The sequence below is a fragment of the Leptonotus elevatus genome, chromosome 5, assembly GCF_054856555.1.
Source record: "Leptonotus elevatus isolate MCC_2025b chromosome 5, RoL_Lele_1.0, whole genome shotgun sequence".
Taxonomy (NCBI): Eukaryota; Metazoa; Chordata; class Actinopteri; order Syngnathiformes; family Syngnathidae; genus Leptonotus; species Leptonotus elevatus.
The window spans coordinates 18095072-18156019 of NC_141243.1; the positions used below are offsets into that span (position 1 = coordinate 18095072).

At 38.9% G+C, this 60948-nt stretch overlaps 2 protein-coding genes across 3 annotated transcripts; one reads left to right on the forward strand and one right to left on the reverse strand.

The window, feature by feature from the left end:
* The first annotated feature begins 22833 nt into the window (after nt 1–22833).
* Nucleotides 22834–36370, forward strand: zbtb34 (zinc finger and BTB domain containing 34). 2 transcript variants are annotated; one of them, XM_086076932.1, is made up of 2 exons: nt 22834–22993; nt 30235–36370. In XM_086076932.1, exons 1-2 carry the CDS (start codon nt 22937–22939, stop codon nt 31795–31797), a joined length of 1620 nt encoding a protein of 539 aa, XP_085933058.1. In that variant the 5' UTR covers nt 22834–22936; the 3' UTR covers nt 31798–36370. The 2 variants fall into 2 exon arrangements, with proteins under 2 accessions (XP_085933058.1, XP_085933057.1); XM_086076931.1 differs by lacking the exon at nt 22834–22993 and adding an exon at nt 23009–23237.
* Nucleotides 36371–46942: 10572 nt separating this feature from the next.
* Nucleotides 46943–58714, reverse strand: angptl2b (angiopoietin-like 2b). The gene is made up of 5 exons (XM_086077002.1): nt 58228–58714; nt 53299–54178; nt 49764–49957; nt 48755–49025; nt 46943–48687 (listed from the first exon to the last, which is right to left on the reverse strand). Exons 2-5 carry the CDS (start codon nt 54152–54154, stop codon nt 48488–48490), a joined length of 1521 nt encoding a protein of 506 aa, XP_085933128.1. The 5' UTR covers nt 54155–54178; nt 58228–58714; the 3' UTR covers nt 46943–48487.
* Nucleotides 58715–60948: the final 2234 nt, after the last annotated feature.

The following is a 60948-nucleotide window of genomic DNA, read 5'->3' on the forward strand; positions in this document are numbered from 1 at the left end:
TACCTGAATGAGAAACACACAAGGGTTGGAATTGTAAGTTATTTGTGTCACTCTAGCAATTGGAGAGAGCATTATTAATAGACCATGCTGGTTGCAATAAAGTTAATATATAAATATGCAAAGTAGGCCAGTATGCCGCAGCTTTTCGCTACCTGCAGGGACAGGTGCCAGCCATCTTTAGTGTTTGTGATTAGATTCATATGATGTCTGGTAGCTTGAGTTATAACTGGATACTTTAAAGCATTAATAATCTCAGCAGGCGGTTAAAAAACTTCCCTCAGACGATTAGTGGGCCCAACGTTTTGCTCCATGGCATTTTCCAGTGTTTTCACATCTGCAATAGATTGCATCATACAAAGCAAATTGGTGGATTATCACCATGTGTGTTCTGCTATATTTCTTCGATATGAAAGAAGGTGCAAGAAAGCATCGCACATTTCTAAACAGACTGCTTTGTTTCCTCGGAGGCAAATGTAACAGAATATCAGCATGTTCCATGCAGAAAACAAAAGCTGACAGTCTTGAGTGTTGACCTGCCCTCTTATTTGTTCTTCTTGCAGGAGCATTTACTTTCCTTTTCATCGGTTTCGTCTCGTATTTGTATATGCAATTTGGCAATGGGGTTGCTGCTGCATGTACACAAGTCAAAAAGTGACTGCTCTATAATGTAGCCTCCCATGCTAAAGGACCTGTGGGCTAGAAGGCCATTACCACTAAAAGCTTTGTCTCGACAAGTGGAGGGAAACTAATGTGTTGCTATGACGAGTGCTTGTCAGTCAGAAACTTTCTGCAAGGGAAAAAGGGAATTAGGTTAAATTGCACGTTGAAGACCGCGATTGCAGTGCATGCAACACTCTCATCCACAAACAATAGAAAGTTGTTGGCGGGCATGTTATTTAAAGCCTGCTTAGATTATGTTGACTGTTCCATTTGTTCACATTCCAAATCTGCAAAAACATTCACAACTCAAAACTTTGCCTGAGGTTGTGTGTTGTCTGGAGACGAGATTGTTGTCTGTGTGAAGAAAACAGGTGTTGGGCTCATATTGTTGTTATATTGTGAGATTCTGAAGTTTTATTTCAAAGTTTGGAAAACAGAATGATTGATGTGACAATGAATTTTGAAATTATATGCCCTGTTGAATATTCAGGATTTTATCAATTGGAAAAAAGGTAGTGTTTTTGTTACCAATATACTGCGACTGATTTGCACACACGCACAAAAGACTATAAAATGTCATTGTCACCAATGTTTCTGCTTTTAATTATACAAGTCGACTTCTGTCTTTATTTTCCTTTCAGCTTTAACTTTGTGTGGCTTTAAATTATGAGGGTTGTCTCATCACAAGCAACACACACAAATCTTTCTAATATCCTTGATAAATGTGTGCTCTTATTTTTTCTGCAGGTGACCATAATTATTTGAGATATTTTTGGCATAATTTCAAATACACAAAAGCTTCTGTTCTGTTTGGATAAAACCATGAAATGTCCAGTCGTTTTCACAGTGATGATCAACCAATGAAATCTTGAGACATTTTTTAAATTATACGAATAAAACACACAAAAACATACACAAGCTAAAAGACGACATGTCTGTGTGTTAGCCTTTACTTCTCCAAGGAGCGAACCAAGAAAAATTTGTTTGGAAGGGGTACGGTGTCTTGAATTAATTAGGTTCAGGAACTCCCAGTTTGGGGAGCTTAGCATGTGCTAGGTGATGTTTTCTTCTGCCTCTTTTCCACAGGGATAGGTTTGCACTCATCTTTGATAGTTAACCCATGTGACCCTTCCCTAGAGCCACCACACTGCTGCTGCTTCTCATTAGAGTTTGTCCACTCTTGCACCTACGCCGAAGGAGGTTGGCAACCGGGCCTCACCTAGATTCTAGTGAAAATACATAATAATGAAGAGGGTGGTTCATAATGATTTACTATTATTATTATTATTATTATTGTTTTATTATTATTATTAGTATTATTATTATTATTATTATTGTTGTTGTTGTTGTTGCTGTAATGTGTATATAAATAAAAATAATAATAAAAACATAAATAAATAAAATACATTCAAGAAGGTTCATGTTTTATTGTTTTTCTTTGTGTCATGCCAAGAGGAGAAAACATATTTCACAAATTCACCATATTGCATGCAAGATGTTGTGGTTAAATAATTAAACATGGAATGAATGGATGGGCAACAAATTAAAATGTTAATGTTATTTAAGTACCTCAATATTATTTGTACAGGGCGAGATACTAACAAAAGTCGTTTCATGGCACTCTACATATTGAACAGCTCTTTATGAGACCAAGCAATTCCCTAATGAGCAACGTTAGCAATAGTGCTACAAAAAAAAAGGTTTAACTGAAATGAATCAGGGTGATCTTCCCATCTGGACTCAAAGTGAAATTAATTTAATTTCCTAAGAAGTATCGAAATTAAATCTCATTATATAAAATAATGATTGTCAATGATACAGTCATGTGTAACAATCTAATAATGTTTATGACCATATCTACAAATGGCTATATTTGCTGATTGGGCCACATGATATTAGTTGTTTTGTGTAGCCAAAGAGACAGCGCTAAAATTGCAGCTGAGTCATTAGCCTGTATCATTGCTATCTCCGTGTATGATGAGACGTGAATTTGTCTGACCTCCCTGGGGGCAGCACAAAGGGCTGAATTCAATGCAGGGCACCCAGGGGCCAAGCTGGCGGCGGGCCCAGCTGAGGAACACCAGCCAGCCACCACCTGCATACTGCTGCTCGCCCAGTCTCCCTGGTTATGAACACCCCCGCCACCAACACCCCTGCCTGTGTCCTCCCACTCTTAACATGTCACCCCCCACTCGGCTCCTCTCACACTAGCTCTGACAACGCTCCCAGTCCCATTTTACTCCCACTGCTAATATCTGTCCATCTCATCTGTCCATCATGTTGCCCCAAAGTGTACGTGATAGTAACAGCATGGCCTCAGCTGTGAACACTCCTTTCACTTTGTCTGGGCTGTTGCCAGGCCTATTTCTCAGATTAAGCCGTGACATTTATTTGTATTCAGTATTTGGTTTTTGTCCTCCATCCAGTATCTATTTTAAACTCCACTGTTTGAAGGGTATTTTTTCTATATGTTATTTCATTTATGTTTATGTAACTAATAAAATACAGAATTTTAGAAAAGGATATGTTGTATATTTTATTTCAAGTGATGTCCTGGTTTTCAAAGAGATGATTATATATTGGCTTACAAAAAAAGGTGTGGTCTCTCTATTCTATCTGTTGTGTTGCTTGTCTAAATATGCCTTGTAATATGATATCTCACCAGTCACCATGCTTCACTGCATAAACGAAACAGTTACCTTTATAATGCATATATAAAAGCAGATTCTATTTATTTATCTTTTCACTATTCTGCACTTTGACGAAATTATTTTTGAAATTAATTTCATCAATTTAACCAATTCAGATGTTTCTTAAATAAGAACTATCAATAAGTTGATTTGCCTTCAGTGAGGCGTCTCCGGGAGACAAGTCTGTTTCTCTCCAGAGCCGTCTCTCAGTACAACACTGCCCCCTCGAACGTAATTGTAGTACTGCACTCCACAAACAGAATCAGCGTGTAAAAGGCAGTCCCCTGGACCAATCATTTAGCAGGCCAATGCCTCCACTGAGGGCTCACACTGGCAACAGTAACATCTGAAAATATTTGAAAACTCTTTGGTGGTGTTGCTTAGTAACATTTACAGCCAGAAAACTAATCACGTACTTATTCAATGTAATGATTATTGCTCATCACTGTAGAGGGAGAGCAACATGATTAGCAATGTTGCTCATAACAAAAGGCAATATTTAGCTCAATATTTGTCTGCCCGAGTCAGCCGTGGCCCAAATTCTCACCTCTATTATGATCACTGTTTGCAATTCATTTCCCGTCAAACTCAGATGTCACAGCCCATGTGAACCTTGCCCTTCAGCAAAAACAATATCAAAACATTGAGCTGGGAAGACAAGGGAGCCAGACAGGGAGTACTGGGATGGAAGGCCCAGACAATAAGAGCGTGAAATGGAGGATGGTAGAAATTCTCCTCCCAGCTGTAGACCCGGTCCGATCCTTCTCCTGAATTCCTGAGCTGTCTGGAGGAGCCCTTGGGGCTGACAGAATGGCAGGGTGCGTTGTGGGAGTCCGTCGTGTTTCTGTAAGCCCAGGCGGGGGTCTGCGAAGACGGGGAGCGCTTGCTAACGCTGCATTTTTGACCCCCTCACGCTCCCTCTGTCTCTGATGCGGCGTCTGAGCCACATGGAGGCCGCTCAGACCTGTCTCCTAGTTTCATGCCAAGACAAACTCTGTGGCTTGTCCTGGGCGACAATGCTTGACACCAAGAATCAGCTTCCAAGGTGAACTAATGGGAGAGTTCGCATAAGGTTAAAAGGTTAGAGCGCTTTACTACTGCTCTAACCTTGATCACTAAAGTAATTATGAGGAGGGAGGAGCTGAGAACACGCCTGAGGCAACTGACGTGGCGGAGTAGAAGAGCTGGTGTGTGTGTAAATGTTTATGTGTACGGTCTGGCGTGAGTCTTCAAGTCTGAAGAAAGGCCCCACCTAAATGCCAGAAGATGAAAAATGTACTTCTCCTGGCATTATTCCTGTAAAATGAAATATATAAAAAATATATATATAAAAAATATCAGGATGATCACAAATTACAATTTGGGATGATACAATGATGATAAATCAAACAGCTAAATTTGTTAAATCTGTTTGAGAATGTCATATAGCATGAAGGTACACTGCAAAAACAAATGAGTCAAATATAATCCAAATTGAGTTAACAAGGGATCAACTTGACTTTTTGGGTTATTCAAATAACCCAATAAGTTGGTTCAAATGGCTAACCCACAAAATAAACCATTCAACTTGTGGGTTATTAATTCAAGGCAACCTAACTTTTTTGTGCTAAATACTGTAACTCAAAAGTTTCATTTTTGACCCAGTTCAATTGGATTATAGCCAGGAAACCAGACTCATCACTGAGTGAGTCTGGTTTCTGAGGCGGGACAAGCCTTACCAAACAGACAGTAAACAGAACTAATCAGCAGAGAGCGGAAATCATAGTTTTGGAGCATTTCCTATGTGTTTTGACCTAGTGTAGTTGCCATAGTTAGCAAACAAATATAGCCAACATTCTGCACATTTTACTGTTGAAATGTGAATGTAGCATTTCTCACGGTCTTATTGGTGGTATTTTTGCCATAGACAGAAAATAAGGTGAAAACACTGCAGAGAAATCAATGTATTCAAGTTAGATGGCACTTTCTGACTTTACAGAAAGTGACGTTCTGTCTTTTTTTAGGTTGCTTTGTGGGTTATTAATTTAATTTGACCCAAGCCTTTGGGTTAAAGAAGTCAATAAGTTGATTCGGTCCATATTTGACCCAATTCAATTGGGTTACTTAATTAACCAAAAGGTTGGGTCAAATGAATAACCCACAAAACAACTAAAAAATTACGTTGATTTGTGGGTTATTAATTTAATTTAACCCAGCCCTTTGGGATAAATAAGTCAAAATGTTGGGTCGGTCCATATTTGATCCAATTCAATTGGGATATTCAATTAACTCCGAAAATCGGGTTGGTTTGTGGGTTATTAATTTAATTTGACCCAATTTTGTGGGTTATATAACTCAAAGTTGAGTCTGTTCATTTTTGACCCAGTTCAATTGGGTTTACTAATTAACCCAAAAAGTTGGGTCAAATAAATAATCCACAGAAAAAACTCAAAATTGGTTTGGTTTGTGGGTTATGAATTAAATTTGAAATAACTTTTTGGTTAAATAACTCAAAATGTTGGTTTGGTTCATTTCTGACCCAATTCAAAATGGGTTTTTCAAATAACCCAAAAATATGGGTCAAATGAATAAGCCACAGAACAACCTCAAAATTGTTTTGGTTTGAGGGTTATGAATTACATTTGAAACAACTTTTGTTATTCAAATAACCCAAAAAGTTGGGTCAAATGAATAACCCATAAAAAAAATGTATTACTTTGTGCATTATTATTGAATTTGACCCAACATTTTGGGTTAAATAAAAAGTCGAGTCAGTCAATTGTTTAACTCATTTGGGTTATTTTTGACTGTCTTTTATTTTTGACTGTCATCAACATGCCAGTATACCACTACAGAACTGAGTGTTGTTTCTGGAGGCAATCCTTTATCAGTAATGGGTCAGGGTCACACAATGGGGACACTTTGTCAGATCTGTTGGGGATGCACTGCGGTAGGCAAAGAGGCTGCTTTGATCTTGTGAGTATGTTCACCGGAGTGTGCCATGTCTGAAAACCGATCCCCTCTCTGACACTTCCCTCCCATAACTATTTGATGTTGTATCACTTTTCTTAAAAAAAAGAAAGAGAAAAGAAATGCCATTGAAAAGAAGATTAACATTAGAACTCAAAAGGACTGTCAAGTGCAAAATTAGAGACCCGTGCTTTCCAACAACTGATGCATATGATATCTTTGTTCTTGCTATTGTCTTTCTATTGTATCTAGGATGAATGGGCTGTTAACAGTTGGTGTGCGTGTGCCCGTGTGGGCATGCAACTGTGTGTCTCGGACAGAAACCCAGTGTTTGTTGTATTTGTAATCCAGAGGGCCCCTGGTGGGTGTGCTCACTTTAAAGGGCCCAGTGAACTGTGAGGACTTGAGACATGAAACTGTGCTGCCCAACTGGCCCCAGGACACGGGTTCACCCGGAGAATGTGAGCTGAGGAGGGGAACTGGTCCAAGACGAGCTCAAACTTCCACTCCATTCCACAAGACAACAAGCCCATCTGATAAAAGGAGAGTTGTCATAGGGTTTGATTTACTGTACAGTGAACCCCTTGTCACGACTGCTGTGTCTTCTGGTATGTTGTTTGAGAGTACATTGCATTTAATATTACCTTATTACCTCTGTATTTTTTTCCAGCTGTCATATTGATAACGTACGCTTGTATGTTTATTGTGCACTTGGGACCTGATATAGCATAGTACATTGCACCATTGAGCGCAATTAAATTAAGTATAGAACATATCAATAGACCACATCCTTCATTTCTGTATAGTGTCATGTCTTTTTTTTATTGATGCTAGAAAGAGCAAATATATATATATATAAATGTATGCATACAGTATATGCCCATATTTTTAAATGTATTATGGCAAGCAGCCTACGTACGACAACAGTGTATGGAAACTACAGTTGTTCATTTGATTTAATTTGAAGGGAATTGTAATAAAATAATAACAATAATTAAGGACCATTTAAGGACTAAATTGATCATTCCCTTTGAACATGAATGGAAATGGTGCATTTTCTTAGCTGTTTCAATATGCTGAGGTGTCTTACAAGCAACCTTTCATTTGAAATCTTACGCCAGGCGAGCTGAGTGTTGTGTCAGGAATAGATCAACTGATATATTTATTCATCCAGAAATAATAATTATCCCATTTACAGATTTTTTATATTAATATTAGGAAAATACCTTAGATAATATTTGATTAGGTTATTTTAGTTTTCTTTTTTCTTTTTTTCTTTTCAAATGATTGTAGGAGATTTTTTAAATTTTTTATTCCAACATGCAAAATACTGAATACGATTATTTTTTTTAGTTCAGAGACAGTTTGAGGAAGTTTTTATACTGTTAATAAAGTTTCCCAGGGGAACAAAGCAATGCGTGGAGCAGATCACACTGAGTATGATATCAGGTTAGGATGTTTGTTGTTTTAACATGGGCCTCTTCTCTCTTTTTTTTCTGTGGTTTCTTCTCTTTTTAAAGCATAGACAGACTGACTCTAGGGTTGTATCTCTCCATCAGAACTTGGTTTAAGCTTAAAAGGGGGAAATACCTTGATTGATGTCTTTGTCCATGAATGCCTTTTTGTATCAAGAGCAACCATTTAATAACTAAAATAAATGTAAGTAAACATTCACTTGCGACAACTCAATAGAACTATTAAAAATAAGAAAACACTAAGTAAGAAATGTATGGATATTTGGTGGATTGAATACACTCATCAAAACTCTATATTTTTGCTCTTATTTTCCATTAACTGGTAAAACATATTAAATAGATTTCCTATATACAAACCAACACCTCACTCTTACAAATAGATTCTGTATTAGTAATGTACCAATATTAGTAAAACTCACCTTTTTGTGAAATAGTCCACCTGGCTGGTAAGATATGCCAGGATCATCATGATTGCCTCAGTTCATCTTAAAGAAACACTTCATCTGAATGTAATTTCATCTCTCAACTGGTTGGCTGATCTCAAACAACTTATCAGGGAAGTACACCTGCTGTGGTTGTCCTTGTTTGCATATATTCGGCAGAGGTGGGGATGGTGAGCACTTATGACCTGGACTCGGGTCCACTCAAGTCAGTGTTTTGATGAATTGTGAGAAAAAAAATGAGACTTAAGAGACTTGACTTGGGTGTTAATGACTTGGGACTGGACATGAAAGACTTGACTCTTTTTCATTTTATATAATTAATTAGGATGTGATATAACATGTTGGTATGCTAGTGCACATGACTTGAGATAACCTGTGACTCATCTTGCTCAACCCCAAACGACTTCTGACTTGCTTGTGACTTAAAGGTTATGACTTGGCTTGTGACATACTTGTGACTCGCACGTGTCTGCCTTTAGCCCATCTCTGACATTTTTCACATGTAAGGCCTGTTGGATGTTCTGCCAAATTCTGAGAAACAATGTTGAAGGCTTACAATGATGAAATGAACTGGTTACTGGGCTCAGGTGGGCATTCCTGCTTGTGAGCTGCACACTCCAAAACCTCTGGCATGTGCGGTATGACTGAACTTTATGTCGTAGAGAGGACTTTTATTGTAACCAGTCCAAGGCGCACCTGTTCAACAATCAGGCTCTTTAGTGTGCATCTTGATAGGCCTCACATTGAAGTCACTAGATCAAAGGTGAAGTATTCACAAAAACAGGTGATCCTTGAGGAACGCCCCTGAAGTCTTATAGAATGGAATTTTACAAATATTTTTGGCTACTGTATTTACGGAAGCAACATATCTACATTTACATTACTGCAATCATTTATGTAAGGTGACTGAATGCATTAAGGGAGAGTTCACAATTGATTATTTTTAAGCACTGCACTACAGTATACAGCAGTTACATTCTGTTTACACTTGTATGATAGTTAAGAATGTTAAAATGTTACATTGCGTAGGTTTTATGATGGTGACAGTTTGACCTTGGAACAAAGACAATTTTCTATCCATGTATTCTCAAAAGTCTTTAACCCTCATTTAATAGCCATTCTCCTGGCTGCCTAGCTTTCACTCATGTGTATGGTTGTGTATGATTTTCTTTCTTTTTTTCTTTGTTCAGATTTCATCTTTTATGTGTTGCCATGTAAATGTAATCTGGTCTCCCTAATTTGTTGGAATTTAGATGTTTCTGGGGTTGGTGAAAGACTCTGGTTGGCAACCCGGTGGGTAGTAGGTGATGTCTGGTCGGTGCTGGATTTCACTTTCCTTTCTTTTCTTTGATCCTTCCTCGGGTCTCCTGACAACCTCACGACTGGATTCTCAATTATTCAGTTTAGGTGAACGGTATGGGATTTTTAATAGGTTTTAGGTGAATTAATGAGTATACACTCACACTCACGCACACATGCAAACACACGCACATGCACATACTCACGCACATACAAAATAAAATTTAAAATAATACAAATAAAAAGAGAGAGAGAGAGAGAGAGCAATGATGATGACATGTCGAATTGGTAAAATTAACGAATGAAAAATACTGAGCTCTCTTAAGAAGAAGGGAAAAAAAGGAAATGTAATCTGTTCAGAGCAGGCTCATGATACGTACACACTAGTAGTAATGTCTGTATATTTTTTTAAACCAGATTTATCAGTTTTGGGCTTCATGACGGCTTTGAGTGACATCAGCATTTTGCCATCCTCTGATCACTTGAGCTAAATAGCCTTGCATGTGCACTCCTCTGATTGGTTGCTAATATTTATCTGGATAGAAGATTACCCTTTTTGCATGACTATGATGCTTTGTGACATATGTGGCTGTTATAAGGGCTTTTCGATTATATTATCAAAAAATAAAAAATGCAACTTTTAAGGTATGACATAGAACTAAATTGAACCCAAAAGAAATAAGATGGAAGGGCAATCATTTGTAATCCCATATTATAGGGTTTCAATACTTAAGATGGTGGCAACGTTTTTCCAGGAAGTTAAAAATTGTGTTTTTAATTTAGTTTCTTAATTATGTTTTCTAGTCACCACTTTACAAATTGTATAACCCATCCATACTGCATAACATGCTGTATATATAGTACATCTCACCACAATAATTAGGGTTGGACTTGGAAATTGAATAATTGTAAAATATATTCCTTTGGGGAACATATACATAGCCACAATTACTAGTTGATTGTGCTCTACTAATTATGATGGGCCGATCTAAGCCAAAAATGCCAATGCTGATTTTAGATTTTTGTCCCAATCCACCCCCGGCATACATATTTTAACTCAGTTCATGAAAAACGTACTCACATCAGAAATTTCCCTTACGTTCACAAAACAGCGCTTAAATAGTGCTCTGGGTAAGGTCTGACGGATGTCAATTAAAGGCCTATTTAAATATTTAAGCAACAAACTTGTAAAGTTATCCCATGGGTGCAGTCATGTTAGGGTGTAATGCAGCTTCAGCTCTCCAAGGACCAACTAAGAGCCGGGCAGGCGGTGTGGATCATTGGGAAGCATCGCGGCTAAGGTTACAGTGTGAATTAAAGCTGACACTAAGAGGCGCTCCTCACAATGACCTGCAGAAAACAGCAGACAAGGGGCTTTTTTATAGCAGGACAAAAGGGGAGGTTAGTGGAGATACCTGAGCCTAGCCTAGCTCAGTCAGCGTGTCTGTGGACACATGACTGGTGCCGCAGGACCACCGCAGCTCGACGCGACGGGAGAAGAAATACATTGAAAAGCACATTCCTGCACAGCCAAAAGACAAGGAGAAAGAGATACACACACTGTATGTCAGTGTTGGCAGTGGTGTGTTTTTTCTTCTTGAGTTCATTACTGTTTAGATCAGAGATACATTGCGAGCAATCGATTCTTCCCTCAAGAAGTTTGTCATCTTAAATGCATATTAATGGTTCAATCGTTTCAGAAATATTGTTTCCTCTACTACCAAACTCAATCGATCACTGCTATAGGCACTGCTATAGTAACCAAAAATACTTCTGAGAACAATTCAGTGCTCTCTCATCAACAGTCAAACCCGACCCTGTTCGACAATCTGGGAATTCCACAAGTATTTGTGCCATCTTCCATTACATTTTATCGCAGTGGTCTTCAGCATTTTATTGCCTAATTCTCAACTGTATTCAAAAGTCAGGATGACAATTCTGCTGCTTGTCCTTTGCATGCAACTATATATTTATTTATATATATGTATATATATATATAGAAAAGGTACTATATCACCACGGTATTTTAAGCACTTCCACAGTTAGCTATAGGCGTACAGTATAATGATTAAATCTTACCTTTGACTATTGTGCAGATTTTTCTAAAACGAAAATAAAATGCCCGGTTCAGCTGGCTGCTGCGTACACCGCCCACAAAACTTTGGAGTGCTGTCGTACAACCGTATCTTCTTTAAATGTGGAAATTGGGTGCATGTTCAATTCCTCAATAAACATTTGAAACAAAACAAAACGGCTATGAACCTAATGACGTCAATAGAGTGAGCACGCGCTCGTATTCTCGGGTTGGGAGGGGCTGGTGCTTGGAGAGCAGAATGACCTTGAATTTCTCATACAGGGCGAATTGAGGAAAACGCCACTTCAGTGAGGTTTTTGGTGAGGAATTAGCATTTTAACATGGCTAAAAGTTTCAAAAAGATGATAAAAAAAGAAAAAAGAAAAAGATGTGTCCCTTTAACACAACAGAAGATCTCATAAAGAACAAATGATTGAAGCATTGTGTCACGGTTGATTAGCTTGGAAATCCAGACTCACTCACGTGAGTCAACCGCCCTATCAGTCGCATTTCTGAGGCAGGGCGAAGAGCGGACATGACAGGGGGGGTAAAAATCCAACATGGCTACTAGCCGAAGAGAGACAGTAGTGAATGGCTTATGTCGTTGTTGCGGGGAAAACCTAAATATTCATGGTGTCATGAGTCTCTCTGTTTTGATATTCGAACAGCGTTAGTGAAGACGACGTCACGCAAATAGATGAATTTGATTGGCCGGCCTGTTTTCGGCCGGTGCCGAATCGCTGTCTATGGACGCCTGTCCAGACCCACTTCCTTTTTCAAGAAAGTGGGTGTGGCTTGCCAGGCTAACTGTTGAAGGCAAACTATTGTGGTGCAACTTTGAAATCTATCTCTCTTGTAAAGTGTCCAGCATTCTTAACTTGAATTGGACATCGGAATAAGCTGCACTAACGTGTTTGTTGCCAAAGACACTCAAGGACGACCGCCTGCAGGCCCCAACTGTGGAAGGTAAGCAGCGGTCGACCCATCGGATCCGACAATCGATGCGAGCACCACCAGGGCTAACGCTAACGAAGCAGAAAGATGGCGGCAAAACATGCCAGCTTCTTGTAAGGTGAGGCTACAACCATGTGATAAAATTAGCGATTACTAGACCTACGATTATCGATATTTTTTAAATGTACGTTGATGTTATATAACTTATTGTTTATAGTTATTTTTTTAATTGAATGAATTATTAGTTCACCACTAGATGGCGCTAAATATTACACACTGTCAGTATACAGGAAGTAGACATTGAACGTTTTCAGGTAATCATTCCTTCATGTTGCAAATGCATACAGTGAGTTTGTATTGACACAGCTTTTCATATTAAAAGCAAACCCTAGTAACTGTGCACACAGACAGAAGAGGCCCAACAGGAAACCAGCAGCTTATATGTCTCCGGTCCCTCCTGATTAACATGGATAACTTTGACCTAAAGAAACAGCAAGGATTCCTGTCTAATTGAATTACTTTCTCCCAGCCTCCAAAATATTGTGTTGAACTCAAACCCAGTTTTTCTCTGCTTTTTTTTAATTTATTTATTTTGCCAGAAGCTGTTTATATAATGTATAGTATATATTGTACTGTTGGAGTTACTTTATATACTGGTGTCAGGTCAAAACCTCTTATGTCACCATTTGGTGTATTTCAATTTTTTGGTTAATCCACACGTGGGGTTGTTATTATTACAAATTATTGACCAATTTCAGTGTTGAAAATGACTTGGTCTCTGACGATGCAATATTAATGCTGTTTTGGGGGTCTCCCAAAAAGTGATGATTTTGGAGCTATGGGATTCCGGCCAACACCAACAACACAATATGTAGTTTTTTCTATTTAGGCTGTTGTTTCGTGGCAAGAACTTTTTTCTTCCTACAAATTAATAAGCATTCTTGTAAATGTGAACCATGATACACAATTTATCAACCACAATAAAACTGTGCATGCTGTTTTAAATGACTTTAAAGAAAATCTAATTAAATGTTACTCTTCAGACACACATACTGTAACGAAGCACCTGCTGTGACCTGAATGTGCTTTACAGGCAGATGATAAGTGCTTATTAAAATCTAAAGGCTAAGACTCATAGGTACAGTATGCTTTATATATATATATATATATATATATAAAAGTCAGGATGACAATTCTGCTGCTTGTCCTTTGCATGCAACTATATATTTAAATATATTTATATTATATATATATATATATATTCGTAAGAGGCATGTTATTTGGAAATGATTTTTGCACCAACATGAACACACTATTAAATATGCATATCCCTAATGTCCGTGTCATGAACATGAACAGTCTGAAATTCACAGCAATATTGACCATCATTACTTCACGGCTTCCTCAAGAGAAGCTGCCACAGACTGCTTGCCAAACACTTTAAAATTTAAAGAGGTGGTGAAGAAACTAGCCAGAGGAGACAAAGGCACATGAGTTCTGTCACCACAAGACTTTCTTCTTGCTTCCCAGCAGTGCTTTCTGTGAAAGATGTTGATCCTTCCCTGAGATTAGCTATGCAATACACTCCACACAAAAAGTATTGGAAAAGTAAGGCTAGTTGCTTTGTTTTTGTTGCAGACTGAAAGTATTTTAGGTCACATGATGAATATGAATTGAGGTAAGCATTTCAGCATTTTTTTTCAGATATTTACAGCTAAATCTGATACACACCCTCGAAGATGGCATTATTTGTAAGTGAGTACCATATTTTATTTAAGCCACCCCCTCAGTTGAGGCTCATCCACACAGAAACTGATTTTTGCTTACTTTCAAATATTTATTTTATTCATTGATAAAGCCATACGACCTGTCCCAGAAGCATTCGCAGTTATGTGTAGTCATATATCTAAGCCAGATGTAAATACCTGGAAATAAAAGCTGAAATGTTAATTTCTTGACCCAAATGTCTACAACAAACATAAAAGAATCGGCCCCACTGGTCCAATATTTTTGGAAAAGAGTGTAGCAATAAATTGAACTAGTGATCCAAAAATCCCCATTTAAAATCCCGTTGTAACTAATTTATATTATAAGTAACTTAAAATGAGGACAGCCTTGTCTTACCTCCCCGTTGATAATTATTTGACAGAATGATCATCAATTTTTACAAGGCATAATTACAAAGCAAAACTACACAAAACTGCAATTAAAACAGCTTTGCGTGTGCTCAGTAGGCTACTATGGGAGGAAGGAGGCATACAGGCAAAGAAAGCGACCCCCCCCCCCCCCCCCCAGGCCATTGCTGCAAGCTGAACACCTGCATTCTTTCCACTCTGTGGAGTATTCAGAATTTGACCTTAGTTTATCAGTGAAGCAGTACACAAATTCTTCAACATGTCAGACTGCCACATGATTCCATTGTTTCTGTCATGTTTAGCTATAAACAAACACCTCCAAAAAGTGATGGGAACATGTTTATATGGGAACAAGCCATAGGCTATATTCTCCATGCAGCTCTATAATTTCCCCAAATATAAGGTGAACTGATGAAATTATGTGACAGTGTTTCATAATGGTTTTGTATTGACCTGAAAGCATTTGCTGGCCACAAACTGAATTTATTTCTCTTGTGGGTAGATGAATCTTTCATTCAGGCACAGAGGATTACTGTGTGGTTCTCAGGGCTGACCTTCCACAGCATACCCTCCATCAAGTCAGGCCTTCAGCATGAAAATCTCTGCAGGATGGATTGGGTTCCAAGGCCCTCTCCTCTCCAGGGACTCACCCAACCTGGGGAACAGGGGGCTTTCATGGGAGATCACAGGTGTTTATAAACAAAATGGCAATTTTCTTCTTCTTCCATAATTCCATGTTACTGCATTACCAGATCTTATCGGAAGGACAGCATCTCATTCTTGAGGTTTTAGACGTTAATGAAAGATGCTTTGCCTGCAGCCAGTGGGGGCTAAAGCAACAAGTCTTGGATTCCTGTCGGCCTTTGTTGGGTAAAGCTGAAGCCAGAGACATTGAGAAGAGTTTGGAGGGGATTTGCCTAAAACAAACTTATGAAGCAAAAATCAAATATAACGCTGTATGTTTCCTGGGCCAAACAAGATAAACATGAAGACACTGTTTTGCTTTACATTGAACAGCGACTGATTTGCTCCTGACGTGATTTGTTTGTTTGTTTTTTAGTTGAACGACACATATTGGAAAAAAAAAAAACCTGGATGATTTATAATAGTCTCATTTTTAAGTAAAACCTGCCATTTTAAAAAGGGATGCTGTTCTCTACATCCGTAATCTATTTATCTAATTGTGTTCATCTCTGTCAATGTTCCAAAGTACTCTGGGGAAAACAATATCATCCACCATATGTGTTGATCAAATGTACTGTAACTTCAGCCATATACAGTAAGATCATTGAAAGGATCATATTGAATGTCATGTCAAGAGCAGGAAAGAGAAAGCGAGAAAAGAATAAAGAGGAGATTTGTTTGCCAGTCAATTCCGCCACTCAATCTCCTTAGCCCTGTGAAAGAGTGGGAGAGATAGGCCGAGGTTCAGCTTTCTGTAAATCTTCTGATGAAATGTTGACAAAACAGACCATTTTCTGTAATTTTCTTTGCAGGCCTCTTTCAGCAGCTTACTCACTCAGAACCCCTTCATTTCAAACAGGCGTGCACTGCGACCTCTGACTCGTCCCAGACTTCTTTGGCCGCGGCCGAAAGTCGTAACAGTTGCGCCTTTTAGATCAGGTGTATGTCGTTTAAGAAGGTAGCTTCATAATGGAGGTCTTTGTCTCCCAAAGCGGCCCTCTTGGGCCCCAGTAAAAGGATAAGAAATGTAGTTAATAGCTCAGGAGTGGCCTAATCATCAGCTGCCATTACTGCTCCAATATCAGCAGAGATGACAGACTTATCAATAACAAAGGCCCAGCTGAAGCCTCCACCGCTCTGTCATTTTGATCTTTGCTCCACTAATCAGAGCTTTCATTTGAGCTAAGCACCAGGCAGCACACCTCTCATTCTCTTCATGCTGTGCCAGATATCACTCATCTTTACAAGCCACTCTGTATTCTTGCAACCCCGGGCCACCATTTCCACAAATTGGCTTGATTTCTCTGGCAAATATATGACACATCAGAGAGCTCATTATACTTATAATGTGAGTGCTTCGAACTGTTAAAACTCTCTTTAGCTTCGGGGTTTTGTTCCTACTGCAACAGTTGGAGCCCAATTTGTAATAGTATTGCGCTGCACTCGCTTTAATCGTTTTTAATTATTCTTTGTCAAAACATGAACATAAAACTTACACTGTCATTTATAATCACCTTGTGTATGTGCGCAAACTCACGGGACACTTCATTTGATAAACATTTACTAATACAAGATCCGATACAGCAGAGCTTATGCCTATTCTATTCTGACTGACTGGTGAAAGAATAATTTAATGGCAGGTTTACAAATGTGTTTGTAGTTTGTAGAGGGCCATTTTTGAAATAGGCCTAAAGTTTTGGTTATGTTGCAAACAATTGGGTAATATGATATGTTTAAACATATATTTACATACTGTATATTTGTGCTGAAAACCGAAAGGAAAAGAAGAAGATATTTGTGCTGTCAATCGATTAAAATTTTTGTAAACTAATTAATTGCTCAATTTTCCGTAATTAATCGCGATTTTTATCTGCTACCTGAACAGCTTTCTACAAGGAGTTTTGAATTTTACAAGATGTTAGTGTGGTCAAGACCCTTTAACCCACCAGAAAATATCAGCCCCTGCACTGAACTGCAGCCAAATGCCAGCTCTACATTAAGAACCAACACAGAAGCAATCTGTTGCTAAATGCCCATTTTTAAAGCAGTTACTTGGGAATCATTCATGTGATATTTTCATGATTTGGATCTTAACAAAGCAGATTTTTACCTTTAAAAAATGTCTTTATTCACTACCGTGTTATATAAGATGGTTATTGTTACTTATTTAATTATAAATAAATAATTTGCCTATTTAGGAAAGCTCTACAGTATATAAAACAAATGTATTAGTAGCAGATGCCATTTTTAGTACATGCAATGGGCGACTTAAAAATGGATGCTGGCCCACAAATGGCCCACGGGCCACAGTTTGTTCACTCCTTTAAATGCTTTAAATGAATGAATTCAATTAAAGTATTTCATTTATATTTAAAATTTATTATTAACTTGGTTACTTTGATCATTTATATTGCTGTATTTGTAGAAAGCAAATGTATTGAGTAAGCTATTTTAATACATTGTGCAAGTGGACCTACTTTTGTGGCCAGCGAGTATTAATGTAACGCCGTAAATAATGGAAGTTAGTTATTTACTCATTTAAAACCCATTTGCTTCAGTAAAAAAAATCTACAGTAAATAACATATTACAACATTCTATTAAATACAAAATTATATTATAAATATGCTTTAAGTGTGCTATGCATGGTTGTTCATTGTTGCACATAACGTTTTTCCACCAAGGGGAAACCTGAGAGGGCCAAGGAGGCGCTGCTGCACCTGGACGAGGCAGCTCTTTCATTTACAGTTACGGTGAAGATCGGGCACTGACGGACTTAGACACCTGCTACTGGGAAATATGTTCTCCATCAGTGAGCTTTAGAATATTTCTGGCCAGGAGCACTGGGAAACCATTGTTCTCCAGTGCAATGACAACCAAGGTAGCCAAGGGACTCCAGGAAAGAAAGAAAAAAAGAAAAAGTTGTATTCATTTAATGCTAATAAATGTTTTTTTTTATTTAATTTAGCAAACAAAAAGAGATTACATTGACAATGTGTTATCGCTAAAATTTGACTTTCGTCACATGATTCATGCACAACGAACAATACGTTTAAACATACTATAGTACAATTCAATGATAATAACCTAATGTAAGGACTTACTCATTGATGCGCCAGCAGACTGCTTAATTTCATAAAATATAGGTGCTATAGTTTGAGGCTTAGCATAAAACAGTGGAGCTCCTTATTCCTTGAGTTTGATACATGATATGTGCTCTACTCCCATACCCTCATATATAGGGGCAGTGAGTTTGGGGATTTTGAAATGTCATCTGGGATTAAAAAGGAACGGAGCATCAGAGCCCTGGTCCACACCACCTGCAGCACTCCTATGATACCTGGAGCTATACCACCCAAAAGACGCCCCATTAACATACTGCCAAATAAATCCTGCTCAGGCAAACAGCATAGAGCTGTAACAAGGCCCCATTTGAGAAAAGATTACAAGTGCCACAGGAAACCCTTTGATAAAGAATTTGTTTGAGATCTTATCAATGCCATCATCATTACTCCCGATCAGACAAACAATCTCTAAGGACGAAACTTTGGCTGTGGCTCCAGCTGTGCATCAAGAAGAGGGAAAAATCAGAGCTGAGCATAGAGGAGGGACTTGTTTCCAGGAAGCACGTGCGATGACAATGCCATTCTTTCTTTGGGGTTGATCATCCACCTGCACATGATTAGGTCAGAAATCCACTTGTGCTGCCAACTTGTCATTCACATTTAGACAAATGCACACACATACACCATACATGCGCACATTCTTTTTTCTCATCATCATGTGCAGCAAACCAGATTTTACCTGTTTACTTATTGAGGAGTACATTTCAGTGGGGGGGGGGGGGGGGGGGGTCATGAGTTCAGTATTATAAAAATACACATTCAACAGACGAACAGGTAAATTGGAAACAGCGTGTGTCATGAATGATTGGGTATTAAAGATGCATCACCAAAAGGCTGAGTTGTTCCAGAAGCAAGGATGGGGCGATGTTCACCTTTGTGAACAACTGAGTGAGCAAAAATCCAATGTTTCTCAACATTCCATTGCAAGAAATGTAAGCATTTCAATATATTTGGTCCGTAATATCAGAAAAATGATTCAGATGATCTTGAGACATTGCTTAGATGCGGAAAAGCCAAAAATTTACATTGAATGCGCGTATCCTAAAAACCAGCATCATTGTGTAAAGGATATTTATATGTGGGCTCAGGAACACTTCAGAAAACAATTCTCAGTTAACACAGTTTGTTGCTACATCTACAACAAATGCAAGTTATAAATCTGCTGTGGTCTGACGAGTCCACATTTCAAATTGTTCTTAAAAAGCATGGAGGTCGTGTCCTCCGGACCATACAGGAAAAGGACCATGCGGATTATTATTAGTACAAAATTCAATAGCTAGCATCTGTCATGGTATTGGGTTCTGTTAGTAACTTAGTATGGGTAACTTGCACAATTAATGCCAAAAAGTACATACAGGTTTTGGAGCAGCATATGCTGCTATCCAACTTAAGCAACAACTTTTTCAGGGAGGTGCCTGTTTATTTCAGCAAGACAATGCCAAGCCACATTCTGCATGTGAGTAGGTTAGCCTGCCAAAAGTCCAGATATGTCTCCCATTGAAAATGTGCGGCCCATTATGATGTGCATTATCGAACGTTGCTGTCAGGAAAGGTGAGATAACACAGTGGTAAAGTGGGAGCATGTGGCATCAAATTCGAAATGAGTTGCAAAATAAATAGATAAAATAAAATAAAAAGTTCAGCAGCACATTAACTATTTTGTCTTTGTAATGTATTCAATTGAAATAAGGTTGAAATCATTGCAAATAAAATTGTATTTTGTTTTTATTTACCTTTTACATAGCGTCCCAAAAAAATGGAAAAAACTTTGTTCATGCAAATTTTGATCTTCACCATTATTATTCAGAGCACTACAATGAATATATTATATTTAAGAATTAGGATTTATATCAAGACTTAAGAACTTTTCATAGTGTTACTTTGTGTTAAAATACCCTAATTTTCCAATTCTCAACATGAAATTTGAAAGGAAAAAAAAGCAAACAATCAATGAGAGGAATTACAGAGTGCAGATGCTTCCACGCATAAACTGGACTACACAATCAACATCAATGTGTGCTGTGATGCATCCCCAAAAAATCTAAGCTCCATTTGAGCTGCCTTTTTTCCAAATAAATGTTATTGACCCTGTGTAACCTTTAGCACCGTCTAGTGGTGAACCAATAATTCATTCAATTAAAAAAAAACAACCATTTATTTTAATAAAAGGCAAAAAAAAAGATGTGTTCTATCACATCAACGCATATTTTTTTATATATATATATATCTAATTGTGGGTCTAATAATCACTAATTATGTTACATGGCTGTAGTCTCACCTTACAAGAGGCTGACATTTCGCCGCCATCTTCCTAATACGGATGCCCAAAAGACAGCTTCGCGAATGTAGTTAGCCCGGGTGGTGCTTGCAGCTGGTCGTCACTGAGTCCCGTGATTCGGGCTCCCATCGCTTGTCACCTTCTGCTTTACTCTCGCAAGCTTTTACTATTTTTTTTTTACTATCTTCTCCCACTAGCCACTCCATCCCATAGCGCCGACTAACTCCTGCTAGCCGCTCTTGTTAGCTGCTCCGGCTAAATCTTGCTTGCTCTGTCTTTGCGCGTCGCTCGGTCTTCACATCGGCTGCCTAGTCGCCATCGCTCGACAAGATGCTCGTTCAATCACGCAAAATAAGAATTGGTGGTAGGTTTGCTAAGTGTGGTCTCTCTGAGCCACCATAGTGTGCATGCTGCGTAATGCATGCGCTCCATTCAGCTGCATTCTATGATATAGCGACATCTAGTGGTCAACTATTGCAAACTGTCACTTTAATTTAAAAAAAAAACCTGAGGAGCACTTTTCCACGACTCTAATGCCTGCGTCAGAGGTAATAGGTTGTGGGTTTGAATTCAGGCTCGAGTCTTTCTGTGTAGAATTTGCATGCTCTCCCCATGTCTGCATGGGTTTTATAAGCAGTACAGAAAATGGATGGATGGATGAATGGATGATACATGGTTGTTTGGAGAATAGTTTTGATAGTTCTCTTAAAACATTTATAATTGAAAGTGATGAGTCACTCTGTTTCGGCTGGAATTGCTTGCTAGAATAATTGACTGTATTTGGATGCACCGGTCTCAAGTTAAAGAATAATCCATCTATTCTCCTTAGCGTTTATTCTCAGTGGGGTTGTAGGTGCGCTGGAGCCTATCCTAGCCAACTTTGGGCGAGAGGCGAGGTACACCCTGGACTGGCTGCCAGCCAGCTGCAGGGGACAAACAAGCACACACACTCACATTCACAGCAAAGGACACTTTAAAGTCTTCAACTAACCTTGCAAGCATGCTTTTGGAACGTAGGAGGAAATCAGAGAGCATGGAGAAAACCAGCACAGGTACGGGAAAACAGGCAAATTCCACACAAGTGCTAACCAGGCACAAAAGACAAGAGATCTGCATTTTCTATTATTCTCAACTTCTTCCAATAATTAAGTGGATTAAAGCACATACTTAGTATTTCCTCTCCCTTGTGGTCAATTTGGAAAATGACATTTTCATCAACACCAAATGTAATCGATTAAAGCCAGTGCAGCTTGTGTAATACAATTACAGTAATCAATTGCTTGGCTATCAAAAATAATATCAAACAAACATAAACTGATTGTGTTTTTGACATTTTCTGCCACATTTTCTGTCATTCAATAAGATATCATGAACCGAAGCTGATTAATTCGCTTAAGGCGCAACATCTTGAAATGTTGTATTTTCCTTTAATTGGACAATTATCTCTTGTTAAAGTTAAAGATGTCATCTGATTGGTTATATCACGAGAAACAGTGATCTGACGACGGATTGAGGAGCTGTTTCCGGAGGCACGCGAGGCGAGTTACCATTTAGTCTCTGGCGCCCCTTCGTGGAATTTCCACAGAACACTTTAAAGTGTCATTTTCATGTCGCGCACACTAATACAATTCCAAAGAAACTAAACAAGTTACATAAATTCATAAATATCTGCAAAGTACAGTACACAAAAAAAACAAAAAACAAAAACAAGAGATAGTTCAAATCTGACTGCGCTTTAATTTACACAGACGCTCATTGGGGTTAGTCATATTTTAAATGTTTATGTATGTTTTTATTGAGAAAAGCTAAACGTTATTAAATGTACTATTAAATACCGCAATTAAACTTTTAAAACAGGAGATAATTAAAATGTACACGGTCGATTATAAATATAAAGATACATCAACTGATACTTATGGTACAAGATGTACATACAGCACGTTATAATATGAGTTTGGTTTCGGTGCATATGTTTAATACGCATGTAAATGCGCTGTTCGCTATAGCTTTGCCATTTAATTAAATTAGCGCATGTGCACAAGCGTGCGCAAGTGTGGCACACACCATTACAGAATTTCACACAACGCACTCGGTGATAGTTGTGCAATGAAAGTGGACTGCATAGTATGTACTGCACGCCACGGGTGCAGTGAATGAGACAAGAACATTCGCATGGCCACTTTGTGGGTTGAGAACAAACTGGATCCCGCCTCGTCTGCATTTAATATGGTGCGTATGACTTGCATAGTGTGCCGGGAATATGTCTCTATACATTGCACTGGCATAAGGGAGGGGCTGCTGCAAAACTCGCCGATAGAATGAATGCAAAGAGCCAAAAGAACACTTCCTGTTGATGCAAAAATTGCAGCAGCAACTGTCTGACACATCTGGACTGGAGAGGGGGGGAGGCCTGGTTTGGCTGTTAGCGAACTTGAAGGGGAATGGACAACGTTTAATGTCAATCTGCAGCACGGTAGGTCCGCTTGTTTTAATTGTGGCGTGGACTGGTGAGCGCGTGTCGCGGTTCGTCATGCCAACGTGTGTTCTCTCTTACTTCGGTAATGGTGGAATGTGGCGCCTGCGATTGCATGCTAGCGCATGCTAGCGTTAGCCACCACAGTTGGCTAACATGGGCTGATAGCTGGTTCGCCTGGTGAGCTAGCCTAGCCATATAGCCACCTTATATGACAGCCGACATAGTACCTATGCGCGACTACCTTAGTGAAAATGTACAAGTGATTGTCAATCTTGTGTGCAGCGTGTACAACGCGAACGGACTGTCAAGCTTTTTGGCACTGCGTGTACTGAGTGGAGTATGTGTGAAGGTCCGGTGTTTTTGCCGAACTGCTGGCTAAATGTTCAGCTAGCGAATGGAGTTAGCAAATGTTCGAATGCTGCTTGGTCGCGGTATGGCACGGCCCTGTGAAGCGATGCACATAACAATATGGTCAAATAATTGGGTATACCAGTGGTTGAGACTGCTGACATGACTCGGTTGGATTCGACTTTGCGCTGGCGTTTGCTCAAATGACTTCCCATTTATTTTGCTACCCACACAATGGATTGTAATAAATAGCAATAAAAGTTTGACACGGCATCAATTTGCTCCATTTTGTTTCCACAGTCGACGTCCCACGAATATGTTTAAACGCTAGACTTGATATGACTAGTGACAAAAATCTAAGTATAAATTATGTTACTTTGTAATTCAAATGATTACCTATTGGGTAATCAGCCTGTTACAGTACAACCCCATGTCATTTTACAAAACAACAGCACTAAGGTAGTGGGTACCTTGGTATTATGTCTTTTCATGTTTCTGTACCTGTTATGGCAGGAAGGACCAAAGTGCAGTGAAGCCAGGTTATTCAGTACAGCAGAGTTCACTCAGGACACTTGACCATTAACATTTAACTATTATTTCAGCAAGGGTTTCCCATTAAATGTCGGCTTTTGTGACTCTAGGCGCCATAATTTCCCTTAGACTATTGTATATGAAGATTGGTGTCTAATTTTAACTAGCTAATAACGTGATAAGCGTTCCCAAAAATGACAGTCTGTCAAAATGTGAAGCCTGGTTGGAATGGCCACTTCAATATGAGCACCGAGAATTTTTAAAATCGGATGATGTGTCGTGAATTTGGGGGGGGTTTTTGTCGAGGAAAAAAAATGGCTTCTTTGGTGAACACTTTTGTGTGATATGGTCCAAAAAAAACCTAAATAACCTAATACATATATCTCTACAAAACTTCAAACTTTCATGTAATTGGCCATGCTGCATTTGATTCTGAACTTGCTTCTTATGAAGATGACTTAAGTAACAAATTGACAAAAAGTGGTTGTCCAAATTTGTTTTTCCTTCTCTTTTAAATTATTGCACTTTTTCTGTATTTTTTTCCTCATTTGAACATAATATACATGTAACCATTGTGTAATATTAAAAATGTAGAACATTTGAAAATGTTCACATTCATTGCCAATTTGCCATGTTAGCATATTTTTGTTTTTTTTCATACATCAAGTATGCAATTTTACTTGTGATTTTGTTTGTCAGGAACTTCTGGATAGATTTGGTTCCTACTTATGAATTGAGTGTGTGCAACTGTAAAATATGGCACTACACAGTTAATTCTCCTTAATGCCATAGATCAGGGGTTATTAACCTTGTTTTTTCTTCTTCTTTTTTTTTTAACCTTGGGGCCCAACTTTTCCTGTAAAAAGTGTCCCGGGGCCCATTCAGAAATTATTATTCTTGTTGACTTATTATTGTTTGTATTTAATAACTAAATTAAATCTAGTTAAGGTTTATAAAATCATTATCAAATAACATGATACAATGTGGTCATAAATGACATTTATTTATGTGTAAACACTGACACCCAATAAGATGCCCAACAAGCCATAAATTAACTTCTGAGCAAAGCACGAACATCTTTACCAGATAAAAATGCACAAAGCGCCTATCGCTATTCAACAAGGAAACGGTGAGTAATTCTTCGAGAACAGAATTAATTGCAGCATCCCTTCCTCTATAGATGTATTCAGACCAGAAAAGTCCTTAATTACGCTTGTTTGGTCCGGACCAAAAGCGGACTTTTTATTTTTTATTATTATTTTTATTTTAAGTGGACTATATTGCGTTATCACGTCGACCCGCGTGACGATCTGTGCTCCCATTAGACAAAATAGAAAAACCCGTAAATAGAAGAAAACATGAAATTCAGACGAACTGCATATTTTTGCCGTTATTAGATGCAAGATATTTGCGAGCGTCAAGAGCAGTTCATTGAACGGAGGTTCAGCGACGCCGTTTCTAATTTTGGAACTCCCTCGTCGATTGCATGCAGTAACCCGAAGGAGCCGTTACGCTCCGCTGCCCCGCCCTACAACATGTTGACAGCAGCGTGGCTAAACAGAATATGGAGGATTATGAATTAATTTAGCGCAATACTAACGAGCAATATTACAGATTGTTTTTTTTACACAGGGAGTGGAGGAAATATTTGGTTTGAAAAAAATCCCCTGCTACATGTGTACAAAGCCTGCGGCCGTCGCATCGCAGAGTTACAAAACTAAAATGACTTTGCGGCCCACTAGATGGCGCTCGCGGCCCAATGGTTAAGAAGCACTGCCAAGATCACGATAAAGCCCAGACGCTATTCTTCATTAAGAAAAAGCTGCAAGAAGTATATTGTGCTTGTGATGATATTTGTCTTCCACTTGGCTCATTTGCAATTATTGGTGCATTTGTTATTGTTTAAAGCTGCACTATGGAGGAATTTACCCCAAAATATTTTTACAATAGCCATTTATTTGACTATTTATGAATTAAACATCTTCTAACTTTAATCTCAGTATATCTTAGTACATTAATTATTGCCTCTTATGATTCAGATGTTGGACACAGAAGAAAGTCTGGCTTTAAGCATTTGCATTTGTGGTAACCATTTTTGTGTTTAGAATTCCAAAACACGCCCATTTGATTGCTTCAGGGAGCTTTAGCCTTAAATAACACCAAGTTCTAGACAAAAAACTTGTTTGTGCAGTCACGGCAGATCGACTTCACTGCATAACGTTCAACTGTGTTGACAGTACTGGAAGTTCTAACTTTGATAAAGCCCTCCAAAAACTATCAATTTTCATACCAATGTTTGTAAGAGATGGATTATTATTTATTTTTTTCAAATTGGCTGGCATTTCTCCCCGTGTTTGTGTCTTTTCTCTGGTCCATCCATTCATGCATTTTCTTAACCGCTTGTCCTCACAAGGGTCGCGGGGGTGCTGGAGCCTCTCCCAGCTGGCTCCGGGCACTAGGCGGGGTACACCCTGAACCGGTTGCCAGCCAATCGCAGGGTGCACAGAGACAAACAACCATCCCCACTCACAACCACACCTATGGACAATTTGGAGTGTTCAATTAACCTGCCACGCATGTCTTTGGAAATGTGGGGAGAAACCGGAGTAACCGGAGAAAACCCACACAAGCACTGGGAGAACATGCAAACTCCACCCAAGAAGGCCAAAGCCCGGACTCGATCTCACGTCCTCAGCACTGGAAGGCGGACGTGCTAACCAGTCAACCACCGTGCCGCCCTGTTTTTTCTGGGTTCTTCCCAAATTCCAAAAGCACAACCTATAAAATAGCAGTAGGTTTATTGAAGACTAACTTGCCGAAAGGGGTGAAGGACTGTTTGTCTGTATGCCCCCTTTCATTCGTTTAATATGTAATGTTTACATTCATGCTTCCTAGCAGTGCCGTAAATGCGTATTTGCATATAACATAAAAGACCCCAAAGCTGTAGCGTTGATATGGTCACATTAAAAGTCCATATCGCAAGATACAGAGTTTTTGCAGATTTGCGACCCCTCTGGCAAAAAGCCAAATGGAAGCCAGCGACGTGCACACGCTCGGAGTGCCGAGACGTTAGTTATTTTTATTGTGCATTGCTTATCATAAATAGACCCTATCGCATTTTCGTGACGAGGTCTTACCATTTTAGCAAGAAGAAAGCAAGCTGTGGGTCCAGTTTCGTTCTCTTGGTCACCTCCATGGACAACCCCATGCATGTCGCCGACCGGGAGACGGAGGGTCGCACTGCAGTATTGGTTTATTATTATTTTTGACACTTTTATATCCACTGTGTCTTTTCCGACAGACTCTTCGAAACACTCCCAAACACTTACGCCTTCCCGGCGCTTCCACGGAGCGAGAGTGAGAGCGTGCACGTGCCTGACAGGGAAAAACCTTCAAGTTTCGGTCCCAAACGCCCAATCATTATTTCACTTTACAGGAAAATAAGGGCAACAGCCATTGTGGCACAGTAGTGCCTCCTGCCCATTACTCAATTCTTAAAAAAAATATGGTTATTTTACCACTCCATTTTGCGTCAATGTTTCGACATGCACCTTTAACCTTCGTTCACTGTTCATTACTGGTGCTCCGATCAATCGGCAAAACCGTGGAAAAGTATGTGATTGATATATGTTGATCGATGCCTTTCATTGTTGATCACAAAAAAAAGATAAAATAATCACCCGCAGGCCGCAGCTCGCACAAGAGACCAGCCTTGTGTAGTGTAGCATCCCTTCTACTTTTCTTTAACACTGCACGGGCGCACGGCAAACCAAACAAACCTGCATGCAGCAAAATTTTTCTCTGTTTTCTGACGTATTATAGACCAAACCAGTAACTGAATCATAATTTATTTTTGTGCATTTTTGGTACCGTCAATTTAAAATAATGTGCTGTTTTTGTAGAAATGGGTGGAAATTTTAATGGAATGTTTTTTTTTTAACTGATTAATTAATCTATTAATAAAAAAATAACAAACAGATAATTGACTATTACAGTAATCGTTGAGCTGCTCTAAAAATGTGCAGCTAATGCATGCCATCGGTGTTGGAATCGGTCAATCTCACTCATGGTTGATACAATATCAGCATCGGAAAACCCCTACTGTTCGTACTGCTTAGTGTGTTCATTTCAATTGACTGTCTTGGGTTCAATATAACTTGTTGGCGGGGTCATTGTTGGAATAGTTTTACTTGCCTGATTGTGGATTTAATGCAATAGTAAGGCTGAGGGTCGGAGCCAGCTAACGCTGAAGCTGCTGGCACGTCATAGACAGGGAGCTCCTTTCCTTCTACACCAGTGGTCTATTTTTTTTTTTCTATGGCCGTCAATTATACACAAATTTTCACGGGCTAGGCCGGTCCCTATCGCTTCCCTTATCATTATTATTATTATACAATAAATAATGATTTTTCCCTGCATAATTCAAACATGGCGCTCAGTCTAATCATCCAAATTCAAAACATGGTTGTGATCACTGGTAAACTTGATTAAAAGATTTATTTTCAAAGGAGGTAGCATCTTTTATATAGAGCACTGTACATGGAAGGGCTTGTTATGACTTGCTGTTGTGACTTTCAGCGTCCTACCAGGTATTGCCTGCATTTTTTTTGCCGAACATACATGTTCTGTGCATTCACTGAAAGACATGACGGTGTTAACTTTTCATCTCAGCCTATGTCTACTGTATGTGTCTTACTGTTTGTTCTCTTGCCAACCTAAACAATGTTGCCAGACCCGTTCTGCATTATTTAAACCATCCGTACACCGAGCGACCTAGACGAACGTTACTGCGATTCAAAATCCGGATCACAAGTGAATGGCTTTGCAACAACACAGACGCTTTGGCCAATGAAAATGCCAGATAATGTGACATTATCTGTTTTTTGTTTTTTTTTAAAGTAAAACATATTTCAAGGGTGTGATTTTCAAACTTAGCTATTCAGAATGGAATGCAATTTTAAAAGTGTGTAGTTATAAACAGGCACAGTGAACGCTGTCCATCTTCAACAAGATATGTAGCAGCGCTAGCCATACCAAGCTAGCATTAGCGCCGTAAACAAGTCAAATTTATCCGCCCACAACTGCTTACTCCGATGGCATGATTTTTTTGTGATAAAGTGTTACTATTAGGGCCCGACCAATATGGATTGGATATAAGTTTTCCTATGTTAGAAGGGAGATGTTAGATTAATTGTTTGGCCCTAGTTACTACAACATCAAATTTATTCATTTTAAGTTTAGTTTTTATAATCTGCAATAGGGATGGGTATAGATTCAGATTTCCAAAATCGATTTGATTTGATTTAGAAGGTTTCAATTCGATTCACGATTCACATTGATTTTCGATTCAGTTAAGAATTTTATGCAGCACAATTTTTTTATTTGGAAGACCTTCTCAGAAGTATCAATACTGCAAATAGAAACCTCTTGCTCTTAATTGGCGCATTAGTATGAAAAAAATATATAAATATTTACATTTAGAATTTAATCCAATCCAGTTACATTAATCATGTATTTTTTATTGACCGTGATCTGATCAAAACAATAACTAATAATTGAAATCAATTACAACCACAGCACTATGTAAATAAAGTGGCAAAAACACTGGGCTCCTCTTGGGGAACTCTGAATAACAGAAAGGCACATTTGCATTTGGTAGGCATATTTAAAAGTATCGATTCATGGTTTTATGAAACGATATTGGACTATGAAAAGGAATATTGATTCTATATCGATATATCGATGTATTTTTTTTTTTTAAACCCAGCCCTAATCTGCAATCAATTAATCAAAAGGAGATGATATGTTTGGTGAGCCAGAATGTTGCTAATTTTGTGTCACTTCTGTATGCACCATTTTCAGTGAGGATTTTTTTAGGTCGCTGTTAAATGTGTGCACCATTTCTTGTGGCATCCCAAAAATTACACAAACACCAAGGAATGTCATTCACAATACAATTTCAGATTTGTATTTCTTTATTTGCGACTCTGGAGGTGAAACATGAAGTTTTCGGTTCGAGTACTACTTTACAGGAGAAAAAAAAGTCTGCTACATTTTCTTAGTCTATGCATAAAGCAAAACCTTTCATTTCTCTTTTTTTGTCTTTTCCTTTCAGGTGGTTGACAAGCTGGAGAAGCATATTCAAGAAATGGACGACGGCAGCTACATCGAGTTTGATGTGCCGGAGTTCAGCAACACCGTCCTGACTCAGCTCAATGAGTTGCGACTACAGGGCAAGTTATGTGACATCATCGTTCACATTCAGGGTCAGCCATTTCGCGCCCACAAGGCTGTTCTGGCGGCGAGCTCGCCCTACTTTCGAGACCACTCCGCTCTCAGCACCATGAGTGGCCTTTCGATCTCAGTCATCAAAAGCCCTGAGGTGTTTGAGCAGCTTCTTGCATTCTGCTACACTGGCCATATGTCCCTGCAGCTCAAGGACATTATCAGCTTCCTCACCGCCGCCAGCTTTCTGCAGATGCAGGTCATTATCGACAAGTGTACGCAGATCCTTGAGAGCATCCACTCCAAGATAAGCCTCCCAGTTAGTACCTGCAGCCCAGAGAAGGATGATTCGGAGACCAGTCGCAATGGAGTCAACGACAGCAACCTGTTTGTCAACCCCACGCAGATCTCCCCCCCTTATTACTCCCGTCAGAGCCACGCAGGTCACGAAGCGCGCTTGGATCTTGCAGGGAAAGGCCTTGGTCGTGGGCGACTGCAGCCAGAGGAGGGCCAGTCGGACCGCGGCAGCACCGATAGCGTGTCGGAGCACGACGCGCCCATGGAAGGAGAAATGGAGCAAGTGGAACTGATTGGCAAAGATGGGCAAGTAACAGATGTGCACGTGAAAGTAGAGAAAACTGAGAGGCCTACCTACTCCGATAGTTCCTCAGCTGGCGATGACGGCTACCACACAGAGCTGGTCGACGGAGAGCAAGTTCTGGCTGTTAGTGTGGGTTCTTACGGCCCAGTTATCCAGTCCGCCGCCTATTCCTACTCAGGGCTGTCTTCCCCGTGCTTTGTTAACCTCAGCAGCTCCAGTCCATCCCGTTCCATACTCAGCGGCTTCAGAGGCGGTCGAGCCAGAGCAAAGCGCCCCCTTGCCATCCCGGCGGCGGTACTGAGTCACATCAAACAAGGTGCAGATGAGAGCGAAGCCGCTGCGGGACCCACATTATTAGAGAACGACGTGCGAGAGCGTAGTCTGAGGAGTCAGTGGTACCCGTACAACGAAAGACTCATTTGCGTCTACTGTGGTAAGACCTTCAATCAGAAAGGGAGCCTCGACCGCCACATGCGCCTGCATATGGGCATCACCCCATTTGTTTGTAAATTCTGTGGCAAGAAGTATACAAGGAAAGACCAACTGGAGTACCACATCCGTGGCCACACGGACAACAAGCCGTTCCACTGCCAGATCTGTGGAAAATGCTTCCCGTTTCAGGGCACCCTAAACCAGCACCTGAGGAAGAAGCACATGGGAGCGTCCGAAGGCAGCAATCACATGGACTCTCCAGTGAGGACGGAGGCAAGCTCGGGTCCGAAAGACCAGGATGATACCGCTGAGGGGATAGCCTACGAGGCACAATATGCAGAAGAGGCACCAGCCAATGAAATGGAGGAGAGTTCCAAATGCAGTCCAGAAGAGGCTCAGGCATCCAGATGTGATTATTAGGTTCTGCTTCAGGTTAAAGAAGCTTTAAGAAATGTTTATTTCAAATCAACTTAAGGATCCTTCAGCTCCCTCCACTATGGACGTTTCTTACTTTACGGGGTGCTACCAATTTTGTGAACGCTTGGTGTCAAATGCAGAGTGAAGCAAGTTACTTCCGGAGCTACATCTTACTATTTTTGCTGAGGTCCCATTTATCTAGCCAACCACGCCCCCCTCTTACCCACCTCCCTTACCCCGAGATGATTTCTCTTTATATATGTCCATGTTTTTAGAAACATATTTACAGAGTTATATAGGCATGTTGCAATAATTGAAAATGTGAAAGCTCTGGTAAGATGCTTGTCATATCACCTTTTTACCTGACCTGTTTTTGCACATACGGCCACAGGAGGTCACTCACTCACTAGGAATGATCTGTTCTTCTTTTTCTTTTTTTTATTGCAAAGCTTTTTGTGACATATCCGTTCAATACCTCATGATACAACCAACTACATACTCGTCACAGTATTCACACTTCAATGGAACTTACCTCATAGCCCGTAACCTACCAGGCACAGATCAGTTCACTGTTAGAAATCCATTTTAGGGTGTATGTACAGTATTTTGCCAAACCATTTAAAGAATATTCTCTCAATGTAAAGCCTTCATAGACGGGGGGAAATCTTCCTTGTTGATTGTATGAGTTGGACTAACAAGGACAACATTTAGTATGCTAGTGTACGTTTTTGGAACATTTAGAAGAAGGCAGAGAATAGATGGCCCAGTATACTTAAAAACATTTTTACCTCATCGCTAATACTGGTGGCATGCTGTTAAATAATCACGGTTTTAGATGCTGTGAAAAGGGGCTCTCTCGAAATCCCACATCTTCCCCCACACCGGGATGTGATCTTTCCATCAGAATGTGTAACTTGTTTTGACCCGAGTTAGGTAAGGTAAGGCAAGCTACAACTCATTATACATTACAGTACAGTTGCAACAACTCCAGATCCGTTCACGCACAGTGCAGAAAAAGTACTAGTATCAATAATATGCAAAAAGCAGCAAAGGAATCTCAGCCATTTTGACATGGTTTTTCTTCCATTATTTGCAAGGACTATTGTGTTTCCCTCCCCTTTTCTTTCATGTTCATTCTACCCCACCCACCTACCTACCTACCTACCTACCTACCCACCCTCTGTGTGCTCTGCATTGGTGCAGGTCAAATATTCATGTAAAGACCAAGGTTGTTTTCAGCAGTCAATACCACTTTTTGTTTGACACGTGTGGCTAAAACAAGAGATGTAAATGTTAAAAGGTGGTGAAAGTATGCGATACAAAAGTATTGATGCACTTTGCATAGTTAGCGGGAGGGATTGATGTCCCAGTCATAGTTTGCTAATCTCCTTTTAAATCCGATACTGCAGTGTCAAAAGTAGTAGAGTACTACCCTCGCAGCAGTTACTACATGATGAGAGTCTGCTACCACAAGATTTCTAATGGCTACAAATCAAGCAAATGACTTTATTGTGTTTTTACTGTTTTATTGAACCGTGGGGGGTTGGGCATTGGGTAGAAATGAGTATATACAAACTGTTTTATATCCATTGTAATTTCATTTTTGATTCTTACAAGGCACTTCTAAGGCCTGATTTTGATTATTCTTTCATAGCAATTCGGTCATTTTGAAGCGCAGCTTATGTGATCTCTCTTTGAAACAACGTTGCTGTCTTATTATCCATCCAAACAAGAGAATGCCTTTCTTGTGGTGCAATTTTGCTATATAGCAATATGACATGTTGAATTAAGAGGATGGCCCTTATTATAATCTTCTCATGTGCAGTCATTATCTTTGCAGGGGAGTTGAATTTCACCAGAATTCGGTTGCCATTTTGTTGTGGTTTTTTTTTACTTTTTAAATGAATTCCACCATGTTTATTTTTTGTCCGCTACTGATGAGTTCTTATTGATTCTGCCAATGATTGCCCAGAAATGATTTGCGAGTGAAAGGTACAAACTGCTTCTTTTTTTGTGCCATGTTTTCACACCAAAGATTAGCACATTATTTTTTAGATGTACATTTTTGACTGTATTTCATAAGTGAATGCTTACCAAGAAGAATGGGGTATTCATTAAATGTAGGCCAAGTTAATTGGAAAGGAATGTACACTCCCAAGTTAAAACAATCATTTGTAACAAATCTGAACAATTTGCGATGAAGGCTAAATCATAAATAGCGACATAAAAAAGCCATAAAAATAGGTGATAGTAAATTATGTGCAATAGGTAATGTAATTGTGTGAAGCCAATGTAAACAAATGAGTACTTCACGACAAGTGGCATTTAAACCTAGTGCCTTCCCACAAGCTTTACATTATAGAATTTGGCACTTCGAATAATGTGCCTCATTTCTGAGATTTTGATGAAACATAGCCACATGTATAGTAAAGTACAGTAGTACCAAGAAGAAATGAGATCTCCAATGTGTCATCCATTTTGTACTTTTTCAGCTCACGTCCTGCCCCCTTGTTCCCTTTTTATCAAAAGAAAGACTTTGTTTGTTCTTTTGCGCTTATGATTTTATTGTTAGCGTCATGGGACAAATGACTATCTGAGGTAGCAAGTGATAACAATCAAACGAGGCAGTTGCCTTGTACTCAGAGAGAGATTTGTTTATCCCTCCACTCTACCCAGTGAGGACAATCTCATCTACGTGCCGTACTTTTTCCCGTCTTTCAATGAATGAATGAATGAAGGAAGGAGACGCATGAAACACGCAAATCTACTTCCCTCTCCTGCTCCAACAGGGAGAGCAGCTGCTTGAAAATTTAGTAAAAGTATGTGTGCATTTGAAATAAAATGAAATGGAGAAAAAGAAAAAAAGGCGTACCCTATACTATAGTTGAATTGCACGTTTTGCAACCACAAAATTGTATACGATTGCCAATGGATACTTTTAAAACTTGAGTTCTCCTTGAATTTTTGTCATTGATTGTGCACTTAACAGTTCTCGTTAATAGTACATAACAGTCCATCTGGAAATTGTATCTATCCAGCTCTAATGGCCTCATTTGCTTTAGCAGGGTCCTTTCCCCAAGAAAAGATGCTTTTTAACTAGTAAGGTTTTGTTTTCTTATCAAATAAGTATATAAGTCCATGTATAAGGTAAATGGGCAGGGGTATTGTTTAAATGCTTTTCATGTAGCTATATTTACTTAAGTCATAATACACACACAAAACCAACTGACCTTGAGACACACACTCTAGTTGACCTTTTGTCAGTTCTTAGTTCCACACTCAATGCAGGAGATGCATTATGGGCCACAAGTAATCAAAAGGAAGTGTTTACAGGGAAGGCTGTCCGACTACTTTTTGAAATTGCAGCTCATCCTCTTCTTAAAAAAAACTCACTTCAGGTAGTTTACAAACACTGACACTGGCTTGGAAAAAAAAATCTTAAGTCTTCCATAGCTTTTTTTTTTTTTTTTTTTTGGTTAGTTTCTGTCCACTGTGTATTATCAAAAGAAAGCAATAAACTTTTGTAAAAGTGGTGTATTTGGATCATCAAGCCTATTGAAATATTGGCCTGTTCTATCAAATGAACTGAATGTCAGGTAGCTGTTAAATTAAAAATAGAACCAGGATAATTTGATAATGATATGTTTTTGTTTTATTCGCTGAAAACCTTTGGACAGGTTGGCTTCCTCTTTAGAAAAACAGTTCTCACTATATATACTCTGTGTATATATGAAAGAAAATCCAGTGATCGTGTACTGCGACAGAAGAACTGCGCATGTGGCTCAGTTATCTACTCTGCACTGGGCAGAGTTGCACCTCCAGCTGTGTCAAAACAACGAAAGGGATGTTTGGGCTGCATAGCCACGTTTTGGGAGTGGGCTGTGTGTTGTCATGTTCTCATTTGGTGGACACTTCTGGCCCCTCGGTTGCAGAGACTAGGTTGTAGTTGTTCAAGATGGGGGGGTTAATAAACTTAACATCAACTCCCTCAACGCACTATAATGTCTCTTGCTCATATATTTGGGAACAAGGCAAAAAAAAAAAGTGTAGAACTTTCAACTCAGGGTGTATAGTGTTTTAAAAAAATGGTCTCATTGGGCAGCATCCTATGTCCATAATTGTGCACTTCTCTTCAGGTGGGGGAACAAGTCCTCAAGTCAGTGGTTTCCATACATTCTGCCTCAAGGTCTCAATGAGTCCATTATGTTCCACAGAGCTGAAGCTTGAGGTCCACAAAAACCGAGTCATGACAGCACATGTGCCCAAACTCCTGTTTTGTCCACTCTCCACACAACCTCACAACCCAACTGTGAACCTCAGAACTCTACTGTTTTGTACAACTATGAAGTAAATGAAGCTAGCTCAAGCTGACGTATCTATTGCCATTTATTTGAGTTTTATTTTATAGCATGAAATAAAAGTATATTTATTCAAATGATATATTTTACTCATAATCATTCTGTGCAGCTTCATTTTGGTTCTTAAGCGTGTAAATTGCTTTTTTATTATGGAAAAAATGTCAAGAGAAAATTGCGTTTGTAAAATAAAGACGCTGATTTGGCAATTGTTTGTCTTGTTTTGTGTTACCAGAAGACTGTTTTGTTCAATGCGGCAGTGACACTTGACTAGTGAGTACTGAAGTTAGTAATTTGGCAGTGGTTGGGATCCGTCTGTAGAACGACGATTTCATCCTCTAGAGGGAGCCAGATACCAATTGCAAGGTCACTCTTTAAGCTAATGAGCTACAATGACGTGGATATAAGGAGCCTTCTGTTTTTCAATGGAAGAACAGCCATTGCTTATGAAATCTTTTTAAAAGTGCTGTAAAACAAGAACTGCAAGATATCCCATTTTAAAATGGCACAAATCAGGGCATGCAGATGTGATTTTTTAAAGTTCAGGAAAGTTGTAGCATACTTTAATTCCATCAATTGACAAACGGTTCATTCACACATCTTAAATGTAAACTTTTGCTCACTGTACTTTAAATTCATGACTTTTACAACCCGAAACCTATATGTTAGGAATACCTTAATTTAATTACTGCAAGTGTAAGACAAGATAATAACCAAAACGCTCTGTGGATGTGAATCAACAAGTAAAGCCCGTAGGATTTATGACATCTCCAAGTATGGGATCGCACAAGGACCACTTGGAAAATACGTGCTAATAACATCAGTGCATCGGCCTATACTGTAGTAAATGAAACAAATAAAGGTAATATTTTAAACTATAGAATACAATTCTGGAGGGGGCTTAACTAGTATGTGGGGTGACTGATAAATTAATTGACAATTCATTTTCTTTATTCGGAGGTTCTTTTTTTATTTTAATTAAAAGATTACTAACTGGCACAGGCATGCTTGATACAAAAGTACTTTGAATGGAATTTGGCTAAAGAACATTCAAAGGCCTAATACAAGTGATCACAGAGCACTTCTTATATGTAATATTGGTGTAACAGTTCTGAGCTCGAATTCACTGAATTGTTAACAATATATGTAACAATCACTTGCCATGGTAGTTTGTGTAGACCAATATGAAATAATATGGTGACTTGGTGCGGTGACTATATACTGTATACGGTTTTCATGGTTGGTGCTCTGAGGAAAACTGTGATGTGGCCCATGACAAAAATTAGATTGACACCCCTGCACTAGAGGGAGCCCACACCATAGCACACATTGAGAACCACTGCGCTAGGCCATCGGTTTATTATGAATAGTTGTTCTCTATTACTGTACACAAGATTTATGTGTTTAAAATTGTAATTTACTTATTTAAGACTTAGATGGCTGCTAGTACACCCTCAAGCATTTGTACTATTTATAAAGTCGTATGATGGTGTTACAGTTACAAGATTGGGCCACTACTCTTGATAATGATAACAATAGCCTTCTGTAGGAAAAAATAGTTATTAATAGAGTTGTTTGACCTTACAGCGTATGATTTACTGTATTTCAATAAGTCTAGTATGACATGTCTAAGAAAAAAGAAAGTGGACACCTAGTTTTTGAGAACAAGATTTATTTTATTTTATTTATTTTTTTATTGACCTGAATGGTGCTTACCTTGTTCCGAGCTTTCATTGCAACTGCGCTTGGGGAGAGTAGGTCATTCCCAACTGAGGCCACATAGTAGAAAAGAAAATAACAGCAAGCATTGGTCTCAGGTGACTGGTAATAAAATTAATTTGTCACATAACAGGTCAATTTTCTTACTCAAACTTTTGGACTAATCCTGAGCCATGTTTTTGCTCTTAATCCCATGACATTTGAAAAGAAAAAAAAGAAAAGAAAACACCAAAGAGAAACCTATTTATTGTGTGTTACAGCGGTTCTACAGCCGCCTCCCAAATTACGACTGCATGTGCATTTTACATAAATAAATCCATAAAGTGCCAAATGTCTAATAAAGCTGTGAGCTTGCCAGTTGTGTTCCCTGCTGACGTTTTCTTGAATTAGTGAATAACTCCAGCCTGCGGCACAAAGCTCTTCCAAAGTGCAATAAATAATTGCACGTCTGTGAAATATATGTCAACATGTGGCGTGAACTAACCATCGCTCACTACTAAATACTCTGAAAACCTAATTTAGATTCATACTGTAATGTTACACAGACATTGGGCTCCGCTCTGAAACAATGTGCTAGCTTGCAGTGGAATATAACACAAACTACTGCATAAGGCCAGGAAACTTGGGGTAATCTTGCTTTTTGAATAGCTCCGAGTCTTTAGTGTTTAACTGATCTCAGGTGGTGTGTTGTATTATGGCTTTGCAACTCAAATGGTGCACTACCTCTTTCACTGATCATTTGTCTGGCTTTGAACAGCTTTCCTACTACAAGGAGAAGCTTCAGGGGTTATTCACATTACCATGCTTCTTTGCACAGCACAAGTGAGTGAGTGTCTGATTTTGGGAAGCTCCAAATGCATCCTGCCATAAAATAGGCTGATACAAAGCCAGCGCTCATAACTCTTTCACTTCCTTCCTCTCACCATTGCTGGGATCGAAGCACGGGCGCTTGGTGGAGCTGCTGGAGGACAGACAGGTTTCCATGCTTTTGAGGACTGTCGTTTGAGACTGGAACGCTGCCATGAAGTAAAATATAATTGGCAATGACCATGAATGTCCACAATAAATGTGGATTTTATCACTCAGAATTTTCATTCAAACAGCATTTTCCCCCCATCTAAATGACAACAAAGCTGACAAACACCCAAAAGTCATTAAGCGGCATGCAAAGTATCGGACCACATTTGGTCTATTGACAATTCCAAACATCCAGGCATTTCTGCTATTTCGGCAATACAACGCTTCATTTCCACAAGGTATTGTATTGCTTTTGCCTGTGACTAGTATACAAACCAGGCATATTGTTATAATGGTCAAACAACATTTGATCACATTTTCAAATAATCCTCACAAATCAAATTATAACGATCCGAAGTCTGATGCTTTTCAATGAGCGGAGAGTGTCGTTTCACCGACTTCATTCGAGGAAATGAAATCGTATTTATCCCACTCGGGTTGAGTCAGTTCCGACCTCAAAGCGTTCGATGCAAATGTAAATACAAGCCGTATGTTCACGTGACACAATGTGATTTGGAATGCCCGCGTTAACCAGAACAACAAAGAATTTATCGGAATCAGCCATCTTTGTTGTTTACATTTGCCTCAAACACTTTGAGGGGCTCAACTTGGGACACTCCAGGTGGGATAAATCCAACTTCAAACACCCCTCGAATGTAGCATAAGACCGCCATTTATTTCGGAATTGTCAATTATCAGCAAAAGCCCAATTCTCAGATAGCTCTGAAACATTATCCTGGTCAGGACCATCATTTGTAAATGTTAAACGTCAATAGTACTATTGCAAATCGTTATGTTTGTGGATGGCAGGACTATGTGCACTGTGATTGTGACTTTAAATAGAACAACAGCCAATGAGAAAGCGACTTGAAGCTCATGCTGTTGCTGGACATAAATAGAGGAGCAACTGGTTGTGTTAGGTATTTATAGAAGCTAACGTGTCTCTTAAATCATTCACCAAAATAAAAATGACAAGCGTTAGATACTACAATGTAAGCTAAGCTAACGGTTAGCCTAGCCTAACCTCAACCATAACCCAATTCAAACTTAAACTCCAAAACCAAGTCTTGACCCTCAAAAAGAGGTCTAAACTAGTGGGGCCCAACAAAATGGCCCCAGATGGACGGGTGGGCCCCACAACTCTGTGAAATCCCGAAATGTTGGCCCACTATGTAATAAAAGATCACACATCCACGCACACACCCACACTAACCTGACAGTCTGCATCACTGCCATGGGACATTGTAGTTGCTGCGCCCAGGTGGGGTCCACGTGTGGAGGCTATAAAAACTGAATGGAAAAAGAAAGTAAATATGGGAGCAGATGGCAGTCAAAGTAAGGAAGACTTTTGTTGCTTTGTTGTGATGTTTGCTTTTCTATTCCTTTTGCAAAGAAGGATGATGTACATTAAAAATATAAGTTATTTTCTACTGAGGCAGATAACATTTTCTGTTGTTAAAAAAAGGGGGGCACAATCTAAGAATATATAATTCCTGTGTGTATTCAATTTTCTAGTATTTAAAAGGAATGTTAGTGGAATTGTAAGGGCTCATGCATGGCTTAAAGTGCTAGTAGTCACAACAGTTGGTTAAATATGGGTTGCAGAGTCAGTTGATTTCATTGTGTCAAACTATGTTGACAGTCCTTACTACAAATAATAAAGATCTTTTTGATGTGATGCCTGGCATTGCTTTGTCTACTTCTGTTGTTCATGAAGGAGTCATTGGCTATTTTTGTTCCAATGGAAAAATGCCTGAAGTTGGCAGCAACAGGGCATGCTCGTTTTCCTGCATACATTATGTGCCTGTTTTTCAATCCCCCCCCCCCCCCTCACACTCACACTCACACTTTTTTTCTTCTTCTTTTTACGCAAATTAAGTGCCTCACATGGCAAACAATTATAGAACAACAAATGGTAGAAAGTGGGGGGTTATTGGACAGCTATGGTATGACTGGGCGCTATGTACCCTGCCTAGCAACATGTAGCCATACAAATGTCATTTAATCCCCCAAAATAACAGTATTTCATTTTAGTTCTCTAATTAAAGTATTTTTTTAAAGGCAAATTATAATTAACTTTATAATAATAATAATAATATTAATAATAATAATAAACAGTTTTGGTCCTGTTGTACTAGTAACATGTGGTGCAATATCCTGTTAATATCATATCTCTAAGCATCTTTATCTTTCTTTAAAAAAAAAAAATTTAGACAAGGATATAGTCGGCAAAATCATAACCATGCATGGTATTTGTCAAGTTAAATTTCAAACAATGCTACATAAAGTAGCTTGACACAGTGCAAAGAGTTTGAGACAAAAGAACTGTCAGTGAAATTCCAAGAAATTAATCATTTTGCTGATGTAAGAGTTTTCTACTTGTTCATATTTTCCCTTTATTAAAACAGAGTCTATTTGTTCTGTACTGGAACTAATCCATGTTTCCTGTAATTTTGACTCATTGACTAAAAATGGTCTGGAGTGGAGACCGTTGGTGTTCTGCTGTAAATGTGTTGGACTATAGTGCATATTAAGTTAAGCCAGTGGGAAGCGCTCATTTGAAGCGAAGTTTTTGTAGATCAGTTTTTATTTATTTTTCATTTCAATGTATTTATTAATTATCTTTGATACTTTCAAATACCAACACTGATTTTATTAAAGTGTGGACTGACTCGGTTATGATTTATCTCATGAATCTATGACAGATACGTCCACGCCATCTTTACTGTTGACTCCAGTTATAGATGAAGAAAGCTTTGCCAATACTATATTGTAAAAATCCCTTAAAGGTCGCATGGGTGACTTTTTGAGTGAAATATTAAAGTACATACATCCCTATCCTCTAAAGAATAAAATTATACTAAAGAAAATATAGTTCGACCATCTTGAGAGATTTCTCCCGAGCTCCTTCAGGAAGACTGCGTATAGGACTGCGTGACGCTTTGGAACAACATCAAACAGAGCATGAAACAACGATCCAAGATTGTTCGGCTATAGACAATTCTGCACATACCCACAGTTGGAAATCAGTTCAAATGCTGAGCCTTTGGAAAATGGGAAGAAAGTGGAATTCTAAAGTTCCACTAAACAATGAAGTGACTATTCTCCCAAAGAGACGCTTCACCGCATTATTATGTTTTTCCAATTTCAGGCACCCTTAATAACTCCCATATGCATCACAATAATTTTACAGCAGCAAAGGGATGCATTATGAACAAAAGGCAGCATATGATTTTCACTTGTTTTTGGGGTTGCATTGTTTATTGTTTTTCTATTTAAGGTGTTTTACAATTATGTATGTCATCTTGCATTTAAGCAATACTCTGACAAATGTTCACACAAATCATTGCTGTGTCAACTAAGTTGGGCTTTTGTCATTGCTGAATGACAATAAAATACAGTACAGTGACAAATAGTATAAGGTTGAATTGTCACGTTGCACTAGCTTACGAGAATGAAACTTGTGGCGCTGGTTCATAAGTATGGAAAATGAGGCAGAGACACAGAGGGAAAATCCTCTTCCTCGGCACTTTTAGTGCGGTAGACGTCAAAACACTTAACACCTCCAGGAGCCTGAAAGACTGACTTTTGCTTCTTCCGCTCATTTTAACTGCGCTTTAATAACTGCGGCAACACTAATTGGGACAAATCAATTGACAAAAGATGCCTGGGATTTCCTTCAGCCCACACACACTTACTTAGCGTTAACCTTAAACCGATTTCCTTAAGCCTCAGTTCGCATATGAAAGGGTAAGTTCACCAATGGAAAATGACTGTAATGGTTAAGCATTGATGTGGCGATGATGCCATGGCCTTGCCAACAATGTACAAATGCTGCATTCCCAAACCTTAAGACTTCCACAGAAGAAAAAGGGTAATAAAACCAACATAACAGTCTGGTGGTGCCATTCATCTATGTACTTTGTATTAATTATAACTTTTTTGAAATGTATGTAGAATTTTTGTTTAAGTTCATTTCGAGGTTATAGGAGCCATGAACGCTCCAGGTGGAATACTAGTTCCATCTTCCCAGCGGTTGACTTCCTTGCACTGTATCATTAGAATTCTGGTATGATGATTGACACATTTAGCAAGAAGCCATTCCCACTCGCATTCACACCTATAGACAATTTCGAGTGCTCTGTTTTCATCCCAAACGCAAGACTGGCATCAAGCACTGTCTCAATCAAGATCAAATTGGGTCAAGATCAAATTTACCTGAATGATGTTAAATTTTTAACTAATTAAGTTAATTAATTAAATTAACTTTAATTAAGCTTACAATTACTCCAAAATTCAGCTGCATGAGGACCACAGGGACGTAGCGCATTACACCAGTTTTTAAATCACTGCATTGGCTCCCCGTGTGTTTCAGGATTGATTTATGTCTTTACCATCTTGGGCCATCTTATTTATCTGACTTGCTTTTATCATATCAACCCTCGTGGAGCCTGAGATCCTCTTGTGCCGGCTTTTTAACTATCCCTATAGGGTGAGGACCGAAACACACAGGGAGGATGCATACAGCCATTATAGTCCACAACTATGGAATAGCCTTCTAGAGGACATCAGATCCGCATAGACTGTTGATGTTTTTCAAAGGAGGCTCAAGACACAGCTTTTTAGTTTGGCTCTTTGACTCTTTTAATTCATTAATCTCACTGTCTTTTAGTTTTTAGCTCCTTTATTGTTTGTTGTATAGATTTAGCTTTTAGCTTTTTAATTTTGTTGTTATTGTACCAGGCGGCGCAGGTTCGCTTCCCACCCGGGAGATCATGTTTGTGTGTGCATGCCTGTGTGAGTGGCTGATACAGGAAAAAAAAAAAAGTTGTTGTATAACATTTGGATATTTTTTATTCTGGATGTATTTATTGCATGGCACGTTGAGTTGCATTTTTATGTGTGTTAAGTGCTATATAAATAAAGTTGTATTTGCTTTGATTTAAAGGGGATGTCAACCCCAATTTGTTTTTACAATAATATGTTCTATGTAGCCCCTCTAGTCTAAATATGGCATTCTGGTTAATATTGCTTTAGTGGAATATAAGTTAAGCAGCAAAATCCAGCCATTTTATCAATTTCAGGGGGTGGCCATTTTGCCACTTGCTGTCGACTGAAGATGACATCAATGTTGCTCAGGTCTCAGGTAACAAGCAATCACAGCGCAGCTTCAGAAAACAGGTGAGCTGTGATTGGCCGTTGCCTGAGCCCTGAGCAACTGTGATGTCATCTTAAGTTGACAGCAAGTGGCAAAATGGCCGCCAACTGAGATGGATAAAAATGGCTGCATTTTGCTTCATAACTAATAATCCATAAATGTAATAGTAATCAGAATGTTATGTTTAGACAAGTGAGGTTACATATAACATATTATTGTCAAGAAATCTTTAAGGTTGACTTCCACTTTAAGAAACGATATTTGAGAGGAAGCCAGAATACCCAGAAACAATCCACACAAACCATATAAACTCCACATAGGAAGCACAAATGCCCAGATTCTAACCCTAACCTCTTAAATGTGCTAATCACTCATCCACAGTCTTTTAACCAGTCTTTTTTTCCTTTTTTTTTCTTTTTTTTTCTCTCCTGGAGAGCTCAGTTCATTTGGTTCATCATCATTGCTCTCTTTTTTATTTTATTTTTTATTTATTTTTTATTTATATTTTTTTTATACATTTTTTATTTTGTATGTGGGTGTGTATGTGCATGTGCGTGCGTGTAAGCGTGTATGCATTAGTTCACCTAAAACCTATTTAAAAAATCCCATACCGTTCACCTAAACCGAACACTTCAGAATCCAGCCAGAGTCGTGAGGCCGTCAGGAGACCCGAGGAAGGACCAAAGAAACCTTAACCAGTCTTGTCGCCTAAAGTATTTTCTGCCTCTAACAGAATCTAACATTCACGCATAGCTGAATTGAAATAGTCCACAGTGGTAGCTAGCCTGAAATTTGAGTATTTAAAAGTCTCAATAAAACAATTTGTTCTGTGGTTTTTGTGGGTAAGATAAGATTTACCAAGACACAAGAATGTGAAGAGATCTGACAAGGCAAAGGAAAATGGCTTTATAACAACAGTTCGAGGACACGGACTTAAATTGCAGATGTGAAGTTTGAATGTTCAGGTTCGACAACTCAGGAAATGTGGTCGGCTTTGTGCTGACTTAGCACTGTGTCAGCTCTTGGTTTTCCATGTTGGTTGAAGTATGGGGTCCGCACCAGCCAACCTTGCTAAAGGTTTTCCATGGCGGTGAGTCGTCAGACACGCAACATGTTGTTTCTGTTTATGGAGACGATGAAACATTCTCCTTGAGTAACCGCAAATCGGGTAAAGCAAACTGGTTTGAAGATGTGAGTAACTGTTGGTGACTAGGAAAATTTGGAGCGTTCTTGGATTCTGTACTAGTCATGTTGCTGACCAGAACTCTTATAATTGTTTGTCTCCATTCAAAAGCCTCAAATACCGTTTGGATGACAGATTCGTTGTCACTTCCAGCAGCCAGTGAAGCGCTTGTCAGTAAAATATTACAACAGGGAATTGTAACGTGCAACAACCTTCCCCTATAACTTACCAACATGGTATGTTTTATATGGAGAAATGAGTTTAAATAGTGCATGTAACTTTCCTCTTAAGAAAACTCAAATCGTCTGTAAAGTTGTCAGTCACAGGAATTCATACTCAATTGTTTTCAGTCGGAAACCCTCACGTCTGGCATCCAAGTATGACACAATGGGGTTTTTGTTCATCACTGTGAAGTCATTATGGCTTCATTTTTTAGCTGTCTTTGGAAAACTCATTGACACTTTTTGTAAAGTGAAGGAAGGTTTTGCTGACAGTGAACGCGTCTGCTAGATGCATCACTTCAACAGGCCAAACCTGTCACATTTCATTACTCATTTTTCTAGCCTGCTGAATCTATACTATGGAGCGAGATTTTGTGTTGCCAGGAATTCTTAAAACTGCCAATTAATTATGGGAAGGTAAATTAATCATAAAGATGTAATGATTTTTGTCATTTAAAATGGTGGTTGTGTTTTACTGTGGGAATTAAAAGACACCATTTATGATTTATGTTTTTGTTATTGAACATATAAACATAAAGAAAACACATTACAAGTCTAAAATATAAATTAAAGTAAAAAAGAAAACAAGAATAGGAAGAAAGAAAAGAGTTTATATGTTCAAAAGGGGTAGGAGGAAGTTAAAAACGAATTTAGTCCTACCCCTTATGTACATGAAATTCATAGGCATATACCATAATGCATTTATGAATCATATCCTCACACTCACATATACAATTTTCATTACTCTCATAACGATACATCCAAAGAAATTACAGCATATATACAATTTTAACAGCTAATGTCTGATGTAAGTAATTTTTTTTAACTTTGCTTTTAAACAATTTTTTTAATTCAGCAAGTGACTGATATCTTTTCAGGTCAGTTCCTAAATTATTCCAAAAATTAACACCTTTTGCAGAAACACACCTTTGCTTAGTATTTTTTCTTGTTTTATTTTTTTTTTGTAGACACTTGTACCCCTTATGTTATAAGGACACTCTCTAATTTCAAACAGCTTCTTTTATACAGTATAGCATCATTAAAAGCCTCAAACTACTATAAATTATGATTAGGTCACAGACTGTAAACAATCACTCTAGGAACATTAACTATGCATTTATTTATTTGCATATTAACTCTTGCCATTATAATTATTTCAGATTTTATTGTAACTCTGTAAACCAGCGATATGAAGAGGTCATCAAGAGCACACAAAAAATGTTCTGCAATCAAACAATAATCCTTGAGTGGGAGCATTAATAGTCAGCATACTCAAATTCATTCCCGTGAGAATCGTGACGTTGTGATGAGCAAAGCTCAAGCAGCACATTCATCAACTTCTTCCCCCTCGTAAATCTTTCCTTCTTCCCAAGCTAGGTACACAAAATCAGGATGTCTTGAAAAAAATAATCATAGGGTGGATTCATGTTGGTTTCCTCATATGATTCTAGCAATTTTCTTGGCAGTTTTTAATGAAATAAGAAGAGGGCAAAGCTTATCTGTACAGATTTTATTGCATTTTTTTTCATACCATAAATGGTTTTACTACATTATATTACAAATATCTTATGTACAAACGCATATTGTTTTCCAAGAAACCTCTCAATTTATACAGTAAGTACAATGCTTGGTTCATACAAGCAAATTGATGGATAACAGTTTCAAACAGTTGAAGAATTAAAATAAAAAGTAAACACAACATTCTGCATGTCACAAAATCAAACATCAGGGAACATGAAATTTGCAATATTTTTACACCATATTCTGACTTTGGCAGATACACCAACCGCATGTAGAAAACAATGTCACTGCACTGATGAATTATACACTTCTATTTAGAATTGAAGCTAAAAAAAAAATTGTCATGGGATACCTTTTCCTGTGTCTGATGCTGCATAGTACAACTAGATATACTGTATGTAGAAAATATATTTCTGTTTTAAATCTACTTAACTGAAGTGATTCCCTTTTCAATGTAATTTTAAATCAAATCGTGATTTGTTCCCTGGACAAACCGCTATGCTTTTTTCAGGGCCAATACCGATTATCGGTAGTCAGGGAGGCCGATAACCGATATTTAAAGCCGATATACATTTGCAGGAAGAAAAAAAAAAGTTGGTGTAAAAAAAATTAATAATAAAATAATCATAAAAACTCCAGCACTTGACTGCTTAAATGCCTTCAATCACATGTTTATTAAACTGCTTTTGTGATTTGCAACAAGTTAAAGTTTTTTTCAGCTTTTGCACCAACTATAATGCCAACTCCCAAATAGCCACTAATTCGCGGCTAACCATTCACCCACACGCTAACCCCGGGATAACTCCCAAATAGTCGCAAAAAAATAAACGGCTATTAGGTTCGCCCGCAAGCTAACCGTTAGCTCACGGGCTAACCTAATAGCCGCTAATTCGCGAGCTAATGGTTAGCTCGCGGGCTAACCATTCACCCGCACGCTAACTCCCAAATAGCTGCTAAGTCGCGAGCTATCTGTTAGCTTGTGGGCTAACTGTTCACCTACACGCTAACCCTGGGATAAAACGGCTACTAGGTTAGCCAAAAGCTGGCCGTTATTATCCGCTTATTGCTGTTTATTGGCTGTTAGCGCTGCACGAGCAACCAATCAGATGGTGCTGTGGGCGGGCTAATGCTGCAGGAAGTCAACAGCCATTGACTCAGAGCAGACGGAGGAGAAAAGCGCAAACCGGAGCAAAAAATAACATTATCAATTATCGGTCTATCCCTACAAACATTTCTGTTGTGAAAGTGAACTGGAGACTCTTTACAGTACGTTGCTTGTTAACACCTTAAATTTTCAGCTGTTTGTGACCATTATGTAAATGCAGCATGTCTTTTTTTAAAGTCTTTCTCTCCAGAGGGGTGAAAATAAGCGGGGACATAAGAGAAACAGTTCATGCTGCACTATGCAATAATGTACCTGAGCAATGTACCAAAACCAATACGATAAAATGGGATAACATCTTTGAACTTTTGCGTTTTCTTGCAGGGAAATGCAGCATTTTAAAAATTGTATTTTTAATTAGTGAAAAGTGTTTGCGTTTGGACGGATCATCATGGTCACTCTCTTGAGTGAATAAGCTCCTCCTCTGAACTCTGCCCAGTAGACTCCATCTTGGTAACGGCTCCGGTAGTGGCCCCCTCTGTACCACACACCATTCAAATTGGAATGGGCGCAAGAGTTGTACCACCAGCCTCCCTTCTGGTAGTGAGCACAATTACCTGGAGAGATTGATGGCAATTAACCGAGCACATTTTCAAATGGATTTCTTAATTGAATCATTTGTACCTGTGTATGTGTCATGGTCTCTATCCAGTGTTGTAAATTGTTTCCCATTGTGCCAGGTGAGGGAGTCGCCGGCGTTGCCATGGTAACGGCCCACCCGTAGCTTATAGAAGTCAGCCTCGGCTTCCACTCTGAAGCTGGCGTACTCGGCAAACACTTTCCTGCCAGACCAGTCCTCCAGAGTGACCAGCAGCTTGTAGGTTCCCTGGTTCGTCAGCCAGTAGATATTTTCCAGGCCCAGCCAGTACTCGCCATCGATATTTCCAAACCCTTGCTGTGAAGTGCACAAGTAAGAAGACACTATTATTATGAAATTCTCTGTTGGGAAACTTTAAACAACTCATCCATCAAAGTGATATTTCAGGGCAGTAGGTTGTTTTCCGAAGCTAATTATGAACTTAGCTCCTCTATGAAGTTGTTTACCTAAAGTGACCATTGTTGTAAATGGAGCGTATGAGTCATGTTTGACTAGCGTTGAGTAAGTGTTCGTGATGTTGTTTTGTTACTGAAAACAAAGCAAGGCACATAATCCAGTGTGTCTTAATGTTTTGTTCATGAAGCTCTCCTGCCCGACACATGCTTTGAATCACACAGCGCTTGTTCTGATGAGCACATGAATGCAATTTCTGATCTCAGGAGGTCAAAATATTTGCTCTTGGAAAGATGTGTTTCTGCCCTTTGCTACAGTTTAATTCGAACCTTGTGATTTGCCGGTAAACAAAAGTTTCCTGCTCTTAAAAAAGATGGATTTCCTCTCAGGGAATTCCAAAGTCTAGCAATCTTACACAACCACCGGTCCGATATTGTAAGATTTTGATTTGTGAGAGTAAACGTGAGGCAAAATTCACAAAGGCCAGCAGATGTCGATGGGATCAATGAGTCATGTGTGCTACATGAGGCGCTTTGTTTTAAGTAATTCTCCATTCATTATTTGTTCACATCTGGTTAGTGACAGAATCCAACACAAGCCGCCAGTTGCTCTTGTGCTTAATTTGGTGTAAGGCGGTGGCACCTTGTACGTCTCCCAGTTCCTGAAGAAGTTGACAGAGCCGTCCACTCTCCTCTGGATTACGGTCCAGCCACCCGGGTCATGTCTCTGGTCACACCACACCTGCATCAGACGGTTGGCGTTCTCCGGTTTTAACAAGAACATGCCGCTGTTGGTGTGGCCCTCTTCCAGAGCCTGCAGGCAGTCTCGAAATGGACCTGGATAGAAACATGGCACTATGTCAAGCAGGTAATATTTTGTCCAGAAAGCCCTGTCATCGCGTTCACTGTAACAACATCTCCAAGGAAACCACAAATAGATTTGGGATTCTGACAAAGGGAATCCCATCCCTCAACAACGTGCTTCTCATTTTAACAGTACAATTGACTTTGGCTTCTCCTCTTATAAGGGAAATTGTTGCTGGTTGTGGAGCCAAAGGAAACACTGGCATGAGGGCAAAGGGAACCCTGACAGCGGAATGATGAAACAGTAGCAAGTAATTTATTTCTTCTTTTGTATTACGCTAGTATGAAGATTATCTTCATTTTTTTTTTTAATCAGCTCTTGCATCGACCTTATTATTACCACACACTTCATTTGTGCATTTGTTTAGCATGGACAACACACTGTAATAGTGCAACAGGCTCCCCCCAATTGAGTGTGAAAGTGTTTAAGCACATCTGGCACCGTAAATAAAGCGCTCAAATACATCATTGACATACTGTATAGCGGGTCGTAAGGAGGTGTGCATGAAAGGTGGCAATCCAACATGCCACGTAAGAGGTAATGAATCACGCAGTTCTATCACAAACGGACGGTATGTGGATTTTAAATCATAAAAACTGTCCACATAATCTGTCGATACATTATATCTCACATGCCATTAATTTACTTTCAAGAATGTATTTTTGTAGCGCTGTTAAAAGGCAGCACACTATCCTTTTATACTCGATAAATCCAGTCCTTTGGGGGAAACATGACTTGATTCTTGCCTGGTGCAAGTGGAACAAATGACATCATTGCCTCCCGGTATCTCACGCCTTCCCCTTTTTCTTTTTTTTTCCTTCAGTGCTCCGTTCTGGCTTTCTCTGTTACTCATAGCTCTTTTTCAGTAAAACATTTCTAACTTTTTAATGGTTGACTTTTTGGAAGCACTTAAATATAAATACAGTTTTTACGATTTTTAATATTAACTCTGAATAGTTTGCTAGCTTAAGTCATAAAACTATTTGCATTTGACCTTGGTAAATTGGTAGTACTACTAATCTCCTCCTTGAGTTGTGAACTTATTGTTTGTGCTGGGGTTTGTGTGTGCCGATGATCCTAGGAGCTACATTTCTTCACGCCCCTAGTAGCGTCAAAGGTGAGGGATCAGACAAAGACAAAGCACGGCTCAAGAACCCCCATGATGAGAAAAACGTTTGGACTTTGTTTTCTCTCGCCCGGACATGAGTCACCAGAGCCCCTCTCTGAAAGGCAAATGTCTTATTTTGATCAAACAAAGAAGAGAATCAGTCTGCTTTCATGAAGCACTACAGAAATCAAATCGTAGTTTCTGCTGAGAGGCAATTTTTAGTTAAACAATGACTCAAATACAATTACTCGATAATGAAAATAGTTAATTACAGTGATAATTAATTTGATAAATAGTTGTTGGTGAACTGATTTGGACACCTCCCTGAGTAACTGACATTGCAAAAATAAATAAATAAATAAAAGTCAAATCTGCAACATTTAATGAATGATTGTATCCAATATAAGAGGGGAATGGAACAGCTTACTGGGCTACACCTATAGATAAATGTCTTCACCTATATAAATGTCAGACTCATTCATTATTAATAATTCAAAGTAATTTGATCACATTTAAGAAGTATGTGTCAAACTGGTTGCCCATCACAATTATCAGTTCCCAAGAAGTCACTCTCAGAGTCAAAAAGGTTGCTGACCCGTGCATAAATCATTTCTTAGTAAGGATTGGATCAACATGTTAAGTAACAAGGGTAGCATCATTTTTTTTGATCAATGCTTTATAATTATCAGTTAACTTTCAGTGAAGTTTTACATCATGTTACTTTCAAGTAAATTCATTGATAATTATGTTTGGGTTTTTCTTTCCTTAGGAACAACAATGTTATCTGTGTGTAGCTTTGTTGAATGTTTCTGATATAATGTTCACTTTCGCCAGGTTTTACCCGTTTGTGATAAGTAAAGAGTCAAATCATCATAGCCTACAATATGTAGAGAAATTTCAAGATTATTATTATTATTTTTAACTATTCCCAGTTTCAACATGCACAATCCAGCACTACAATAAGGAGTGACCATCCATTCTTGACAAAATCCCTTAAAGAAAATGATTAATGGTTGAGCTAATCATTGCTTTCAAAAGCTCTTACTTGTTTACATGCTGAATATAAACTTCAATCTTTTGTGGTAATATTTGTGTAATCATGTTGAAATAACAGTAATACCTGTACAGTTTTTTACTATAGCTCATCAAAAGTCCAACCATTTTAACTAACGGTGAATTTATAATTCTAAAACATTACAATTATTCACTGATTGAGGATGGATGGAGTTCAATCCCCAAAAACATATTCTTGAAAAGGATATATCAAGTTTGAGCAATTTAGACAATCACAGAACAAACAAATACTATAGGAATTGACTCTTGCAAGCTTTGGTACTGAGCCACTATTTACCCAAGGGTCACTGAGGAAAGTGGGAATTGGCCCTTGCTTTGTTTTAAAATTCGATTCGAACAAATTCGGACAAAAATTGATTAAAAAAAAGAAGGGGAAAAAAAGAAATAATAAATAATTTCCACTTCAACGCGGTTCAAGTCAGACGTCTCATTTTTCCTTCTTTCAGTACCAGCTCAGTGGTCCAGTGGTAGAGTGCCTACCCTCAGACTTGAAGGTTGTGGGTTAATTTCCTGGCTGGGTCATGACAAAGAAAATGGGACCTGTTACCTCCCTGCTTGACACTCAGGCTAAGTTATCCGAGCATAAGAAAAATGCTTATGTATTGTAAGATGTAGTTATATTTATTACAGCTTGAAAAAAAATCAACATGACTTGTTTTTAGTCTGAAAATACTATTTTCAAGACCGCAGTGGTTGATATGGGCCTAGTATTATTTTTCTTATTTTAAAAAAATCTTACAGGTAAATTTAAGTAAAATTTTCTTCTCTTGGCAGATAATTTTGCTTATTTGAAGTAATCATTTTCTTGTTTTACTATATATTTTTTCTAATTTTTCTACAGTCCTTTTTGCAGTGTAACAATGTTTAGGCGCACGAGTGGCCACTCGTTGCTTGCTAGAGGCTTCGGCATAAATAGCACAGAACTTTCCTACTACATGTGGCAGCTGGAGGTTAGATCGGAAAATCTGTTTGGCTTGGAAAATCTTAAAAATCTTTGATTCTCAGTATTGCTATTCAGTGAATTTGCTTATTTGAAGCATTGCAAACTGACAGCGTTTTCAGGATTTGTAAAAAAAAACAAAAAACAAAGTGTCTGCTCATAAAACTGTAGATTTTATACATGTGACTTACCAGAGGGCTTGTCAGTGGAGGATGGGATGTGTATGATCGTAGGCATAGTTGGAGGCGGTAGCGACTTCTGATCATTCTGTATCTCATTACTGAATGGCTTGCGAGGAAGAACTGGTGGCTGGTAAGGCTTGTTAAGAGGCGGTGATGGTCGAGGTGGCGGAGCCCGCGGCACAGGCACAGGGACGTTTCGGAGAGGAGGTCGACCCTGGCACTGCTCCTCCAGCAGGGCAATAAGAGTTGACTGGTTGGTGGCCAAAGCGGCCAAGTGTTGGTACTTGTGCTCCAAGTCTTTGTAGCGACTGGTAAGTTGTTGCATCTCTGATGTTTGGTTAAGTATTCTGTTCTCCACCTGAGCTAATTCAAGGGCATTGTCTCTCTTCCTGATGATCTCATGGAGGAGTTGCATGTACAATTGCGTAACTCTGGAATTCATGTTTCGGCTTTCTTTCCTCAGAAGCTTGACCTCATTCACAATGCCTCCGTCGACTTCTACTAATTGTTGTAGAGTCTCGATCTGCCTCTTCTGTTTCTGCAGCTCCACATTCAGTAGCTCTAACTCCTGCTTATTGACCCGATTCTCCAGCATGGCCTCTGGCTCCTTGGAGTTGACACAGATAGCACCTGTCACTTTTTGCTGCGGCACGATGAAAGTGTAAGAGCATTTGTCCTGCGGCTGGTCAGCAGGAGCACGTTTGCTTCTCCCAGCGTAGAGAAATTCTCTCTCCAGACCATCGTCACTACTCTCAAATTCTTGGGTCCCTGTAAAACCGTGGCTGTCTGAGACATTCCCCTCAATTGGACAGACTAGCCCATAAGTAAGAAGCAGCCCCAGAAGGACCATTGAAGGGGTATCCATGAGACTGCGTCCAACTCACCAAGCCTGAGGAAACAAGGAAGAAAAAGGAAGAGTTTGATTTCAATCCAGATAGTGAGATCATCCTCACTGTTTTTTTGCTTTGTTAAACCTCGCAGATTAGATGACGTGTTCTTCACTGCTGGCAGATCTACCAATTTTCCTTATCCATTAGCCACTCATGTGTGTCTTTTGTTTATTCTATGTAGTTGTTATAATTAAATGGAACGTTTTAACAAATGTACTGTACATATTCAGCAATGTCCGCCATACTGCTGACTGAGTCTGAGATTAGAACAGGATGTCCACCAATTATCTTCCTGTATTAATCAATACTGTGTCTATAATTTAGTTTTTATTGACATATTTTTTTCACATTAATATCCATGTATTACCAGTAGTTTAATATACATAAGTATATTATTTGTTTAATATATACACGACACATTACCTTTCGTGATGGAGCTAGCATACATGTTCAAGATATGTAGCAACCAATATTGTAAGAGTTTCCTGAAAATGTAATACAGGGTGCACTCAATTCAATCAAAAATGTAATAAAACCTAATAATGTAATCATCTTGCCAATAATTTCACAAAAAAATCCTGAATGATATTGTAATAGCATTTTTACAGATAATGTAGTATTACATTGTTGGGGACTTATTACATTTTCAGGTGTTTTTTTTTTTTTGACAGATATTTTATTTTCAGTCCAAAATTAATCTAAGACTTTTATATACCGGTACATTCACAGCAAAAATTGGAGTGTTACAATTTTGGTGATTAAATGTTTCTGAATTGATTTCAAACGCCAACGTTTATTTTCAACACTGTCCTTCTGATTTAAATGAAGGTCAGTGTTGAAGTTGTTTGACAGAGTTGAATTATTTAGCATTAAACCAACTCTGCGGGGAGTTTATCAAAGTGTGCTCCGCCCACTTGATTAGAACTGCTTCGCTACAAAGACTTCTCATGTAAGATATTACGTCATTATCAGTAAAAATAATTATTACCTTATTGGTGACATTATTACAGTATTTGGTTTTAATACATTTTTGATCAAGTGCAAATGTTATTGTATTTTCAGGCATGATTGAATTTTCAGGAAATTATGACATTATAAGGTGCTACAAGGTAAGCCAATAATGACTGAGGAGATCGTGATGAGGAAGAAGATTGCTCTAGTTGTTGGGTCTATAAAAAAATGTAAATGAACTCTGAATATAGTGTGTTTTATTTTATCTTGGTATTATAGTTGATTTATTCTGACTTGATCATGAAATTCTTCTAGATATTTGTATCTATCAATCTTTGATTATCTAATCATTGTGGAAATTAGTACAATCACACATCTTATTAATGAGGTCCTAACTGTCTACATAGAATCTTTGACACAGGCTGTCGTCGGCAATGATTCCATGACTAAACTATATTTGAGTGGTGGCTCCCCCCGGAACATGAGCTCTCTCTCAGTGAAATGCCGTGTGGGTTTCTCCAGCTGTGTAGGCGTCAAGCTAAATATCCAGAGGACCGGAGAGAGTCCCTTCTGCCTCCTCTGAGGCAGCCTGTTATTAACTCATCCACAGTCTGCCAGAGGGAACAACAGAAAACCTAATCCTCCCTATCTGTTGTTAACAAGCCCCACCGCTCATTAGTGTCCTGAAAGCAGTTCAGGTTAAAAAGGTGCTGTTGAGTGGTCAGTAGTAGTTATGCACTCAACAAAAATATAAACGCAACACTTTTGTTTTTGTTCCCATTTCTTATGAAATGAACTCAAAGATCTAAAACTTCTTCCACATACACAATATCACAATTTCTCTCAAATGTTGTTCACAAACCAGTCTAAATCCGTGATAGTGAGCATTTCTCCTTTGCCGAGATAATCCATCCCACCTCACAGGTGTGCCATATCAAGATACTGATTACACCATGATTAGTGCACAGGTGTGCCTTTGACTGCCCTCAATAAAAGGCCACTCTGAAAGTGCTAACTGGTTTTCTGAGTCAGTAGGTGCAATATACCAAGGACTTTAATTCTAGCACATTTTAGGGTAACTGAATAATTTTTAAAAAAAAGAAGAAGAAGAAGCTAGAATAGTTAAAATACGCTCATAATGTAGTCACTTGTGGCTGCTGTGATGCTACATTATGTGATTTTTTTTAATTGTAATCCTATTATACAAACTATGTCGAGCAAAAAAAGAAAGTAGTCGGACAAATATGTGCAATATGAATTCACACGTATAACGGAACGTATGGTGTTCCACATGGTTCAATTCTAGGGCCTCTGCTGTTGTCATTGTATCTGCTGGCCTTGGGTTCCATCTTAAGAAAACAGTGGTGGTTGTTTTAAAGTGCTCAATAAATACATAGTTGAGTTGAGTGACGGAAGTCAGCGTCCTAAACGCATGATTTGCAATGTCAAGTTGAGCAATTCTAACAAAACTAGCTAACTAGCAAAACTAAAGGAAAACTTCCTTAAGATGCATGGAGATGGGGAATACAAGAACGCTTTCTTAATTCAAGGTGAAGAAAGCCAGATTTAATGAAAATCATTTGCTCATTACTTATGTCTTGAATTAGAAAATAATCCTTTTATTTTTCAATAAAGAAGGGTTCGATGAATGTACATAGGAAGCTGGTGGGGTTCGGTACCTCCAACAAGCTTAAGAACCACTGCTCAAACCCTAGAATCGCCCCTTCAATATACTTCCACACAGCCAAGGATCCAAAGATGGATGTCAGAAGTGCAGTGGAAAAAGTCTCTGTCCTTCTTTGATTGGCAGCTCCTCTTGGGTAATTCCACTCAATGTTAAATCAAGCGTAATAGGAGAGTGCAGCAGTTGTGCAGCAGTTAGGTCAGTGCACCTCTGACCGCTGCCGCACTCCAGCCCATTTGCTAAAGCTCATACTATATTAATTAGAAGCCAAAGCAACTTCTCCCTGACTGGCTGATGTCTCTCACCCTCGTCCCTCTCATTTCAGCTTGAGCATGGCATTCCTCACATTCTTAGTCACCTCATTAGAGTGAGTCGCCATGCACACATGGAGAGAGACCTAGACCTTGTGGATGCAGGACCTCTATATCATTCGTCCGTGACACACCTACACGACATACTGCCGTTTCATTCCTTGTGTCCTACTTTCTTTATGACCGCAACACAACCACACAGCAGCGCTTATTTTTCAGTAGTTTTGAAACTGCATTTTCAAACTGGCATCAATTCTGCTGAGTAACGTCTGCCTCCTGCATGACACATAGTAATTGTTCAGCCCCCCCTTCCTAAAAAAAAGTGTGGGCATGTTTAAGGTGATTATCACCACTTTAGTTTAACTGTGACCTCACTTTTTCCCCGTTGCTTGTTAAACTCAACACAAACATATTTGGAGCATGATGAGCTTCATCAACCTGCACTGTTGAATTGTACTGGTTGCTCATTCATACCGTGCCTGAGTTCATCTGAGTTAATTTGGGAGTTGGGGTCTCCTGAACTGTTTTGATAAGTTCTACCTCAAAGCCCTGTTATCCAAACACTACCCTGGCAACAGAAACAAAGACAGGATTCAAGATCCTGCCTCCATATCCTCTTGAGCTCCAGGGGGACATCCTGAATTTGTACTTGCACTGCTAGATAGAAGGTTTGAAATTCATTGGAAAATAGAGTAAATGTAAAGACATTTCATTTCCATGTACATGTGTGTAATATTACGTCACTCTTCTATTGTCATTCTAATCAATTGCGTTGACTTAATGAGAGCATTTTTTTTTTAAGTGAGGAAGCACTTAGCTTTGAAAGCCTGCTCTCCATCATCCCCCTGCGCTAAATTAACCCCCTCAACCAAATCAGTTGGTCAACTGACAGGTTAGACATTGTCAAATAGCATCTTTTTCCAAAATAAATGACACTATACTTAACATACTTAACTTTCTGAGTTCACTTAACTTACAATTGTCAAACAACTTGTTCCTTTGTTTCAAACCTGGACAGTTTAGCAATGCAGATAAGCAAACAGTTTAGTATTTTTGTAAAGTTAATTTATCAAAAGATGATGATAGATGACTTGAAGCTTACAAGAAAAGTGAAGCGTATTGATGAGACTCCCTCAGTTGTCTTGCTCGCGTGGCTGGGCCAAATGTAGTTCCTCTTGATAGAAAGTCATCCCAAGTGAGATGTCTTCGTTCCCCTGCGCTTTGTCCCCGTCAGGTTACTCGCTCTCTGTCAGCTCAGTCCATTCCAGCAGTGAACAGCTAAAAGTGCTTTAAAGCTTACAATTGAATCAAAAAAGATTGTCATGTGCCCACCAGAAGGTTGACTTCCGAAAGTGTCCCGAGGGGGGAAACGATTAAAATAAAAAAATGATACAAAAGTCTTGAGAGACTTAGCTAGCCTTTGACTCCAAGGCAGGTCGTGCGCTGCCGTTGTCACTTTAGAAGACTGTCACTTTGTGGTGAGCTGAATCCATCACTTCTGCTTCAGAGCTCTAAGAGGCTGTCTCTCAGCTGTGCCGCTCTCTTTCTCTCTCTCTCTCTCTCTTCGCTCTCTCTCTCTTTTCGGTGCTCCCAACTGATGAAAACTTTTAAAAACTTTAAAACAGAGTTTCAGTAAGCAGATACATTGAACTTAGACCCTCCCCTTCTCTAATATTGACCACATTCTTACTGCATGTACTCCACCCCTTCTCCCCATGGCACAAAAGAGATTGCTCATGCCCCCCCCCCCCCCCCCCCCACACACACACATGCATGCCGTCCACTCAAATTTCCAACTATCTGCCCTGCCCACTGATCTGTGGTTCATCGGCTCTATTTCGGTCTGGGACTGCATGGTTCCTCTGGTGCTGGACAACAGTTGTGTGTTTCACTGATCATATGCTAATTAGCTGATAATGAGCACCTGCACATAAGGAGACGGGAAGAAGCTGTCAGCAGAGGAAGCAGATCCAGGTGTTCGACTCGGACCAAGTCTGGGTGAAAGGCTGCTCACCCCGGTTAACGGTCTGAAGGTGAAATATGAGAAGGCTCTTGAATCTCAGTAGGGCAAGGACTATTTGAATGATATCATACCACAAGATAGTGATGCCATTACGTCAGAGGCAAAGCTGTACTGACTTTGGGTCCATGTGCTGGTGGAGAAAAGATGACATATCGCTATTAGTGTGGTCAATCGTGCCAAAGATTGATGCATTTTGCAAGCAGCTACTTGGCTTTCAATGCTGTTTCCTTGGATGTTGTCTGTTGTGTTGTGTTGTTGTTCCATCTTCAATCAAAGTTATGTAGCTTCTACCCAGGCTGCCAATAATGCTATCATTGGTTCGGCACTGGGGACTTTTGACCAACCACCGCTGCCAAAATATCATAAACTCGTATTTCCTGTGTCGTTCTTTACTGAACTACATTGTCTTTGCCAACATGGAAAACATTAGCAAAGCATGGCTGCTCTACATTTTAACAGTAGCTAAACCAGAGGTTAGCAACCTTTCCTGCCAAAAAATGCCATTTTAGGTCAAGTATTTAGTGTCTGGATTCGCAAAACATTTAAAGATTGTCATGAAGGAAACAGTGTGTTAGTGTTAGCCTGAAGTACTCAGGGTCCAAGAGCTAATTAAAGCTGCACCATAACACAAAATTATGCAATTATTCTACCTTTCGTCTTTTTTTAATGTATTTTTTCACAGTTCGTCTTTCATACATTTTTCTGCCTTTATACCCAATTTATGCCTTTCTTCTTGGTTTTTGTGCATGTTGCTGTTTAAAAAGGTAGTATTAAAGCTTTTTCTACATCATGCATGCTCCACCAATGCCCAGATGAGTACGAAGAGCCCTGACTGTTTTACGCTTACTGCACCTATCAGCTTTTATGATCCCTTTATAGTAGAGTGTGTGGACCCGCAATCCACAGAGGGGAGTGGTGGAGGGTGACGTCATGCATATCCCCACGGAGTAGCGGACATGTGGCGTGCACTTAAGATCGTGCACATACTCATATGCGCACCATGAGTGAGCCTGACACAGATGCTGAAGTTACGCTTTGGGCCAGAGGTGGCAGTCACAAGTAAAAAAGTGACAAACTGCTCAAAGATTCTTTCATGGCAATTTTTTTACTTTTTATTTCTTGCCTTTTCTGCTAGCCGTTTTTCTGATATTTTTTGACAATTTTGCTGTCATTTTATAGTAATTTTCGTGATTATTTTGTTTGATTTTGAACATTTGTTTTGTGTTTTCTTTTCTGCCTTTTTTAAAATAGATTTTCTGTATTTTTTAGGGGCATTTCCCAAAATATTTTATGGTAAATTTGTGCCTTTCTTTTCTTTTTTTGGCATTTTAGGTTATTTTAACATTTTCTTTTCTGCCTTTTTTTGTTTTGTTTTTTTTAATTCGCTGAAATTTTTGACAGTTGTATGGACATTTTCTGGTCTTTTTTTTTTTTTGCCTTTTCTGCTAGCAATTTGCTGACATTTTTGACAATTTTGCGGTCATTTTATGGTAAATCTCGTGGTTTCTTCATTTGTTTTTGGACATTTGTTTTTGTTTTCTTTTCTGACTTTTTTTTAAATGGATTTTCTGAGATTTTTTGGGCATTTCCCAAAATATTTTATGGTAATTGTCTGCCTTTCTTTTGTTTTTAGACATTTTAGGTTACTTTAACATTTTTTTCTCTGACATTTTTACCAGTTTTATGGAAATTTTCTGGTTATTTTTTGGGACATTTTTAGGTAAAAAATATACGTTTTCATATATATATATATATATATATATATATATATATATTATTGGACTGTGACATTTTTTTTAT

Excerpts from the sequence above, each read along its gene's own strand:
- zbtb34 (XM_086076931.1), top strand. The coding sequence starts at position 23,118 with ATGCAAAAATTGCAGCAGCAACTGTCTGACACATCTGGACTGGAGAGG. Across the intron at positions 23,238-30,234 it reads TAATGTCAATCTGCAGCACG|GTGGTTGACAAGCTGGAGAA; the intron begins GTAGGTCCGCTT and ends TTTTCCTTTCAG.
- angptl2b (XM_086077002.1), bottom strand. The coding sequence starts at position 54,154 with ATGGATACCCCTTCAATGGTCCTTCTGGGGCTGCTTCTTACTTATGGG. Across the intron at positions 49,958-53,298 it reads CTCCACTGACAAGCCCTCTG|GTCCATTTCGAGACTGCCTG; the intron begins GTAAGTCACATG and ends GTTTCTATCCAG. Across the intron at positions 49,026-49,763 it reads GGAACTGGGAGACGTACAAG|CAAGGGTTTGGAAATATCGA; the intron begins GTGCCACCGCCT and ends TGCACTTCACAG.